This window comes from Tursiops truncatus, chromosome 5 (assembly GCF_011762595.2).
Source record: "Tursiops truncatus isolate mTurTru1 chromosome 5, mTurTru1.mat.Y, whole genome shotgun sequence".
Taxonomy (NCBI): Eukaryota; Metazoa; Chordata; class Mammalia; order Artiodactyla; family Delphinidae; genus Tursiops; species Tursiops truncatus.
The window spans coordinates 91642974-91693770 of NC_047038.1; the positions used below are offsets into that span (position 1 = coordinate 91642974).

The 50797-nt window shown below is 43.8% G+C and overlaps 2 protein-coding genes across 2 annotated transcripts; both read left to right on the plus strand.

Annotated features, from left to right (window-relative positions):
• Window positions 1–1098: 1098 nt before the first annotated feature.
• On the plus strand, window positions 1099–33092 carry FAM47E (family with sequence similarity 47 member E). The gene is made up of 9 exons (XM_073804669.1): window positions 1099–1143; window positions 2461–2591; window positions 6631–7003; window positions 9232–9359; window positions 15323–15473; window positions 23667–23867; window positions 28633–28788; window positions 30349–30426; window positions 32692–33092. Exons 1-9 carry the CDS (start codon window positions 1099–1101, stop codon window positions 32755–32757), a joined length of 1329 nt encoding a protein of 442 aa, XP_073660770.1. The 3' UTR covers window positions 32758–33092.
• A 10553-nt stretch (window positions 33093–43645) lies between these two features.
• Window positions 43646–48693, plus strand: STBD1 (starch binding domain 1). Its single transcript, XM_033857147.2, has 2 exons — window positions 43646–44409; window positions 46813–48693. The coding sequence occupies exons 1-2, from the start codon at window positions 44202–44204 to the stop codon at window positions 47667–47669; spliced, it is 1065 nt and encodes a 354-aa protein (XP_033713038.1). The 5' UTR covers window positions 43646–44201; the 3' UTR covers window positions 47670–48693.
• Window positions 48694–50797: the final 2104 nt, after the last annotated feature.

The following is a 50797-nucleotide window of genomic DNA, read 5'->3' on the forward strand; positions in this document are numbered from 1 at the left end:
AAGACATACAGATGGCCAACAGGCACATGAAAAGTTTTTCAACATCGCTAATCGTTGGAGAAATGCAAATCAAAACCACAATAAGAAATCACCTCACACTTGTCAGAATGGCTATCATCAAAAAGTCTACAAATAACAACTATTGGTGAGAATGTGGAAAAAAGGGAACCCTCGTACACTGTTGGTGGGAATGTAAATTGGTGCAGCCACTGTGTAAAACAATATGGAGGTGCCTTGAAAAATTAAAAAAAGAACTACCATATGATCCAGCATTTCCACAGCTGGGTATAGCCAAAGAAAACAAAAACACTAATTTGAAAAGACACATGTACCCCAATGTTCACAGCAGCATAATTTACAATTGCCAACATATGGAAGCAACCTAACACCTTGTCCAGATGCCAAGGGTTTCTACTATTCCAAGACCATTTTATAACATCTCAGCTTAAAGTTCTGTGTTTTTTGTTGTTCAAATGCTTTTTTTCTGGAAAGTACCATGCACTAAGTATTGCTGAGTATGTAGTAAAATGTTACAGAGATAGTAATTAGTCCTTGAGTGGGAAAGATCCAGTAACAGTGTTTGGCAACCCTGTTACGGGTATTTGAGTAACCCTCTTTGGAAATAAAATGGTCACACTATCTGCCAATAGGGCTAAAGACAAAACAAAACAAAACCCCATCATCCTCACTCTTAAATAACATCTACTTGTTGGATTACTATACGTAACACATTTCACCTTTGTGCTGCAAAAGAGAAAGAAGGGGAGAGAGAAGAGAATGAATGAGAGATTCTCTGAGTAATGACTATAATTAAGGCATGGAATGTGATGAAAAAAAAGAATCTTAGTTATTTCCTACCAGATATGAAATCAGATTTACTACATGGAGCAAATATCAACTTGTGAGGATACAGGAGTCATGAAAATAGGTGGTTTTTTGTTCATTCATACAACACTACAAACTAAGTAACAAGATGACAAAGACCAAGTCTGTTTTATCCCCCATTGCCTCCCCAGTGCCTAGCACGGCCATAACAAACAATATTTGTTGAATGAGGACCTACTGTGTGCTATGTACAGTACTAGGAGCAAGGTGGACATGACCCTAACCCTCGGTCCTAAGGAGAAATCCTACTTCCTCAAAGTAATAAAAGCTGGAGTTTGGAATCAAATAAGTATTAACGATATTATCGAGGATAATGAAAACAACTAACAGGGCTCCTTTTCGAGATTACATTCATAGCTTTCTCTATCAACTACTATAACAACTCTGTGGATAGCCGGGCAAATATTAATATCCCCAGTTCACAGTTGAGATAATAATACTCAGTAGTTACTGAGGGATTCTTACTTGCCAGCACAGCGTTCAACGCTTTACATTCATTATCTCATTGAATTCCCCAATAACCCCATAGGCAGATACTACTATTTCCCTCATTTTCAGACTAGGAAATCAATGAAGCTAAAACAAATTTAAGCAACTGTGCGGGGGTGGGGGTGGGGGTGGGGAGTGCGTAATTATTAAGTGGCAGAATCATGATTTATCTCAAGCGGTGGGACTCCAGGGTTTTCCACTGTGCCTAGAAAAGGCAGCTGAACACGCAGAGCAGGTGAAGATGCTGGAGCTAGTGCCAGTCGGGGCACCTTTATTACCATCCAGATATTTAACAGGTGCCCAAAGGTGAAGCTAATTTATTCCCAGAGAGTTTAAAGAGAAGACTCATCTTTAAATGACTACAAAAAGTATCCCACCATAACAGACACAATTTAACTACTGCAATAATTTTGAGAGAAGAGAATGTTTTGCTGCTATTTCCTCTAGAAGCAATGCTCACTATTTAAATCAGGAACATTCAGAAGCAGTGAGAGAACTTAGCAAACCCCAAATACATCCTCATGCAATCCATATTTACGTGGGCAACTGCCTATCACGGCCAACTGGATGGCAATTTTACTGCTGAAGTGAGTCCAGGCAAAAGGCTCAAGCAACACAAGAGCTGGGAGGGACTCTGGAAACCAGCTGGTGACTAGCTAGATACCAGTGCGCAGCCCCCGATTTACTGAGGCGGTGAGATTCACGGAGTTCCAAGACCTCCAGAAAAGCATTCCGTGCTAAAAGGCCTTCCCACCACTAGAAATCAGTCTATCCCTTTCGCCCCCTTTCCACTCCTTCTCTTGCTCTCTCTCCAGCTGCTTTCTTCCTTTTCAACACATTTTTTGAAACGGTGGTGAACAAAATAAACACGAACACGCCTTCCGAACAGATTAAAACATAATTAAACCAAGAACCTGATCCTTCGCGCTTCCCCTGCCACGGTCCACGCCTCGGGGCGTTGGAGAAGGTTCTGGTGAGGCGAGGGTTGGGGAACGCAGGGACGCCCCGCGGACGCGTGTTCCCCGCCAGCAGCAGGGGGGCGCCCTGAGCGAGTCTGCGCAGTGCACAGCTCCGCGGGTCTCCTAGCGACCCGAGAGGCGGGGGAAACACACCACCGGAAGCCGGGTGGGCAGCCGGGGAAACACGGCTGACCGCAAGCGGCTATTCGCACCCGCGGCGCGGGCCCGGGTGTCGGTGGGCACGGACTGCAGGCCCTGGTAAGCGCGCGCACGCGCGCGGGTGGAGCGTGGGGGGAGCCTGCGCCCCCTGCTTGCTGCGGCTGGGGGCGGGGGATGGCCGGGGGCGGCGGAGGACCCAACTCCCTTACCTCCTCATGGTCCCCCGCAAAAATAGACCATAACCAGCGCGCGACGTTCCTCAACGCCAAGGACACCTTTTTTTTTTTTTTTTTTTTTTGGTTATTCTCAGAGTCCCCCAGAGGATGTAGATGAATATACCCATTCCAGATGGGAAACTGATGGCCATAGAGTCCTCTGCGGAGACTGGTTTAGCCTGCGACCTGCCCTTCTCCGGGTTAGACAGCACCTGGAGCCTTGGCCACCCAGCTGGTAACTGTGGCCAAGCTGAGCCCGTGTTTGGAGAGTACCTCGGGTACTGGGGTGGTCTGCTGCTGTTTTGAATGTGTTGATCTCGGAGAGACAGCAGTCAGCTGTCCTGGAGAGAGATCTTAGTTCCCTGCCCAGGAATTGAACCTGGGTAGCCTGGATGAAAACCAGGAATCCTAGACACCAGGGGCTAGAGGCTAGAAGCAAAGTTCCCCTGGCTCTTACCCCCACTGAAAACAAGAATGTTTCAAGGAGGCAAAAACTGTAAAAACAGGTACAGCGTTTATTATTAGAGACACAGCACAATGTATGGGAGAGCACACACTGAAACAGTTTATTTAAGTCAGGAGCTAGGCAGAAATACACACCCAGGGAGAACGGGTATGGGCGTCCTCTCTTAATGAGGAGGAGATAGTAAGTCAGAAACTAGGCGGAAGTACACAACCGGAGAGGAGTGCTGGCCTCCTGATTGAGAAAAGCAGTGAAGAGGTGATTTAAATCCCTTCTATAGGACAGTCCTTCCAGGTCTTTGTTTACATCTGGCCAATTATCTTGCTTCTTCCTTCACACCTGACTGGTCCTAGGATGCTCCCCAACATGCGTGTGCAATATTTTGCTAAGATGGATCCCACCGCAGAGGCCTGTGGGTGCATGTCCACACTTACTATGGGGTGGCGCCCCCTCCCTTTTTGACCCCCAAGGAGCCTTCCTGCGCATGTGCAGAAAGGGAAGTTTTCCTGACCTCAGGAGTGGTCATCTTATCTCTTTACTTCAGCAGAGCTCAGCTTCTGCCACTAGCTTTGTCCTTGGAGCGTCTGGGGGAGAACAAAGCTTCAATTTTACTCCACGTGACAGACACCAGCTGTCCAGCCCAGGGGCCCATCTGTCTCCTACCTCTGTCACTGCCGCAGGACAGGAAGCTGAGGCTTTCTGCCTTTGCTGATTCCTCGAGCTGCTTATGAGAATGGAATTCGGCTCTCTTGTAGGCAGCACGATGTGATGGTTAAGATTACAAAGTCTAGAATCAGAAAGGCTGGAGTTGAAGGCCAGTTTTCCTCTTGTTTGACTGGTGACCTTAGGCAACTTAGTTGCTGTTTCTGGACTCAGTTTTCCTACCTGTAAAATGGGGACAATAAAAGGAATCAGCTTTATAGGATTGTTGTGAGGATTTACTGACATAGCACCTGTGAAGCAGTTACTGCCACATACATGCACTGTATACATGTTAGCAATTATGAACTCTTTGAGAATCTCTCCCCACCCCCATTTTCAAACTATTTGCTTTGAAATAATTATAGACTCACAAGAAGTTGCAGATATAGTGCAGAGGCCCCATATACCCTTCCTCCAGATGCTTCCAGTAGTAACATCTTGCATAATGATAGTACATTACCAAAGCAGGAAATCAGCACTGGTGCAGTATATGAATTAGACGGTAGACTTTACTTGAATTTCACCAGTTGTCACTTGTGTGTGTGTGTGTGTGGTTCAGTAAAATGTTGTCATATGTATACATCAAGATACAAAACTTTCCTCACCACAAGGGAACCACTTCATGCTATCCTTTTATTATCATTCATTTTCCCACCCACAACCCTTGGCAACCACTAATTTGGCCTCCATTTCTATAATTTTGTTCTTTTGAGGATGTTAGATAAATAGAATAATACCTTTATTAAAAGTATAAAACTTTTGAGATTGGCTCTTTTTCATTCAGCGAAAGCCCTTGAGATCCATCCAAGAGATTGTGTGCATCAAGTTAGTTCATTTTTACTGCTGAGTTGTATTTCGTGGCATGGACGTACCATGGCTTATCCATTCATGTGCTGAAAGACATTCAGGTCGTTTCTAGCTTTTAGCTATTACATATAAAGCTGCTATGAACATTTGCGTACAGGTTTTTGTGTGAACATAAGTTTTCATTTCTTTAGGATAAATGCCTGACACTCTTTTGCAATTCTTAAACGTGGAAATATCCAAGTATCATATAGTGACTGTGAAATAGTAAATGTTTAGAAAAAATGTTTTATTTTCTGGGTCAAGCAAAATTTTTCATGAACTTAACAGAATGCAGAGTGGTAAGCTTATCAGCTATGAGAGGTAAAGTGGTGTCATGGGAAGCCCTCCAGCCAGATTGGTTGCCTTATTCACCTCTTTGGAACTCAGTTTCCTCATTGAAAAGTGAGGAAGGTGAACTAGATTTCTTTCAAAGTTTCTGCCAGCTCTAACATTCTATGAGGTTTGAGCTAGCTGCCACACTTTCCCCATTTTAAGTGGTATGACTGTCCTTAAGTAAAAATATTGGTTATCAGATTTGATTTTATGAAGTGCTTGTGTGATGTATTAGGATAATGAGAGACCTGCCATTAAGCTGCTCAGGTTGCAAGTCCTGACTTTGGCCATGGCTGGATATATTAGATTATCCACGTCCCATTTTCCTTCCTATTTGTCCATCTGTCTCTTCCATCTTAGCTTCATGCCCTAACTACTCAGTGCAAACAGGGGTCTGATGGGTCAAGAAACAGAGTGAAGCAGGCTGCATATGAGGCAGTAGAGAGTGGTAGAGACTGTGAATAAGAGAGCATAGGACTTGTCTAAAAGATGGCAGCCCTTATACCAATAATGGCTCCATGGATAGGTGGACCCAGTGTCCCCAGAGCTCCTAATTTCTGTTCCAGATTATTTGTGTGAACTTTTTTATATGTCAGAAGCTCTGGCATAGTGGTTAAACACCTTTCTCCAGAGGCACACTACCTGTATTAAAATTTCAGCTCTCCCCCTTATCAGCTGTGGGAACTTTGACAAGTGTTTGGTTTTCAACTTCTTTGTGCCTCAATTTCCTTATCTGTAAATGGGAATAATATTAGTACCTACTTCATAGGAGTGTTATGAGATTAAAATAAGTTAATTCATGTAAAGCACTTAGAACAACACGTGTTATATAGAAAGTTCTCAATACATGTGAACTCTTATGATTCTTATTAAAACACAAATGGGATCAAATGACAGGTCTGTGGGCCTGATACAGTCCATGAACAACCAGTTTGCAACCCTTGACCCCCTGAGTTTAGAGGAGAAATCGAGGTCCACAAAGGTTAAATGAAGGGCGAAGGTCATGCAGCTAGCTAGGGGCGAGGTGTCACTGTGTCCAAGTTCTTCCCACTGCACTGTGTCCCTTTAAAGGATAAGAAAGAGTCCCAAGAGGGGTCACAACTTGTGAGTATTCTTCACAAAGAGACTGGATAGCTGGATGGTGGTGACAGCACCACCAAATGTAATAATGGATTACATTTACACATAGTGACACGGATGAGCCTTCGTGGTATCCTGCTTGGTAAGCAAGTCACAGAATAGTACCATTTACGTACATGAAGGATACACAGGTCTTATAAGGATGTCTGCAAACAACGGGTACATTCCAAATCTGTTAAGAGTGGTTTTGCTTGTGCAGGGGAGGGCAATGACGGTGGGCTACGGGAATAACGTAGAATAAAGAAAACAGGAGAGGGGCCTTGCACAGACCAGCGATAACGTGCCATGAACCAGGACTATGATTAACTCAGACTTCGCCACGTGACCCTCCCTTCCCCCACCTCTCCTCCTGAAACAGGTGGAGACCAGCCTGCTCACAACCTCCTTCTCCCACCCTTGTGGTCCTTGTGGTCCATAACACCGGCACGTTGTCTCGCAGGTACAGAGAAGATCTGCCGTCCAAGTGCTTCACAAAGCACGGGCGCAGGTCGCCACGCCCCACGTCACTGAACAGCCGGCGGTGGAGGTTTGTGAGAACGGGACTGGACGACTTCCGGAGAGGCTGCCCGCCTTGCGGAGGTGTGATCACTCGGGGCCCTGAGGAGGGCTTTCTCCCCCAGATTTATCACAGAGCTCCCCGACCTGCCCCGAAGAGGAGCCAGAAGGACATGCTGCCTAGGGAAGCAGCCCTGTGTTCCACGCTCTCGCCGGCCCGCCAGGCGCGGAAGGACTTCCTGGCGGACGTTGAGGCCCATCCGACCCCGCACCCCTCGGCTCCCTACCCGAACCTGGAGGAAGACATGCCCGCAGAGGTGACCACCCGGGGAATATTGCTCCTTAGATGCCTGGGGAGTTCCCTCCAGGGGGAGAGGGTGATGAATGTGTCCCCAGGGGGGCAGTTCTCCTGGGGTTTGGAGCAGCCTTCTAAGATGTGCAAGTGGCAGCAACATACCCGCCGCTCCCTGTGCTTCCTATGAGGCCATCCAACTTACAAAGGCCCAGCAAACCGGAAGTGTCCGACTTGCTTACCCCTGAAGCTCTACCAGTCTACTTTGCTTGTGACTTTTTAGGGGGAGAATAGAGTGGAGGAATTGTCCAGTCTTGCTTCTGTCACGTTAGCCTGGTCTTGGGAGGTGTCCGTGAGAATTATTAACGGATGGCTAGAAAGGCACCTGCGCACCTGAAATGTCATGGGCAATTTCACCAGATTGCCAAGACTAGGGCTGGGCAGCAGCTGCGATATGTCACCTCTGTCCCAGGCTTCTTTTAAGTTGCAGGTCTAATGTCCTTCGCATACGTCTCTTGTCCTTATAGCTCAAAATGGCTTCCACACCTCCAGGCATCGAGTCTGTCTTTCAGACAAGAAGGGGAAGGGGCAGAGTTTAAAAGTTGCACGCCAGCTGACTCTTTTAATTAGGCAAATAGTAGCCTTCCCAGTAAACATCTCATTCATCTGACCACTCTTAGCTGCTAGGGAGTCTAGAAAATTGAATTTCTTGGGTGGGTATTGCAGCCCTGAACAAAATCCAGGACAAAATTCTATTAGATTTAAGGAAAGGGGGCAGGATGGATATTGGACAGGGAACTAACAGTGCCTGCGACCCCGCTACCCCCTTACCCCCTGCAGTCTGTTCCCTATGTCAGCAAGCATGACAGTTGTTGAGAAGGTAAACTTTTGAGGCTCTGCTCAAAGCTTCTCATTCAGAGTGAAGTCCTTGCCATGGTCTGGAAGGTCCTGCGTGTTCTGTGCTCCATCCCATTCCTGCCCTGCTCCCTCTCCAGCCTCACCGCCTACTCCTCTGCCCTCCTCAGTCTGCTGCAGCCACTCTGGCCTCCTGGCTGCTCAGCAAACGTGAGCAAGCATGTCCAGTTTAGGTCTCTGTTCCTTTGCCTGGAGCACTTGCCCCCGGATGTCTGCCGGCCTCACTCCTTCACTTGCTTCAGCTCTTTCCTCAATTATCTCCTCACTGGAGAGGCCTACATAAAAAGACACTCCCCTCCCTCTCATCCTCTGTGCCTTACCATGATCTGTTTCCGTCCTAGCAGTTGTCAGCACTGGGCTTCTCACTGGAATAAAAGCTCTACAAGGGCAGGGCTTTTCAAGGGCAGGGATTTTATCTGTGTCTTTCACTGTGTACCACCAATACCTGGCATATTGTAGACACTCAATAAATATTTATGGATAATGGATGAATGAATGAGTAAGTGATTAGTGTCAGGGAAGTCTGTAGAAAGGACAACTGGAATTTCTAATCAATGATTTGGCCCCTGGGCTTTCCTTCACTGCCTCCTGTGGGCCAGAGCTCTGAGTCCGTGACAAAGAGATTGTTTGAATACCTCCTTAGAGGGCACATGGGACAGTGGCTCTTATTCCCATGTCTGACCTCCTCAAACAGATGTGTTGGCTTCCTTCTGAAGCAGGATCTCTTCTTGTGGTGCTATGATGGCCACCAGCAGCTCTAGATGTAAATTTTACCCAGAAAAACACCACCTCTTTTTGCACGGTTCCAGCAAAATTCCATGACCAAATTTCCCTAGGTCTCACTTGGGTCTTGTACCCATTCGTAAGCCAGTCACTGTGGGCCTGATTAACACGGTCAGCCTGCAGAGTGATGAGTGGTCAGGACAATTCAGATCACAAGGACTGAGAGTGGAGAGAGACATGATTCTCCAAAGAGAAGTCTAGAGACTGTTACTCATAGGAGGAAGAATGGATGGTGGGCAGTCAAATAAACAGAAATCCTCTAGAGACACCTTTTTTCTGTGGGGCAGTGGGGTCCGGGTGGGTCCAGAGGAACTGTTCCACCTAGAGGAGACGGAACTTCAGTAAAAAGGCCACATAGCTAATGTCTAGGTGATGGACGTTTACCTGCAGCACCCAGCGCTGTATTTACACTGGAATTGATGAACAGAATTGACCAACTGGAAAGGAAAAGGAAAGGGATGACTAGGTCCATTCTGTTTTAGAATCAAGGGGCACCCTTTTCAGCTCATCTTTCTTTCCTCTAAAGTTGTTTTCTGTTTGTAACTCTTATTAAAGGTGCTGGAAGTGCTGGGTCCTGACAGGAAGCTGGAGGACACACGGGGTTATTGTCAGGGCATCCGGAAAAGAATGAAGGAACCCACAAAACTTTTAAAAAAATGTTCTACTCAAGTCTTCCTGGGGCAGTAAGTATCGTTCTTAACCTCTCGCTCATTCCTGTCCCATGATGAAACGTTCTAGTACAGATCTTCCTTGACTTACGGTGGGCTTATGTCTCCATAAACCATGGTAAATGGAAAATACCATAAGTCAAAGATGCATTTAATACATTTAACCTACCAGACATCATAGCGTAGCCTAGCCTACCTTAAACGTGCTCAGAACACTTACATTAGTCTACAGTTGGGCAAAATCATCTAACACAAAGCTTATTGTATAATAAAGTGTCGAATATCTTATGTCATTAACTGAATACAGCACTGAAGGTGAGAAACAGGATGGTTGTGTGGGTACAGGATGGTTGTAAGTGTATCGGCTGTTTGCCCTTGTGATCACGTGGCTGACGGGGAGCTGTGGTTCGCAGCCCAGCATCACGAGACAGTATCATCACTGCATATCACCGGCCCAGGAAAAGATCCAAATTCAAAATTCAAAGTGCATTTTCTAGTGAATGAATGTTGCTTGCTTTTACTCCATCATGAAGTAGAAAAATTGTAAGTCGAACCATCATAAGTCAGTGACTATCTGTAGTTACCTTCTCAAAGCTTCTCATCTTTAGAATATTTTAGGAATAATTAAGAATCTTGAGAATAATTAAGAGAAGCAAAAGTAACTAAGTTCCTGAGGAGGAGGGAAGGGAGCCTCGGGTCCCGCTCTGAAGAGTGTTTACTTCATAAACGGATGTGAATTAGCCAGCTATGGAGCGAGTACGGGTGTATCTGCGTGACTCTAGGACAGCTGTCGGAGAAGAAGAAAACTGCAGAAAACCTGATTGACTTTGATTAGCCCACAATGGCTTTCTGCATTATCTGTGGCAGAAGCCCTTTTATTCAACAGGACTGAGACCAGTAGTTGGTTGAATAACCAACCAACCAAACCAGCCAACCAAGAGGCTAACATAGGGAATTGTAGAAGATGATGCTTTAGTACTTGACACATTTTGCTTTACCCTAAAACATAACTGTACATTCACTTGCTAGTCTTTTAATATAAAGCCTTTTTTTGGAGTACGGGTCTGCTGCTTGGAGTTTCCCAGTCATCTTTTTTGCATAAACTACACCAGTAATGCCACCTTCATTGAACCTTTCCAAAGCACTAAGCTTAATTTTCATAGAAACCGCTCTCTTTCATATCACACTTTTGTTTTCCCCATTCACATATTATTTAATTTAAAATGTAAATGCCATGATAAGTATACTTGACACGAACAGATTTGGGATATGCATTTGACCGTTGAAATTGATGAGATCACTGGCAGGCACTGAAGCGTATGGGTGAACTAGAGGGCAGCCCAGCCACAGCACCCAGGCCACTTACATAGGACCCAGGACCACGGCCAGGGTGTGTGGAAGGGGCCACGGAGAGCTTTGCTAGTCATACGAGTTAGCTACATGGAAGTGGAGTGAGAGAGAATCCACTGATTAATTATACATGTTGGTTAGTGGGGGACACGAGGTGACAGGAGCCCCACTGTTCTGGCCTCTTAGTGTACCCCTGGTCAGTCTGGGGAGAACAACTGGGCACACTCGTCTCAGCTCTGCCCTTCTACTGGAAAGCAAGATGGCCCATGGAAGCACGAGTTCTCCTCTCTTCCTTCCTCCTTGAGGGGAGCCCCACCCTGGTCCATGCCGCTGCTGCCCGGATGGGACAGTCTGCCCATTTCTGGATTTCAGTTAGCAAGTCCTCTTGGACCTGAACCCAAGTGCTCGAACATGGCTACCGCCAGTGATAAAGGGGACATTTTGGCTTTCGTCTTTGCTCTCTGTATTATTTTTCAGTGCTTAGAATGTGGGTGGGGAAGAGGGAGGAGTGTTGTAAGTAGGGGGTCCCCTTGGAGACTCCAACAGTGTGGGTCAGTGTGGCCCTGTGAGCATCTTTGAATTCTTGACCCTCAGGGACCACTAGCTCATTCTATTTATGCAAAAAAATCAACAGTACTTATCAAGCACCTACTATGGGTCATGGTCAGTGCTAGGTTCTGAGGACACAGTGGTAAACAAGTTAGGACCCCATCTTCGTGGTGATTGCAGACTGGTGTGGAAGAAAGCAGTAAATATCAAGGGCATCGAGTCTTTGTTCACAAAGCTATATGTTTATGAAATATGACTTTTCTTTTATTTCTATTTATATCTGACACCAAGCCCTCATCCCACTGAAGAGCAAACATTCAGTCGTGGTCATTTTTTGTAGTGTAAGAAAGTGGGATAGGCCTCTAGCAATTGCAGAGGCAATTAAATTGATATTTAATTTCTTTCTGGTTTTGGGGACTCTTTCTTTTCTCAACCCTTTGCTGTTTCTGTCACACTCTATGCATCCACCCCACTCTCCCCATCCCATCTCAACGCCTACATAATTACTTCAGTGAGCTTGGGTTTCTACACAATATAAGATGTGTCTTTCACTTAGGCAGTTTTCTTGGTCAACCCTGTAAAAATCTCCAGGGCAAGAAATTTCAAGCTAATGGGTTATCTACGTAAGAGGGGAGAAGGTAAAGTATAGAGAAAATGAACAAAATTAATGTGTTAATAAATTGTCATATCACAGAATGAATGTATAATTATATAATGGCGAGGGCTTTTTTTGTCAGTGTATTCTCAGTTTCCTATGGCTGCTACACAAAGTAACACAAACTTTGTGGCTTAAAACAATAGAAATTTATTATCTTGCAGTTCTGAAGGCCTGAAGTCAGAAATCAGAATTACTGTGCTGAAATCAAAGTATCCGCAGGTACGTGTCCTTCCAGAGGCTCTAGGGAAGAATCTATTCCTTGCCTCTTTCAGTTTCTGTAGGCTGCCAGCCTTCCTTGGCGTGTGGCCATATCACTCCATTCTTCGAAGGGCAGCATCTTCAAATCTCTCCCTGCCCCGTCTTCACATCACCTTCTCCTCTGTGTGTGTGTCAAATCTTCCTCTACCTCTCTCCTATAAGGCACTGTGATGGCGTTTAGGGCCCACCCAGATAATCCAGGATAATCTCCCCATCGCAAACTCCTTAGTTTAATCATATCTGTAAAGACTCTTTTTCCACATAAAGTAACCTTTAGAGGTTGCAAAGATCAGCACCTGATCTCTTTGGGAGCCGTTAGCAGCCTCCCACGTGAGGTAATATCTCCCATCTTTAAAACAACTATCTTTAACTATATAGTCTCTTCTTTCCTTTAGAGCAGAACTCCTTGAAAGAGGTGTCCATACTCACTTCCTCTTTCATTCTTTCTTGAACTCAGCAATCAGCACTCCACTGGATCTCCCTTGGGTCAAGGTCACCAATGGCCTCTATGTTACCTAATCAGTTCTCAGTGATCACCACTTGATGTAACTGTAGCAGCTGACACAATTGATATCATCTTTCTCGAAACACTTTTTCATTTTGTCTCTGGTACATCCTCTTTCTTGGCTCTCCTCCTGCGTCATGGTCCTCTCCCCAGTCTTTTGCTCGTCCTTCCTCACCTTCTTTTTAACCTTGAAGTGCATCAGTCTCTGACATCTTCTTTTCTACATGTTATGCAATCTAAGTCACCTCATTCAGGCCGTCTATGTATGTATGTTTAACATTTGCCTTTGAGTGTATAATTGGCATCTCAGACTCGACAAGTCCTAACTGAACTCTTGATTTCTTCCCCAAACCTGCACCCGCTTCTGTCTTCTCCAGATCAGTAAATAGTAACTCCATTCTTCCAGTGGCTTTTGAAACAGTGGTTGCAATCTGCCAAAAAATCCTAACGCCTTTACCTTTGAAATATACCTAGAATCTCACCTGTTCTACTACTGTCAGTCTATTCCAAGATACCATCATCTCTTGCCTGGATTATTGGAATAGTTTACTAACTGGTCTCATGGCCTCCACCCAGCCCCCATCCTCTGCCCCAGTCTATTTGCTGCACAATAGCTAAAGTGATTCTGTAAAAAACTTAAGTCATACAATATCAGTCCTGTGCTCAAAATTCTCCAGTTGCCTACTTATTCAGAGTAAAGTCCATAGTCCTTACAGTTGCCTCTCAAGTTCCTTATGATCAGGTTCCCATTATCTCTTCAGGCCTCATCCTCTACTATTATATCCTTTACGTACTCCTCTCCAGTCGCATTGACCTCTTTGTGTACCTCATACATGCTTAGCACCAACCTCAGGGCCTTTGCACATGCTTTTCTTTTCTGCCTGGTGTCTGCATTGTTTGATATCTACATGGTTTAATCCCTTTCTTCTTTTGGGTCTCTGCTCAAAGATCACTTTGAGAGAACTTTTCTGTATAAATAAGAGCCCCCTGTCATCACCCTCCATCCCTCCTGCCTTGTTTTATTTTTCTTTATACCACTTATAATCACCTGGTATATATTTGTTTAGCTCTTTCCTATCTGTCTCTCCCTACTCAATTGTAAGCTCTGGGAGGACAGGGTCTTAACTTTATTTACAGCTGAATCCAAATGCCTAGAATGGTGCCTGGCACATAGTTGGTGCCTAATAAATATTTGTGGAATGGATGGATGGATGAATTAATATATAGGTGCTATGAATAAAAGGTACAGGGTGCTGTGAATAAAATGTGGGCTCTGGGGACAGACTGTGTGAATACCTCCCTGAGGAAGTGGCATGTATGTTGAGACATAATGGGGATGAGGGAATAGAGTTGGCATTGCAGTCAGTTAGAATAACATGTACAAAGGCCCTGTGGCTGGATGGGAGCATGATAAATTCATGGGACTGAGAGGGGGCCACTATGGTTGGAGCTCAGAGAGTGAGGGAGTGTGTAGTTACAGAAGAATCTGGAGAGATAGGCAAGGAACAGGCCATGAAGAGCCCTGAAAACTGAGTTTAGACTTAGATCTTTACTGGAGGAGTAACAAGAAGCTATTGAACTCAAAAATCTTGTACCTGAATGTCCATAGCAGCATTATTCATTATAGCCAGAGTGGCAACAACTCAAATGTCCATCAACCAACTGATGATGGATAAACAAAGTGTGGTCTCTCCATACAATGGAATATTATTCAGCCATAAAAAAGGAAGAAACTACTGATACATGCAACAGCATGTATGAAACTTGAAAACATTATGCTAAGTGAAAGAAGTCAGACATAAAAGATCATATACTATATGGTTCCATTCAGATAAAATGCCCAGAATTGGCAAATCCACAGAGACACAAAGAAGATTAGTGGTTTTTAAGAGCAGAGAGAATGGTGGGGGTGGGGAGATGAACAGTGACTGTTAATGTTTATGGGCCTTCTTTTTGGGGGTGACGAAGATGTTTCAGAATTAATGGTGATGGTTGCACAACTTTGTAAATATATGAAAGCAACTGTATACTTTGAAATGGTAACTATTAGGGTGTGTGAGTTATATCTCAAGTTTTAAAAAGAAGCTATTGAAGACGCTTAATCCAGGATGAAGGGTAGCTGCATTTGATAAGACAAGATTTACACTTTGGGAATGGATTAGGGATTAGCAGTTAGGGCCTTAAGAGAAAATGCAGAGACCCCAGCAAGGAGCCTTTTGCAACAGTCCAGAGAAGGAGACAGAGTTAAAATCTACCAGATTTACTAATAGGCTGGAGTTTAGGGCTGAGGGAGAGAGAAGGCAAGGATATCTCCTACTTGTCAAGATAGTCTTGACAGATTCCAAGCACTGTAATTTGTGTTTTTACCTGAAATAGGTCTTAATAAATGGTACTCATAATTTTAAAAAATTAACTTACAGTGATAAAATTCTATATCAGCTTTAATTGTTCTAAGTAAATATGATATACTTGTCTTTATGATATTGATAATGAGAATATGATCTTTGAAAAATACTAACATAGAATTTGTACCAGCTTGCAAGAGCCTGCCTGTTAAACATACTTGCATTATGAGCTCCTCCCCAAGATACTATTTGAAATCCACCTGGATTCATGGCGCTGTATATTGTGATTCTTTGATGATCTCATTAACTTTAGTCCCAAGAAGACTCCTGTGTCACATCCAGGCCAGTGGCTTTATGAAGAAAAGAAGCCAAGTGAATCAGATCTGCTCTGCAATGATGGTCCACTTCGTCATGAAAACGTACGCAAAGGAGTTAGCGACTTCTGCAGCTGGGCTACTAAGTTTGTAAGTTACTGGTAATACTTAAAAGTCGAGCTCAAAGTTGCTTTTGTTAAAAAACAGTGTTTGGATATAATCTAAGTCAAATAGGCAAAGTCGTAAAGGAATCTTTTGACTCTCCCACTGTTTAAAATAGAAATGTTTCTTGTAGGTGAAATTTCTGGAAAGTTTGCAAGCTTACAGCCAATGTTTGAATGTTTATTGTTTATAAGTACATTGCTGTTGTTTCATATATTTTTTTTAATTTAAAAATTTTTTTATTATTATAATTTTTTTAATTAGCTTTTTATTTTGGAATTGTTTTAGATTTACAGAAAAGTTTCAGAAATAGTAAGAAATTTCCCATATTTCTCATGCCCAGTTCCTCCTATTAATAACATCTCTTGTGTTAATAATTAGTATGGTACACTTGAAAAAATTAATGCGCCATTATCAATACATTTTTTTTGAATTTTATTTATTTTTTTATACAGCAGGTTCTTATTAGTCATCCATTTTATACACATCAGTGTATACATGTCAATCCCAATCTCCCAATTCATTACACCACCCCCCACCTCCCGCGGCTTTCCCCCCCTTGCTGTCCATATGTTTGTTCTCTACATCGGTGTCTCAGTTTCTGCCCTGCAAACTGGTTCATTTTTCTAGGTTCCACATATATGCGTTAATATATGATATTTGTTTTTCTGACTTACTTCACTCTGTATGACAGTCTCTAGATCCATCCACGACTCTACAAATGACCCATTTCGTTCCTTTTTACAGTTGAGTAATATTCTATTGTATATATGTACCACATCTTCTTTATCCATTTATCTGTTGATGGGCATTTAGGTTGCTTCCATGACCTGGCCATTGTAAATAGTGCTGCAATGAACATTGGGGTGCATGTGTCTTTTTGAATTATGGTTTTCTCTGGGTATATGCCCAGTAGTGGGATTGCTGGGTCATATGGTAATTCTATTTTTAGCTTTTGAAGGAACCTCCCTACTGTTCTCCATAGTGGCTGTATCAATTTACATTCCCACCAACAGTGCAATAGGGTTCCCTTTTTCTACACCCTCTCCAGCATTTGTTGTTTGTAGATTTTCTGATGATGCCCATTCTAACTGGTGTGAGGTGATACCTCATTGTAGTTTTGATTTGCATTTCTCTAATAATTAGTGATGTTGAGCAGCTTTTCATGTGCCTCTTGGCCATCTGTATGTCTTCTTTGGAGAAAGGTCTATTTAGGTCTTCTGCCCATTTTTGGATTGGGTTGTTTGTTTTTTTGTTATTGAGCTGTATGAGCTGTTTATATATTTTGGAGATTAATCCTTTGTCTGTTGATTTGTTTGCAAATATTTTCTCCCATTCTGAGGGTTGTCTTTTCGTCTTGTTTATGGTTTCCTTTGCTGTGCAAAAACTTCTAAGTTTCATTAGGACCCATTTGTTTACTTTTGTTTTTATTTCCATTACTCTAAGAGGTGGATCAAAAAAGATCTTGCTGTGATTTATGTCAAAGAGTGTTCTTCCTATGTTTTCCTCTAAGAGTTTTATAGTGTCTGGTCTTACATTTAGGTCTTTAATCTATTTTGAGTTTATTTTTGTGTATGGTGTAGGGAGTGTGCTAATTTCATTCTTTTACATGTAGCTGTCCAGTTTTCCCAGCACCACTTATTGAAGAGACTGTCTTTTCTCCATTGTATATCCTTGCCTCCTTTGTCATAGATTAGTTGACCATAGGTGCATGGGTTTACTCCGGGGTTTCTATCTTGTTCCATTGATCTGTATTTCTGTTTTTGTGCCACTACCATATTGTCTTGATTACTGTAGCTTTGTAGTATAGTCTGAACTCAGGGAGTCTGATTCCTCCAGCTCTGTTTTTTCCCTCAAGACCTCTTTGGTTATTCGGGTTTTTTTGTGTCTCCATACAAATTTTAAGATTTTTTTGTTCTAGTTCTGTAAAAAATGCCATTGGTAATCTGATTCTGTAGATTGCTTTGGACAGTATAATCATTTTAACAATATTTATTCTTCCAATCCAAGAACATGGTGTATCTCTCCATCTGTTTGAATCATCTTTAATTTCTTTCATCAGTGGCTTATAGTTTTCTGCATACATGTTTTTGTCTCCCTTGGTAGGTTTATTCCTAGGTATTTTATTCTTTTCGTTGCAAGGGTAAATGGGAGTGTTTCCTTAATTTCTCTTTCAGATTTTTCATCAGTAGTGTATAGGAATGCAAGAGATTTCTGTGCATTAATTTTGTATCCTGCAACTTTACCAGATTCATTGATTAGCTCTAGTAGTTTTCTGGTGGCATCTTTAGGATTCTTTATGTATAGTATCATGTCATCTGCAAACAGTGACAGTTTTACTTCTTCTTTTCCAATTTGGATTCCTTTTATTTCTCTTTCTTCTCTGATTGCTGTGGCTATGACTTCCAAAACTATGTTGAATAATAGTGGTGAGAGTGGACGTCCTTGTCTTGTTCCTGATCTTGGAGGAAAGGCTTTCAGTTTTTCACCATTGAGAATGATGTTTGCTGTGGGTTTGTCATATATGGCCTTTATTATGTTGAGGTGGGTTCCCTCTATGCCCACTTTCTGGAGAGCTTTTATCATAAATGGGTGTTGAATTTATTAGTCAAAAGCTTTTTCTGCATCTATTGAGATGATCATATGGTTTTTCTTCTTCAATTTGTTAATATGGTGTATCACATTGATTGATTTGCACATATTGAAGAATCCTTGCAACCTTGGGGTAAATTCCACTTCATCATGGTGTATGATCCTTTTAATGTGTTGTTGTATTCTGTTTGCTAGTATTTTGTTGAGGATTTTTGCATCTATGTTCATGAGTGATATTGGTCTGTAATTTTCTTTTTTTGTAGTACCTTTGTCTGGTTTTGGTATTAGGGAGGTGATGGCCTCATAGAGTGAGTTTGGGAGTGTTCCTTCCTCTGAAATTTTTTGGAAGAGTTTGAGAAGGATGGGTGTTAGCTCTTCTCTAAATGTTTGATAGAATTCACCTGTGAAGCCATCTGGTCCTGGACTTTTGTTTGTTGGAAGATTTTTAATCACAGTTTCAATTTCATTCATTGTGATTGGTCTGTTCATATTTCTGTTTCTTCCTGGTTCATTCTTGGAAAGTTATACTTTTGTAAGAATTTGTCCATTTCTTCCAGGTTGTCCATTTTATTGGCATAGAGTTGCTTGTCATAGCCTCTTAGGATGCTTTGTATTTCTGCGGTGTCCGTTGTAACTTGTCCTTTTTCATTTCTAATTTTATTGATTTGAGTCCTTTCCCTCTTTTCCTTGATAAGTCTGGCTAATGGTTTTGTTTATCTTCTCAAAGAACCAGCCTTTAGTTTTATTGATCCTTGCTGTTGTTTTCTTTGTTTCTATTTCATTTATTTCTGTTGTGATCTTTATGATTTCTTTCCTTCTACTAACTTTGGGTTTTGTTTGTTCTTCTTTCTCTAGTTCCTTTAGGTGTAAGGTTAGATTGTTTATTTGAGATTTTTCTTGTTTCTTGAGGTAGGCTTGTATAGCTAGAAACTTCCCTCTTAGAACTGCTTTTGCTGCATCCCATAGGTTTTGGATCGTCATGTTTTCATTGTCATTTGTCTCTAGGTATTTTTTATTTCCTCTTTGATTTCTTCAGGGATCTCTTGGTTATTTAGTAATGTATTGTTTAGCCTCCATGTGTTTGTGTTTTTTAAGTTTTTTTCCCTGTAATTCATTTCTAATCTCATAGTGTTGTGGTCAGAAATGATGCTTGATATGATTTCAATTTTCTTAAATTTTCTGAGGCTTGATTTGTGACCCAAGATTTGATCTATCCTGGAGAACGTTCTGTGCGCACTGGTGAAGAAAGTGTAATATGCTGTTTTTGGATGGAATGTCCTATAAATATCAATTAAATCTGTCTGGTCTGTTGTGTCATTTAAACTTTGTGTTTCCTTATTAATTTTCTGTTTGGATGATCTGTCCATTGATGTAAGTGAGGTGTTAAAGTCCCCCACTATTATTGTGTTACTGTTGATTTCCTCTTTTATAGCTGTTAGCAGTTTCCTTATGTATTGAGGTGCTCCTATGTTGGGTGCATATATATTTATAATTGTTATATCTTCTTCTTGGATTGATCTCTTGATCATTATATAGTGTCTCTCCTTGTGTCTTGTAACATTCTTTATTTTAAAGTCATTTTATCTTTTATGAGTATTGCTACTCCAGCTTTCTTTTCCATTTGCATGGAATATCTTTTGCCATCCCCTCACTTTCAGTCTGTATGTGTCCCTAGGTTGAAGTGGGTCTCTTGTAGCCAGCATATAGATGGGTCTTGTTTTTCTGTCCGTTCAGCGAGCCTGTGTCTTTTGGTTGGAGAATTTAATGCATTTACGTTTAAGATAATTATTGATATGTGTGTTCCTGTTACCATTTTCTTAATTGTTTTGGGTTTGTTTTTGTAGGTCCTTTACTTCTCTTGTGTTTCCCACTTAGAGAAGTTCGTTTAGCATTTGCTGTAGAGCTGGTTTGGTGATGCTGAATTCTCTTAGCTTTTGCTTGACTGTAAAACTTTTGATTTCTCCATTGAATCTGAATGAGATCCTTGCCGGGTAGAGTAATCTTGGTTGTAGGTTCTTCCCTTTCATCACTTTAAGTATATCATGCCACTTCCTTCTGGTTGGTAGAGTTTCTGCTGAGAAATCAGCTGTTAATCTTATGGAGTTCCCTTGTATGTTATTTGTCATTTTCCCTTGCCGCTTTCAATAATTTTTCTGTCTTCAATTTTTGCCAATTTGATTACTGTGTGTCTCGGCATGTTTCTCCTTGTGTTTCTCCTGTATGGGACTCTCTGCGCTTCCTGGACTTGGGTAGCTATTTCCTTTCCCATGTTAGGGAAGTTTTCGACTATAATCTCTTCAAATATTTTCTCTGGTCCTTTCTGTCTCTCTTCTTCTGGGACCCCTATAATGTGAATGTTGTTGCATTTAATGTTGTCGCAGAGTTCTCTTAGGCTGTCTTCATTTCTTTTCATTCTTTTTTCTTTATTCTGTTCCGCGGCAGTGAATTCCACCATTCTGTTTTCCAGGTCACTTATCCGTTCTTCTTCCTCAGTTATTCTGCTATTGATTCCTTCTAGTGTAGTTTTCATTTCAGTTATTGTATTATTCACCTCTGTTTGTTTGTTCTTTAATTCTTCTAGGTCTTTGTTAAACATTTCTTGCATCTTCTCGATCTTTGACTCCATTCTTTTTCCGAGGTGCTGGATCATCTTCACTATCATTATTTTGAATTCTTTTCTGGATGGTTCCCTATCTCCACTTCATTTAGTTGTTTTTCTGGGGTTTTATCTTGTTCCTTCATCTGGTATATAGCCCTCTGCCTTTTCATCTTGTCTGTCTTTCTCTGAATGTGATTTTTGTTCCACAGGCTCCAGGATTGTAGTTCTTCTTGCTTCTGCTCTCTGCCCTCTCATATATTTTTTAAAGTGGCTGTCTGCACCCAACTTTATTGAGATACAATTGACATATAACATTGTGTAATTTTAAGGTATACAATGTGATCATTTGATACATGTATATATCGCAAAATGATTACCATGATCTGGTTAGTTAACAAATCCATCACCTCACGTAATTACCTCTGTGTGTGAGGTGAGAACGTGTAAGATCTACTCTTAGCAACTTTCAAGTATATGATACAGCGTTGTTAACTAGAGTCACTATGCTGTACATTAGATTCCCCAGAACTTACTCGTCTTATAATTGGAAGTTTGTACCCTTTGGGCGTCTCCCCATTTCCCCCGCCCCATTGTTTCATATTTTAATCTTTCATTTCAATGTTAGGACCTTCTTTTCTCTCTGTCCTTCCCTCTTTTTTCAATTCATTTTTCTCAGTTATATTTATCTGTAAGTACTTGGAAAGCTATGCTTGACTACAGTCGTTAATGAAAAATATTTGACATGAAGAGACTTTTGACTCAGTTATCAAGTTCTTTTCTTGCCCTCCTTCTAAGAACCTTTTTAGTTATCTATTTCTGTCCCTGAGTCCCAGTAGATGTCTAGATTCCCGATGCTTTTTCCTGAATTTCAGACTCTCTAGAATTTTCAATCCCCCTCCCCCCATTTTTTGAGTCAGTTTTAGTCAATATATTATTTTGGACTATTTCTTTGGCAAGTAATATAATTCAGACTAGATTAAGTGAGAAAAGGGAATCATCCAGAAGTATTCAGAGCTTCAGGCACAGCTGGATCTGGGTGCTAAAATGTTTTTAGGTGCTCTCCCTATCACTTAGCTACTCTCTTCTGACTTCACATTCCTGTAGTCTTTCCCTAAGAGATATCAAAAGTATTCACTAAATTTTCCAAGCTTATATCCCACCAGGCAACAACCTAACATGGGAAAAGAGCAACCTTTTTCCTGTAGGGAAAAATCCAGGGCTTACTCTCACCAGACTAACGTGGGTCACACCTGTGCCTGAATTATCCACTATGAGTAAGGAGATGGAATATGCTCATTGACTGGTCTAGGTCACATGTCCAACCCTGAGGCCAAGAGGTGGGCATGTCCAGCCCACTTGCGACAGATGGACTGAAAGTGGTGGAGGGAGGCTCTCCGGAGTGTGACTGAAGTAGGGATGCTGGACAGGGTAGGTGATGCCCACTCTACCACTGCTTGTCTACAAGCTGACTAGATAGGATTGCCCGAGTCCCAGCCCTTCCACCTCTCCCACTCCTCCTGTTGGGGACTATTCCTCTTTCGAGGCAGGAAGTGTAAGGAACCCTAGGATAATTGTTTAACTGCTGTGGTAACCAGCCTTGTTTTCAGTCCCTTATGACCAAGGTCCCATAACTGTCATACTACTTTGGTCCCAATCACATCACCCTGTGGTATTTTCTCCATAGCACTAGTTTATACTTTCCTTCCATGTTGTTTATTTATTTATTTTTTACCTCATTGATTCTGCTTGCTCTAGTTTATACCCCGACTCGATTTAATGACCCCGTCTATAAATTTCACTCCGACATCAGCTTCAGTTGCTAATGACCCCATTCTCTATATTCCCCAACTTATATATTCCAAAGTAAGATTGTGTTGAGCCTGTAGAGCAGGAAAAAATAATTTTCCTTTTATTCTTCTAAGTTCTCTCTGGGATCTCTATAACTAAAGGCAGATTAACAAGAGAAAAACAAACAGAAGTTTATTAACAAGTACACCTCATATATACATGGGAGATACCCAGGGAAAAATGACTAACTCTCCTAGGTGGCTTAGAATTCAGGCTCAAATACCAACTTGCGCCAAAGACAAAGAGAGAAAGGTGTGGGGAGTCAGTAATGGGGAGGTGACCAGGAAGAAATAGGAGAACAAGAGTACGGTTTATTATGCAAATTTAAGTGGGTGCCTTTTCCTTTGCTAAGAGTGTCTGTCTTATGATTTAAAGTCTTCCTTCTCTTCCTGGAATGGAGAGGGAGACAGCCTTACAAGTGGAGTTTTTTTAATAAATGTAAATTTCACTTAAAGGGTGACTTCTACTCTGTTTCTAGATCGTTTCCTGTGTTGTCTGCTGTTTCTCAAAATCATCAGCTCAAAATAAGCCTTAAGCCAGAGGCATATTTTGGGGTGCTATATTCTCCTATCCTTCAAATCTAAGTTATCTTTCAGCCATATCATAGATCCACGGTCAGTCTACAGATTAGGGGCTCTTAATGTGCCCATCTGTACTCCTGCCAGCTATGGCTGGGGGGCGGAAGGCGGGTTTGTTCTGTGCTCAAAACATGGCTGACTAAAAGGAGCCCATGGCTTCAGTAGGAGCCCCGAACAGGGCAGCTTCCTGTATAAGGGGCTGTGGGCAGAGCACAAACTAACATTTCTAGACATGTCTGGAAAATACCTCTAAAGATGTTACTACTATAAAGTGTTGGAGATGTTTGCTTTTGATCAAACAGACTGAATTTTCCTCAGCACCACTATCTCCCTCAGGACTCACTGCTTCTTGTGGGTCCTAAGTTGTCTCTTAATGCACTGACAAAGCTCTCCAGACCCCAAATACTTCTTGTCTCCTACAAATGGTGACTGAGCACTTTCTACCTCTCCTTTAAACTACCTCTCTCTTCTCCGGCCATGGTCGAATACCTCCTGTAGATTAAAGATGGAAGAAGGAGCATTTCACCATTTGTCCTTGACTCATGCCCTGTGCTATTCTTCCAGCGGGGCCTGAACATTGATGAGGAGTTCATCCTGAAACAGTTTGACATTGACTGTCAGAGCAAACCAAGCTATAATGTGCTCCATACAATGAGACCCAGCCAGGTTCCTCTGGAGCTAAAGAAAAGGATTGGGCTGAATAACCTGCAGGAGCCACAGTTTTCCCAGAAACTGCACTATGAGCAGAGACTTCAGAAACCACAGGTAACTGCAAAAAGGGAGAAGAACTGAGAATCAAAGGAAATTAAATCGTATTCAAGTATTAAATGTTCTTGACTTCTGGTACTTCAGAAGGCACTGACCTTTTTCAGGAAAATTCTTGAAATTTTTTTGATGTTTAACATTTGTAAAAAATACAATAAATAAACATTTGTTAAATGAATGAATATTTAATACATCTTAAAAAGTCAGTTATACAAACAAGGCAGGCCATTCAGCATTATTGTTAATATCTGAACAGTCATTATTTCCCTCTTTATGTGTCTTATATGTTGAGACAACCTCTTTGTGTGTTTTATATGTTGAAATCTATCTCTTTATGTGTTTTACATGTTGAAATTCTAATAGTCAGTAGAAATATACGTGAATGTTTATTATTGCAAGAGTAAGATGCTGCAGTTAACAGTTGTGAACACTGTGTATGTCCAAAGAATTCTTGAATTTTTATGGCGGTCTTTTCGACCACAGACCATCATTCTTGACCATATGCTTGCCTGATAATTAACAAATCGCTCAGTTTCCCAGCACCAATTTCCTGTGAAGACAGAACAAGGAAGCAGAGATGAGAAAAAACAAGCTATGTTCTAAAGGGAAGTACTATGGGCCCCTGAGTACTTTTCTACACAATGTTTTAGTGCAAATATATATACACAAGTCAAATTGTGCCAGTCCAACGACAGATTTACGTGCCTAAGTGTGGGTGGGAAGCGGGGAGATTACAGAGTTAGTTTCTCTGGAAGTGAAGATAATAATTTCCCTCTTTTACACATAATCTTTGATACTATATTTCCAATATTTTTGACATACCAGCTTTGTCCTTTCATAATTGAACATGATCAGCTGACCTATTTTTACATTCATGATGTTTTCCGTCTTTGTCTCTGTTGCATAAAGTTTATGAAAACTATGCATTCCATCACTAATTCAGCACTTAAAATTTTCCATTCTCCTCTCATCTTTCTAAAGGGTAAAATGCAGAATGATGCTGGACAGGCAAATTATATCCATGTGGTTCAGGCACATGGGACCTGAACCACTGCTTGTTCTGAATCTGGGCTGAATGAAATTGCTCAATTCTCTGTATTTACAAATAATTGCACAAATGCTGCTTTATAAAGCATGGTGGTTATTGCCAAAATCGAACTTTTGACTGGCCAATGGAGGATCACTATGCAAAAGTTCAAATAGATTTCCACAGAGTATCATTTTCCTTCTGCCTGAAGGACTTCCTTTAATAGTTCTAGTGTAGATCTGCGGGTGATGAATTCTTCCAGCTTTTCTATGTTTGAAGATATCCTTGTTCTTCCTTCATTTTTAAAGATATTTTTGTGGGTATAGAATTCTAGGTTCAAAGTTTTTTGTTTGTTTGTTTTTAGTCCTTTAAAACTGTTGCTCCACCGTCCTCCTGGTTGTGTTGTTTCTGAAGAGAAATCTTATGTCATCCTTATCTTTGTTTTTCTGGACCTGTTTTTTCTTGGCTGCTTTTAATACTTTCTCTTTGTCACTGGTTTTCAGCAGTGTGATTATTATACACATTGGTGTATATGTCTTCATGTTTCTTGTATCTGGAAAAGTTTGATCCTTTTGGGTCTTGCTTTTAAGAACTGTTGAGAAGGGTCAAAATAATGTTTAGTCTAGGGCTAACTCCCTACTACCGATGCAAGACCCTTCATGTATTCTACCCAGTATCCTGTGAATCTTCGAGTTTCTCAGGAGGGAACAGGCCCTGGCCCTGGCCCTGTGTGCATGCAGGACACTGTTCTCTCTAATCCTTTTGGTTAGTTCTTTCCCAGACCTCAGGTGGTTTCCTCCCAGACATACACAGATGGAGACCCTCTGCAAACCTCTGTAGTTCCCTCTCTGTGCAGCTCTTTCCTTTCTGTTACTCTGGGCTGCAAACTTTAGCTGCCTTGGTCTTCCTGGACTCTCAGTTCTGTCTTCTCAACTCAGAAAGTCCACTAGGTTCCTCCTGGGCTCCTTCTCCTGCTCTGTGGCCTGGGAACTCTCTGCAGACAGTGAACTGGGGCAGTTGGGGGCTTATTCACTTTTTGCCTCTCAGGGATCACTGTCCTTTGCTATTTGATGTCCAGTGTCTTATAAATAAATATATATATATATATTCAATATATATCTATATTTCGTTTTTTGGTTGTTGCAGGTGTAAGGATAAATCTGGTCCCTATTCCGGGGATGGAATCTCCATCTTTATTTTCTTATTCCACATACTCTCAGGCCTGTTATCCTCTGCTCTTTGATGTTCTTTAAAACTCTGAGCTTTTCGACTACCTTACCTTTGCTCACAGTATTCTCTCTGCCTGACGTGCCCCTCTTCTCATGTCTACACTCTTACATCTTCCTTTAGACACAGGTCAGATGCCAATATTTCCATGGAGTTTTCTCCAGGTCCTTTGGTTGACATTAACTTATTCTTACTTCTAATCTCTCACAGCAGTTTCTGCCTCTATTGTAGCATGTTTCTCTTGGCCCTGTATATTCATTCATCCATTTATTTATACATTAATTCAACAAACACTTCTGAGCATCTGTTACTATGTGCCGAAAAGTGCTGGGAGCAAATGAAGGACTGTTTCCTGCATTTAAGGAGCTTACGGTCTAGTGAGGTCAATGGATAAATGACTAACTATAATGAAATGATGTCATGGTTCATCCGAGTTGTAGGAAGAAGTAACCAGTTCCACCAGGCATGGGCTGAGGGTGGGTACAGTTAAGACTTCACAGAAGAAATTATGTTTGTACTGAATCTTGAAAGATCACCAGGTACCCAGCCACCTAACGTATTCCAGAGCTCAAGTTCTTTAGTGGAGCAGTATGTAGATTCCGTTCCTCTCTCTTCCTTTCTGTTTTCCTCTCTTTCCTCTCCTACCCTCCTTCCTTTAATTCAGTGGTTCTCAGCCAGGACAATTTTGTCCCCTTCCCCACCCCCACACCCCACCAGGGATATTTGGCAACGTTGGAGATGACGTTTTTGGTTGTCACAATTTGGAGATGCTACTGGCATCTCGTGGGTGGAGACCAGGAATGCTGCCCAACATCTTACAATGCATAGGACAGCACCACCGACCCCCACCTCCAGCAAAGAATTATCCAGCTCAAAATGTCAATAACGCTGAAGTTAAGAAACCTGACTTTAACCCAACAAATATTTATTGAGCACCTGTTGTGTCCTAAGTATTGTTCTAGATGCCAGGGGGATGTAGCGGCGAACAAGCTCAGAAGCTTACATTTTAGAAGGTCAGAGGTGAGACAACAAACAATCAGAAAAATATACAGCATATCAAGCGGCGATAAGTGCTGTTCAGAAAAATGAGGCAGGGAAAGAAGACAAGCAGTGTTGTGCGGGGTTACAGTTTTTGAATTGGGTGGTCAGGGAAGATACAACTGAAAAGATGACCTGAAATAGGTAAGAGAGTGAGCCCTGTGGGTGTCTTGGGGAAGAGCATCATGGAGAAGGAACAGTGAGTGCAAAGGCACTGAGGCAGCAGTGTGATAGGTGCTCTAGAAACAGCAAGGAGGTCAGTCTGCTTGGATTGGAGGGATCATAATGCTGAATCCAGCTCTGAGAAGGGATTTCCCTCCCCTCTGCTCTGTCCCATCATCTCTGTTTCAGGCAGGTGTTTCTGGCTTGACTCTAGAATGGCCACACGTTCCACCTCATAGTTTAGATATGAGTGAGAAGACGGAGGAGCAGGGTCTTCGTGTTTCATGTTTCTTTGTCCTACACAAGCATTAGACCTCCTTTCATGAGACAATGAGCGGGTATTGCATCACAGCATCAGGCTGTGAACCAGCAGATGCACTCCTGAGGAATGGGAGAAAGAAAGGAAAGACATCTCTTCCTCCCCCTCTTTCTCTCTTCCTCCCCCTCTTTCTCTCTTCCTCCCCCTCTTTCTCTCTTCCTCCCCCTCTTTCTCTCTTCCAATTAAAGAGGCGAGGGACTTCCCTGGTGGTCCAGTGGTTGAGACTTCACGCTCCCAATGCAGGGGGCCGGGTTCGATCCCTGGTCAGGGAACTAGATCCCGTACGCTGCAACTAAGAGTTCGCATGCTGCAACTAAAAAGATCCCGCATGCCACAACTGCAGATCCCACACACGGCGGCCATGAAGATCCCACGTGCCGCAACTCAGACATGGTGCAGCCAAATAAATAAATAAATACATAAATATTTTTTTAATTAAAAACTAAAGAGGCAAGAGACTGGTGTTGAATAGCATTTGGATCAAAAGTAGTGTACCATTTACAAAGCTGAGTATAGAGCTGGACTCACAGAGAGGCTGATAACTTCTTATTTTGGTTGACTGAGTATTGTTGAAGGTCATTACCCTTCACTGAAATATGTGATTCTTACATGAGTTCTAGCTGCTTCACATAGTTCTCTCCTTTAGTCTTCCCAACAACCCTATGGGGTAGATACTATTATCTCTATTTTACAAATGAAGCATTTAACTAACTTGTCCATGGACTCATAGCTACTAAGTGGGGAAGGCTGGATTTGAGCCCAGGTTTGTCTAAATCCAAAAGCCATTCTTAACTACCACATTATTTTCTCAGTCATGAACTTTTCATGTTACCTTTGTAAATCAAAGCACACTGAAACTTCATAAAATACTTTGGCAAGGAGTAACCATAGATTAAAAATAAATGATACTGCTTTCATAAGCTAAATCTTAGCTTTATTGAAATGACAAACCAAACAAACTAATGAAATTGGGAATTATGTTATTTCTACAGAATCCTTATAAACCAAAGTGGGTGAAGATGAGGTACGGAGCATGGTATCTGAACACCAAGTTGTGGAAAAAGCAAAGAGCCGATGAGCCTTTGGTTGACCCCAAGGTCTTACATAAAGCTCAAGATGAGAATATGAAAAAGGAGCTATGGGAACAGGTATGTGTATATGCTGAGACTTGATCATCTGAGCTGAAGGTTGTCACAGTGCAAATGCCACCTCATATTGAAGTCAGTTCACAAGACATGGGTGCAATCGTGTGCTGGTAAGGGACACCATGATGACATGACTCTCTTGCTGGAAACACATGACTTTTGACTATTCTTGATTGAGTTCATTTGGAAGGTGAAATGGTCTTAAAGAACTGAATTACAATGATATAAACTTCAACATCCCAAATTTTAAATTCCAATAAATAAAAGGAAAAGCCAAATGAATGCATGAATACCCCTAAGATGTTGGGACTGGATCAAATCTTTTTTGATTATCATGCCCTTTGGAGTTAAGATCTAAAATTTGTGGATATATACTGAGTAGGAAAACACTCCCGTTTCTTCCTCTACCACTCTCAATTCTGGTCAGCAAATGTGTCGGGGTTTTTTTCCCCACACCAAACAAGTCTCTAATTCCCTGACACCAGCTGGATGTCCTACAATTTTACTCAATTCTGATACCACCTACCTGGAGAGAGCATCAGATCCCACAGGTTAAGGGCTCAGTCCCACAAAACTGCCCCCACTGCAAATGCCAGTCTCAAGTCCAGGTTGTCACCTGTGCTTCTGACTGACTGGCTATAAATCAGAGGTTCACACGACACCCTCCTTGAGTTTGATCATCTGCTAGAACAGCTCACAGAACTCAGGAAAACAGTTTACTTCCAATCTAGTAAGATTACCAGTTTATTATAAAGAGGTACACTCCGGAGCAACCAGATGGAGGAGATGCCTAGGGTAAGGCACGTGGGGAGGGGCTTGGAGCTTCCTTGCCTTCTCCAGGTACCTTTACATGTTCACCGACTTGGAAGCTCTCCAAACCCCCTCCTTTGGGTTTGTATAGAGGCTTCATTACATTGGTGTCATTGATTACATCATTGGCCATTAGTGATTAATTCAACCTCCAGCTCCTCTCGCCTCCCTGGAGCCGGGGAGGTTCAGCTGAAAGTGCCAATCCTCTAATCACGTGGTTGGTTTCCCTGGCAACCAGCCCCCATCTAGTAGGTATCTAGGGGCTTTCCAAAAAACACGTCATTAAGATAAATTGCAATGTGGTTGAAAGGGGCTTGTTATGAATAAGGAAAGACTCTCACCGTTGTGGCTCTCATCACTTAGGAAATTCCAAGGGTTTTAAGGCCTCTGTGCCAGGAATGGGAAGAAGACCCAATATCTCTTATTATAAATCACAGTATCACAATGATTAATCTCAAATAGATTAGATTCCGGACATCCTAGGTCAATAATGATCTAATTGATAAAATGTGTTGCTTATCCTTGATACAAGGGTAAGAAAAAGAACAGAGAAAGGAGAGAAGGTTGGCTATCTTTTGAAAGCCTTTGTATTCATCAACTTCTGAACGTTATTTACACACATATTCCTAAATGAGAAGGAAGTCGTTTAAAATAACATACTTGATAAATGGCTACGTGCTTTTAATTAGGACAAATAATGAAATCAAGCTTCTGACAGCTGACCGGTTTTTTAAAGTGTGGACCCTCTTTTAGGAGGAGTTACTTGCAGACCTTCATGGAACAGCTGCCTTTAAGGATTTCATTCTGCGCAGGGGCTACAGGATGCCGAGTGTGAGTAAAGGGCCGGAAAAACCTCGGAAAGACCTGCTGAGGGGCTCACAGTTGTTGATGGGAAGGGGTCAGCACCCTGACAAAATCAAAATACTTCTTCTACAGGGACACACCAGGACTCAGCCCTGGGAGAAGGGGTGTGCTTTCCCCAGACGGGGGCCCACAGATGGGCTTTGGCGTCCTGCTCTTTTCAGGAGCAGACAGGAGCCTGTTTGGCTCCTGCTGTCTCCCTGCTGACTCACCTTCCTTGGGTTTGGCCTTAACGGGGCCAAAGTGAAAGGGATCCATGTGCAGGGCGTGAGCCTGCTACTAAAACAATGAATTCTCCAGGAAGTGTCCAGTCTCCTTCACTTCTACTTCCAAGGAGCCATGCTGGGGTCAGGACGAAGTGGAGCTGGGAGTGGAGCTGGGACTATTATTGTGCTATTTGTGGGGTACATGAGGACGCAGACTAGGGCCAAAGGTCACTTCCCAGACAGCCCTGCAGCCTCTTCTGTTTTTTTTCCACTTTGTCTTTCCCTCTCCCTGAGCTTGTAGTGCTGGTCGTCCCCCCACCTCCCACGTGGAGGGCTCCCCCGGGAGGCCACAGATAACAAGAGTGGGGTGGGAGGCTGGCAGAGCAGACCGTTTAGCAGGAGGGCCTGCAGCCTGGAGATCTGTCCCCAGACCAGCCCTGTCACCATGGCAGGAAGCCAGCTGGGCCTGGGGCCCAAGTCGTGGCTGATAAGTTCTGTGTTTGTCCAGAGTCCCCTGTGCTCACGGCCCGTGGAGTCCTTAGGAGGACATGCAGCCAGATGGTAGAAGTTCCTGGAACTAGGATACTGGATTTCTTTTTTTCTAAGAGCGATAAAACTAACAACAGCTTACACTTACTGGCAAATAGATATATTGACCAATCTCAGATCCAGACTTGTTCAAAGTTAAATCAGGTGATGTGAAGGGAAAGTCTAGAGTACGATAATAGACTAATGGGCTAGAAGATTCCATTCTAGAACTAGGATGAAATCTCTCCAATAGCTTTGAGCATCAACAGTGGGCCTACGTAAGTATATTTTATAGACTTAGATATAAGTATATATCTTATATATAAGATACTTATATATAAGATATAGTTAATATACTTACACATATTTTTGTACTTATGTATTTAGTCACTGCCTCATCTGCATATATGGCCTACATAAGTATATTTTATATATTTATATGTATAATATATTAAATATGCTTATATATTTTATATAACATAATTGTATGTATGATTATATATTTATATAATACACACAAAATTATACTTAAGCATAAATATAATTATGTGATATATATGTGTATATACACACACACATACACACACACACACACACACACACATATATATTCTTCTTGCCAAGGAGATATACGTATATACATATATATCCCTGTTTGCTCTTGACGTTATAGTGACTCATAGTTTTTTCTTTAGTGGCAAAAGAGGATGCTTTATTTATTTTGATTTGTCCCCTGTTGGTTTAATCCATTCTGCTGCTGAACATTTAGTTCAATTTTGGGCAAAAGGAAGCATGCCTGACTCACTAGTTACTCTTCTGGCTGCATCAACTAAAGAGAGGTGATGCCCCTGGCTATGGCTGAGTCCCCTGAGAACACCTGTCACTCAAAACCCTGGAATATTTTCTCCCTTTATTCTTACATCCTATATCCTCTATTTTATCAGTAGGATTTCAACTAAAAGAGAGGGGGGAATCTATTATGGTAAATTATCTATCTATCTATATATAAAATCATTACTTATTTAAATTTATATGTGAGCATTCATTCTCTTTTTACTCCCTTAAATGTCTATGTACACCTTGTATACATACATGTTTATGTATGTTACATGAGCATACATACTTAACATACACATTCCAGTATCTGCTGCTGGATTAACTGCTCTGTGCATTACCTACAGCTTCATTCCCTCGGCTACACAGAAGCCCCAGGCCTTTAATAGCAGAGATGAGCAGCACAAGGCTGTGCCGAGCTGGCCCGGGCTGGACTTGGCCACAGAAAAAGTGTGGATTATATCTAGATATTTCTGATGGTGTGCAACTACTTTCCAAAGTCCACCATCTCGCATGGTCTATCATCGACATCAGATTTTGGGTCCTATCAGGATATACATCAGAGTGTGAGACTGTGAATTCGGGTATGGTAGTGGTTGTGACTAGACTGTACAATTTTCGTTTGCCAATTTAAAGGAGTTTCTCTCATCTTTTTTTTTTTTTTTAGTTCCTTGAGAAGATGTGTATGAGGAAGGAATGTAAATGTGAATGTAACAAGACTTCTGTGAAATAACTCAAGCATGGAAGAATCTTGGGAAGATGATTAGACAGATTTCATTTACTATATACTTGGCTATTTCTCTCTCTCTTTAAACATTCAACAAAATTTATAATGAATGTCCCACCATAGTTGTACAATTTTGACTTGGCAACATCCATAAAATTTATAACTAATATAAACATTTCAGAACAGTCTTCTGCTTCAGTTAATCAATATTTTATATATTTTATCAACCGTGAGATCAATTTCATATTTGGTATTCTAACATTTTGGTAGCATTGTCAATATTACATAGTTATATCAACTATTTGTAAAAATAAATAAAACCATAAAAAAGCAGAATTGCTCTATTTCATTTTCCCAGAGTATTATTTTCCCTGGTTTTGAGTGAATAGCTCCTTTACTCTTTCTTTACAATATAATTTTCTTTCATTTTGAATTAAGCTTACTGAGGGTTTTTTGGCATGTTAATCTTGATAATAAGTGTGTACCTATAATATAATGTCATGGGTCATAAAGTTTAATGGAAACTCAAGATGACATATTTTTACATTAAATTTTTAAAAATTATTTTATTTAACATGTTAATGCTCATGTTGAAAATTAGAAAATATAGACTAACAAAAAGAACGTAGAAAATACAAATACTTCCTATAGAGTCAGCAGTAACTACTCTTTACTCATTGGAATGCATCCTTCCAGATCTTTCCCTCTGAAATACCCTCTGGATAATTTAATCAAAGGAATTTATTTAAAGGATATTGGATCCCAAAGTTTTACCAGTTATAGTATTTGTCTTCAAATACAGAATCTCTGGGTGATGGATGACCTTTCATCCTCTGGGTCTGTCATGATCCCATTTCAATAATCTGTAGGCTGTAAGTGAGTCTTTACTATACACTCTATGCATCTGGACACATTAGGGTGATGGAGTACATGACAGAAGCAATGAACGCATAGTGTCAGCCCATTGCTGTGAAATGAGTTCCAGTGTTGAGTGGGATACCGTGGTGGTGAATGAGCATGCAGGAAGTGTAGAAATGTTGGTGTGGGCAGAAGTTTGTTAAGCAGGAAAGCAAATCCAATTGCAGAATAGGTTGCTAGTCTAGTCAGGCCACTTTCCTCTGACTCCCTTGCTGTTTCAACTTGTCATACATGCCCGCTTGGTAGCCCATGGGAGCCCCAAAGCCTGAGAGCCCAGAGGAGGCATCCAGTTCTACCAGGCAAGCTGGGGCAGGATTCTGACATTCAAGTGCTGAGCCAAGATGGTGTTGGCGGTGGTCTGGAGAGAATGCATTTCTTTCCCTGGACACATTGTTCCTGGCTTTGTTACATTCAAGCCTAATTCACATTAGGGACTCAAGTTTGGTTTTAATTACTGGACAATTATTCCACAGAAGCAGGAGCCAGGGCAGCCTTCGTGAGGGGAAATCCAAGTTGCTGAACCCACGTGGAGCCTGCATTTCTGCCTCCATGCCCAATTTGCCCATGAGATCACTGGGCAACATTGGAATTTCTGGAGAAGGAAGCGGGCTGGCATGCAGAGGATAGGTCAAACTTTTCACCTGATTATTGAGCGCTTCCTCTACAGTGGAGGGCTTTTGGTGGGTATTCACAAAGAACCAAATACTCCCATACTCTGGATCCATTCTGAGCGATCCCCTGTATACCTCTTCTCCCAAATCTCTTTGTCACTATCCCTGCATTCTTGATCCTTCCAAGTCTCTGGCTACTAAGCTAAGCCATCAGCTGCTGACCATTAGCTGGTGACATGCACCTCAGCCCATCTCTCCTTTCAGACAAAGTGGTCAACAGGATGAAATGCTTACATTTCTGTCTACTGGAAAATTCCCCTTCTCAGCTGCTCTTCAGGGCCACCCTTGAGTTGGGCTACAGTGTTGTGGCAGTCCAATTGTGGCTGCTGCCGTCATATAGTGGAGGCTGTCTGTTTCATCACCTGGACTTAGAGAACGTCCCCAGGTCAAATGTGTAAGCTGAGGAAGATGACAGGGTGGTAGGAGCGGGCACACCATGCAATTTGTTCTGTCTTCAATTCCTGGTCAAGCCCAGCCCTAAATAGAAAACTTTCACTTGATTACGAGAAGCAAAATAATTTGGTAATTACGTGTGTGGACTTTGGAGCAGGAGGGCCTGGATTCAAACCAAGCTCTGCTACTTATTTGCTATATGACTATGGGGCAAGTTGCTTATCCTCTCTCTGCTTCAGTTTTCTCATCTAAAGTAAGGATAGTAGCAATCATAAAAGTACTATCTCCCAGAATGGTGGTGGGGATTAAAGGGAATGTTACCAGTAAAGTGCTTAGAACACAGCCTGGCACTGTGCACACACACTAAATGTTAGCTGACTTTATGGCTTAGTGGATCAGATGACCTTGGTGGACGATGGGCACCAGTCGCTTGGTTACCTAAGGTCTCAGGATCAGGCTGCCGTATTAACTGGTGCCAAGCAACAAACGGAGATTGGTTTCTCCAAAGGAGAACAGTTACGTGCCACAGAGCTCCTGGCTCAGCTGCAAAGCCCTGGGGGCCTGTGCTCTGATTCGCCTTTCTGTACGTGCCGAAGCTCCATTCAGCAGCTCTCTGTGCCACAGGTGCTCTGAGCACGCTGGATACATTGGATCAGAGGGCAGAGATTACGGGACCAGCTGAAAGCCTTCTCTTGCTTCAGGCTGCCCTCAGAGCCGGCAACCTCTCAGATTACTAAAGCAATGAGCTGAAACAGCACATCTAAATCTGGCCTCCAAAATCCAAAGAGAAGTGCAAGTGGCACATCGTTACATGTTATTTCCAACACCCAGACATAATAGACGTAAATAACCTCAAGAGCATAGATGCTAACAAAAAGGTGTTAAAAACCAGGAAGAGATGAGGTTTTGAGTTCTGTTACCTTTGGTTTTAATATAATTTATTTTAATTGTAAGTCTATTTAAGTTTTAGTAATGACTGTGTTTACCAACCAACTTGCTAAATTCCTGCAAATTTAACAGTTGGCTTTTGTGAGCTAGGATAAACTGCCTCTAGCACATGGGTAGCATTCAAGACAGTGAGGGATGTTAGGGGTGAAGAATAAAGAGAGTTGGCTACCCCGGCCTCCTGCCAGCCTATTTCCACAAAGGTCATTAGAGAGTCCTCGCGCAAAGTGGGAAAATCCTCACCACAGAGGGAGTAGGGAGAACTTCTCTGACAAGGAAGGCTGCAGTGGTTTGGGTCTGCCAGGGAGCAAATGGCAAAAGGGTATTAGATGCTTGAGAGGTTTATTGGGGTGGGAGCGGCAGAACCTAGGGAGAGCCTTTAGATTCTGATGCGTGTGTGATCCCTGCGGAAGGACAGAGGGAGGAAAAGAAGATACGGTCTTGAACTGCAGCACAGTTCAAAGGAAGGTTTGGCCAGGCCAATGGGGAGACCTTAAGTCAAGGTCGCCAAGAGGAGGAGTCGCACATTTTGCTAAAATGGGCCTGCCTTGGCACTTCTGCATGCTCTGTCGTTGGCTGGGAGCAGCCCAGGGGAGTATGGCCTCGGCGAGAGGGCGAAAGATCCAGAGGGGTAGCAGCTGGGTCCATCAGTCATTTGTGTTCCTTGCAACAGGAGATCTGAGCAGCATATTTTCATAGGGTTGGGAGTTTAGGGAACTTGAAGCCATCTGAACATTCCCATATGTTCACAGTTCAGCATTCAGGGTCTCGCTCTTTCCCAATCTATACTCTGTCTTCACCTACGAGATCTTACAAAGCTGTGAATTCAAATGATATTTTAATTCAGCAAATTAAAGGATCATTTTTTTTTCTTTTTCTTTCTCAGTTCAATAGCTGCAAGACATGAGATTACTTTAGACAATCCCAAGGGCTTTTCTAATTTGGGAGATTTGTGTTTGTTTAAAAAAAGGTCCACAAATTATTTGATGCACCTGTCTTCAAAATGCAGGGCCTAACCCCTTTTCCCCTTGAATGTGGGCTGTACCTAGACTTGATTTTAAGGAACAGAATGTGGAAGAAGTGATGAGGTGTCATTCTGAAACTAAAGCATGAAAGACATTGTGGCTTCCTCGTTCTCACTTGAATCACTTGGGAGAGACTAGCTGCTGTGTTGTGAGGACACCCAAGCTGTCTATGGAAAGGCTCACATGGCAAGGAACTGAAGCCTTCTGCAAATAGCCATGTGAAAAGCCGTCTTGGAAGTGGATCCTTCAGCCCCCATTAAGCCTTCAGATGAGATTGCAACCACTGCTGACATCCTGACTGCAACCATATGAGAGATCCTGAGCCAGAACCACTCAGAGAAGATGCTTCTGAATTCCTAACCCATAAAAATGACTCTAATGTTGGTTGTTTTAAACCATTAAATTTACTGATTATTTGTTATACAGCAATAGATAACTAATAGATTTTTGTGCCTGGAAGTGGGATGCTATAACAAGAATGTAAAATGTGAAAGGGAACAGGATTGAGAAGTGGGTTGAAACTGGAAGAACTTTGAAGAAACTGTTGGCAGAAGTCTCATAGACTGTGAAGAGGCTGTGGGTGAAGGCTGGCAGGAAAATGAGGTAAATGTAGTTGGAAATTGGGAGAAGTGGTCTCCTTGTTATGTAATAGCAGGAAGTTTATCCATACTGTCACCTGAAGTAACATGGAAAGTAGAAAAACTACCTAATGAACTGGTGATGTGACTAAGGAGATTTTTATACAGAGTGTTGAAGGTACCGCCTGGTTTCTTGCTGCTTATAGTAAAATGCAAGAGGAGATCGATAAGCCAAAGGGACAGTTTAACCAAAAGCAACCAGGACTTGATGGTTTTGTAAACTCCTAGCCTCTCAGATGACAAATGATGTTTAAATTAAGAAATGATTTGTAGCAAAGATCAGATCCAAAAGAACACATCAAAGGACATGCCAGGAAAACATGGTCTAAAGATGAATCCAAGGATGTAATTGTTAAATCCCTTGTTAAGACCTCAGAAAGTTCAAAGGTGACGCTTCAGAGTACATTCAGGCGGACAAAAATGCTACTGAAATTTTTAAAAGTGTGCCTCACAGTTTTAGTCAAACAATAGAGCGTCTAAGGAAGTGGAGGACGTTGTTCTTCAGCATACTCTCAAGGTAGAGAAGGGCTTATCTTCAAGATAGTTGTGGGGAATTCCCTGGCGGTCCAGTGGTTAGGACTCTGTGCTTCCACTGCCCGGGGCCCAGGTTCAGTCCCTGGCTGGGGAGCTAAGATCCCGTAAGCTGCGGCCCCAAATAAAAGAGATTTGTGGTTTTGGCTCATGAATAATGATGTGGACCGTCTAAGATTCACAGGAGACCTGCAAAGTTTTTTGAAGAACTATAGCGCAATAAACACTGCCAGCTTGGACTGAAATGGGGGTCGTCTAGAAAGGGGCTAAGTGTATTTTGCATATGAGAGCAAACTGTTACTGAAGTGAACGTAGGTCAGAATTCTTTCTCAACCTCCCCCTCCAAAGTCATGCCTGCACCACTCCTGCACCAACAGGCCAGCAGAGCTGCTGCAGATTATTCCCAGTTCCGGCACCTCACTGATAGCCATTATATCGCCCATCATTCATCATGTTATCTTCTTTGATTACTCATTAATGGTGTGTCTCCCTTACTGGAGTATAAGCTCATGAGGGCAGGGAAGGTATAGGTTTTTCCTAGTGTCCTGCAGAGTGCCTAGAGTCCTACATAGCTGGGGCTCAAACTATGCATTTATTGAATGAATGGATGAATATCAGGAATGGTGAAGCACCAAAAAAGAGGCAAATTTCCCGAAAAAACTTTTTTTAAGAATTGACGGTTATCTTCTTGGGAGAGAGTGAGGTAGACTAGAAAAGGACATACCTAAGCAAAACTATGATGAGGGCAAAGTTTGAGGTGGCCATTATCCCCCGTTTCTTGTCTTCTTCCTCTTTTCAGGATTATTCTTTAACTGCTTCCCGATCCCACCCACCTACCCAACCATGGCACTGTAAGTATTGGTAACTGTTAAAATGTGTCAAAAAGAAAGTTGATGTGTCGCCAATACCTTAGAGTGGATTTGCTTGATATTTTAAAATCTAGAGGGAGAACGAACCAAAGGAATGAATTTCTAAAGGAAGAATTTCCTACAGTGGGCTTCTGCCTCGGAGGGGTGGTGAGGGAAGCAGGGCTTCTCCAGTCCTCCACACCAGAATGTACAGTGCCACCTGCTCTGCTCACATAGAAAGTAGGTTCTATGTTTTTGCTCATGCTGCAGAAAAAAAATGGGCTAAGTCATAAAAAAATACAACAGACCAAAATCATTTCTTAAATGGTCAAGGTCACAAATAAGAAAAAATTAAAACAAGGTATCAATTTTTGTCTATCAAATTGGCAAAGATTTTTTTTAAGACAAAACTAATATTGGCAAAAATGCTAAGAAAAAGGTGCATATATTCAACTTGTGAAAGTGGGAAAAGATACAGACTTTTTGTAGGGCAATTTGGCTATCCAAAGCCTTAAAAAAAAACAAACAGAATAAATAAGCAACTTTGTGTGTGTGTGTGTGTGTGTGTACATATGTACAGATGTATATAGCCTTTGACACAACAATTCAATTTCTGGGAATTTTGAGTGAGGCCAGGGATGCTGCTAAACATCCCATAATGCACAGGCACCTCCTCACAACAAAGAATAATCCTGTCTAAAATATCAATAGTGCTGAGGTTGAAAAAGTTGGCCCTATAGCATGTGATCCAAGAGAAGGCAAGGAGGAAGCACAATGCCTTTTATAACCTAGTCTTGGAAATCACACATCACCACTTCTGCCATATTCTATTAGAAGTAAGTGGCTAAGTACAGCCCACCTTCAAGAAGAGGAGAACTGAACTCCTCCAAATTTCCTTCGAAGGGAAGAATATCAAATAATTTGTGGCCATAGTATAAGACCAGCGCAGCCTGTCTTTTAGCCACAAATTATTTATGTTGCTCTCATATGCAAAATACACTTATCCCCTTTCTAGACGACCCCCATTTTAGTCCAAGCTGGCAGTGTTTATTGCACTATAGTTCTTCAAAAAACCTTGCAGGTTTCCTGGAATCTTAGACGGTCCACATCATTATTCAAGAGCCAAACCCACAAATCTCTCTCTTTTTTTCTTTTGGCCGCGCTGTGCAACTTGAGAGATATTAGTTTCTTACCTTTTAGTCGCCAATATGTATTTAAGATTTAATTACATTGCTGTGTGTAGATCAAGGTCATTGTCGTAACCACTTCATAGCATTTCATCGGCATCCACCATAGTTTACTTATTATTTGCCCACAATGGGCAGCCAGGTGGCCTTGAACTTACGGTTATCCCAAATAACACTATGTGCCCCCTTACAGTCTTGTGCAATCTCTTGGCCATACACGTTCAGGAGGGGGATTGCTGGGTCATGGGGTATACGCATACTTAATTTCACAAAATTCTTCCAGATTGTTCTCCAGATCGTTTGTACCGGTTTACTCTCCCATCAGCAGCATTGCATCTCTCTAATATTTGCCTTTCTGGTGGATGTAAAATGGTGTAATATCTTTGTTTTAATTTGCATTTATCTAACTACCAGTGAATTTGAGCATTTTTGCATCTTTTGCTAGTCATTCATTTATTCAACCAAAAATTACCCGGAGTGCCTATTATGTTCCAGGCACTGGGGAGAAGCATCCCTTGTTCATTTTATACTGGATCTCGTGTCAGGTTTTGTGGGTTTTTTTGGATCAGTTTGTATGAGTTCATCCTATATCTACATATTAGTGCCTTGTCAGTTTTAACAACACGAAAATCTGTTCCCCATCTGGATCTACCTGCTAACTTTGTCTATGGCAGCCTCACTGACGAGATAGCCTTATTTGATGAAGCCAAGAAATTTTTTGGCCTCTTACATTATGCAATATCACAATGACAGTCTCTTGGATTTTGTTCTATTAGTAGTAGTTTGACCATTTACATTCAGGACTTCATTCTATCCGCAGTCCACCATTTTACGTGGTACAAAGTAGTAATCTAACTTTATTCTTCTCTACATAGTGAACTTGTTCTCCTGACACAGATTTTCCTTTGCTCTAAAGGTTTCATCATTCAGCGTAAGAGAGCTCAGCCTGGAGTCTATTCTGGAACTAAGATGAGTCAGAGGTTTGCAAACAGTTGCACTTAGAAAATGTCCCTATGAAATATGAAACTGGGCAGCTCCAATGTGACTGCTTTGCAGAAGGTTTGACTTGTGGTTAACATTATGTGGAGTAGCAGAAGCCAGAGGCTTGACAGAAACAGACAGGTGCTGGTGGTGAGTACATCTCCCTAATGAGGTGAGGGCTTGCAGAGAGAGGAATTACAAACCGAGAGCAAGGCTGAAATTCACCATAAATGTTGGAATACTACCAGAGGGATACGCTGGTATCACACATCCAGATTTGCACACTCACTTCTAAAATGTATGCTTTGAAATTTGGACATGGTTTAAAAGCATTAGGATTCAATGTAGCTAGAGTTTCAAGCAGGAGTCCTGGGAGGTCAGAACACTGGGTTCAAATCCCAGCTTGGTCACTCACCAGCTGTATGACCTTGGGCAGATTACTCCTCTCAGGGATTTAACATGAGATAATCCTCATAAAGCACTTAGTTTAGGGCCAGTATATATTCGGTATTCAATGAACAAAGACAATAAAAAGGCCTATTACATAACAAACTTTGTATTCTGGGGAATACAAAGAATAAACAAACTCTGGCCCTCAAGGGATTTATGATCTAATATGGGGATGAGATAAACGACAAAAGTAATTATACCATAAGAGAAAACCTTGTATTTTTCTCTAACAGAGTTACAGTACATAATCAGAGTTCAAAGAAAAGAATGGCATATCAGTTTGAGGGCTGGGGGCTAAGAGTGGGATTGGGGGCTAGGGAAAAGTTCATGGAAGGAAGTGGGTTTTGGGAAACGTCTAAACCAATGAGAGAAGGCTCCCGCGGGAGTCCCCGTTTGGCTGGAGTTCAGGTGAACGATAAGAGAAAGGCCTGGAGAGGTTGTTGGGGTGTGTCAGGGAGACCTTGAAGGCTAAAATGGGGTTGGATTTAGTCTGGTAGACAGAGGAGATGCCCAACCCCAGGCTGTGCTTTTAGGAGGATTAAATCAGGAGTGGTTGCAGACTGGATCACAGCCAGAGGGGAGGGAGTTGCGGGAGGATGGTAAGGTCTGGACAGGTGAGGTGGGGTGTGAACGGAGGCGCGGTCACTGGGAAAGGCAGGAAGGGAGCGATGCAACCGGCCTGTGATGGAAGGACCCACAGGACTTCCCAAGGCAACTTCTTCCCCGAGCGGCCATTTCTTTCCTACCTGCTCTGCTTTCGTTAAAAGCTCACCTGGGCTTCCCTGGTGACGCAGTGGTTGAGAGTCCGCCTGCCAAAGAAGGGGACACGGGTTCGTGCCCTGGTCCGGGAAGATCCCACATGCCGCGGAGAGGCTGGGCCCGTGAGCCATGGTCGCTGAGCCTGTGCGTCCGGAGCCTGTGCTCCGCGACGGGAGAGGCCACAACAGCGAGAGGCCCGCGTACCGCAAAAAAAACCAAAACAACAACAACAAAAACAAAAAAACTCACCTGGATTTCCTTTCTCTCACTCAGCTGATAGCTCACCTCACTCATGGGCCCCTGTGTATCTCAAAATGTTTCTTTTGTGTCTTCTTTGCTTTTCCACGCCTGTTTCCTCCCTTCCGTTCCTCCGACTCCGCCCCTTCTAATGGTGTTCTTGACTTCCTCCTTCCCGCGGAATTCCCGCCCAGGATTTCGCGTCCTCCTCACATCTTCCACCAGGTCTCGGCTGGCTCTCTCCTGCTGACGAACTGAACAAACGTGCCCACGTGTCTCTCCGTCTGAAAGAGCTTCCCTTAGGCTTTGTTCTCTTGTCAAGCGACACTTCGATTCCTCTCCTCCCCTTGGCCTCCAGGTTTCTCTGGAGAGGGCTCCCTCCACGTCGGCCTTCTTCACAGCTTTCACCACGTTCACCGCTCAGCCTTCCGAAGCGAGCTCCCATCCCACAAACACTGCAGAGTCACCAAGGACTCCCACTGCTTTCTGTACCTGACTTTGCAAACAAGACTCGAGCCCGGGGCACGTTGGAACGATTTGTTTTACCAGAGGAGCCATTTTAGTAATCATTCCAGCTGTAGTCTTAGCAGTTGATGTGGGAGCGTGTAGGTCAAGGGAAAGGCTCACCCTGCAGATACAAACATGGGAACCGTTAGCTTGAAGTTGGTGTGTAAAGCCATCAGATCAGCAGAGGAGTGAATTTAGAAAGAAATGTGTGTAATTCTTAGTTCCCAGATTGTTGTTGTTGTTTTGTGAGGATCAAATTAAATGCATACATTAAACACCTGGCACGCCGACAGCACTTAACAAAGACGGTTGCAATTTTTTTTTTTTTTTTTTTTTTTTTGCGGTACGCGGACCTCTCACTGTTGTGGCCTCTCCAGTTGCGGAGCACAGGCTCCGGACGCGCATGCCCAGCGGCCATGGCTCACGGGCCCAGCCGCTCCGCGGCATGTGGGATCTTCCCGGACTGGGGCACGAACCCGCGCCCCCTGCATCGGCAGGCGGACTCTCAACCACTGCGCCACTAGGGAAGCCCGCAATTTTTTATTAATAACCCATCCGGAGGAGCCTGCGTCTGCACAACATGTAGTCCAGTAAGGAGGGCGCGCACCTTGCGACAACCACGCACCCTCAGCAATGACTGGAGGCGGTTAAGGTGATTGGCATTTACAGATGGATGGATCTCAGTCCAATCCTTTCCTTTTACAGGCGGGGAGGCGGAGGCTTGGGGACGTTAAGCGCAGCTAACTGGTGGAGGAATGGAGCTTCCAACGCGCCGGCTGTATGGGTCTACCCAGCCGGCCCGGTTGCCTCTCCCGCCCCACCTCCGCTCTCGCCGCAACCTCGCGTGTCGCAGATGCACGTCGGCCTCTTCAGCGTCTAAGTGCCAGAAGCTCGGGCCGCACTGCTACTGATTGTCTGTGGGGAGGAGGCGCCGAGGTGGCCGGCGCTGTCCCAGGCAGGGCTGCACCTGAGCTGCAGCCGGAACAGGAAAAGAAGGCGGCGGGTTTGCGCACGGCAGCCGTGCGCCCTTGGACCCTTCACGCGCGTGGGACGCACTTGGAACCCTGCGCCGGGTGCTCCCCGCCGCCGGCGACTGGCGGGGTCGAGAAGGGAAAATGTTGGAGAAGGAGGGCGCTCGCGTGTCCGCCTTGCCAGAACCAGGGGCTGCAGCCCCGGGGCGGGGAATGGGGCGGGGCTGGGAAAGTTGAGTTTTGGTCGCGGAGGGCTGGGCCCCGCGCGGGAGCGCCCGCCACCGGGGACCGTAAAAGGCTGCAGCGGGCTGGGTAGGTGTGGCTCTGCTTGCGTGACCCGAGCCCCCGTCTCGGTCGCCGTCGTCTCCCCCAGCTGCGGCCTCTCAGTCATGGGCGCCGTCTGGTCCGCCCTGCTGGTCGGAGGGGGTCTGGCCGGAGCGCTTTTCGTTTGGCTGCTGCGGGACACGGGAAAGGAGGGGGATGCAGAGCAGGGGAAGGACGCCTCTCCAGGGGAGGCTGCGGCTCCGGGAGGCGATCAGGGTGGTGGCGGCGGACTGAGCCCTGGACCTTCTAGGCGGGAGCTGGTCACCAAACCAGGTATTCTTCCTCCCTGTGTCTCGAGGGCGTATTTGCCGGGGGGCTCTGAAGTTACCCGCGGGAGGGGGCAGGGGGCGGAAATCCACCTGGAGGTTTCCCGAGGACTAGCTTCTCCTAGCCCGGGCAGGACCCTCCCCGCGGCTCGCGTTTTCCCCGGCTGGTGCGCACGCGCCGGGTGGGGTTCTCGCCCTACACCGAGGCCCTGGGGATGCCCAGGCGGTTTGTCCCAGGTCCGCGCCCCGCTGAGTCGCTGCCTTCGGCGCCCGCCCCTGAGGACCTACCCCTACTCCTCCAGCGGGGATGGGCTCCTCTGCTTGGCGGAGCTTGGTGCAGTGCGGGCGGCTGCAGCGGCGGCGCCCTTTCCGGGCCTTCGGAAAGGGGTGCTTAGAGTTCGGAGATCCCACGACCCTCTCCAATTTCTGTCCGAGCAGGGACACTGTCTCGGTCCCAATCCCATAGCCTCATGGCCTCCCATCCCTCACCCCACGGAAGAGCTGTGTTTGGGAACACTGGCTCAGCGAGCAGCCTCCCATGTCTGGACGCTTCTGTCGGGGAGGCAAAGTTCAGGTTGGACTCTGGCCCTGAAGGCTTGGGCTGAAGCCCTGAGGCTGCTCGATGGCCGCCCATTTCGGAGCTGTCGGCCCTCCCCCACGCTCACCCGAACAGTGCACGGTTGTCTGAAACCCCAGGGAAGAGACACTTAATTCTGCTCCGACGAGTACAATTGACATCTAGGTTTCCATCTCTATATTTTAGACCCTGTATACTAGGCAAAGTTATGAGCACTGGCAGAGAACCTTACCTTCCAGCGCCCTCCCTTGGCAAGCTGCCCATGCCTGGACTCCAGCCTAGTGGTGAAAATGACATCTGTAAACTTTAGTGGAGTGGCGTTCATGTGTAGCCACTTGAAAATCTGCCCCTGTGCCTCTCCTGCAGAGAGCTCATTTATCTTCTTTTCCTGAAAGCCTAACTCATGTTTCAGGTCGAAAGATTGTGGATTCAGAGTAATATTTGTTTACGTCTCACTTCCAACACCACCATTAAAAAGAGACAAAATTAAACAAGACCACCCTCTTCCCACCGTCATCTCCCCCAATCCGCATATGCTGATTGTATGGTTTTGGAGAATAAGATCTTGTAGGGCAGCGGTCCCCGACCTTTTTCGCACCAGGGACAGGTTTCGTGGAAGACAATTTTTGCACGGAAGGGGGCGGAGTGGGAGGGTGGTGCAGGCGGTGATGCGAGCGATGGGGAGCGGCAGAGGCAGCTTCGCTTGCTCCCCGCCTCTCACCTCCTGCTGTGCCGCGGGGGCCTAACAGGCAGAGGACTGACCTCTACCTACCGGTCTGGGCCGGGGGTTGGGGACCTCAGTTGTAGGGAGCTATTTGGACTATCAATGAGGTGGCCAAGAATGAAACTGAGTCTTGAGGGAGCTTGGATTGTGTAGTCTTAAGAAAAAATATTTTTATTTATTTATTTATTTTGGGCTGTGTTGGGTCTTCATTGCTTCGCGCGGGCTTCCTCTAGTTGCGGCGAGTGGGGGCTACTCTTCACTGCTGTGCGCGGGCTTCTCATTGCGGTGGCTTCTCTTGTTGCAGAGCGCCGGCTCAGTAGTTGTGGCGCACGGGTTTAGTTGCTCCGCGGCATGTGGGATCTTCCCGGACCAGGGATCAAATCCGTGTCCCCTGCGTTGGCAGGCAGAGTCTTAACCACTGTGCCACCAGGGAAGTCCCAAGAAAATATATTTTTAAAGTATGCAGTGGGAGGGGATCTAAGATGCCTGTGTTTTGTCGAAGAGGTTCCTGATGCACATGGGGTGTGCAAGGCGAATCCAGCCGCCCTCCCCACCCTCATCCCCAACTCTTGCCCAGCCATGCACTGCTGTCCTTTGTATTCTCCCACAGTGACAGCTGCTGCTGACCTGCCCGCACCTGTGAGAGCCAATCCCTGGCCTGCACGCAGTTCCTGGGAGTACAAGTGTACTCATCTGGTTTGCAGGGTAACCGTGCAGCTCTTCGTCACACAGGCTGGACATTTTTCGATGATGGCAGCCAAACAACTCGACTTGGTGGCGTGCCAGTACGGCCTGGACTGCAGAGATCCAGGGCCATGTCAGGGTTACACTTCTGCCTCTACAGCTTGCCACCTCGTTTACACTCTTGTGCTGGTATACTGACACTCCTGGATGTGTCTTTTATTACTGGATATGCCTGTATATTCTTAGAGCACAGTTGGGAACATACCAGGTAATTAAGTACTTGATTTTAATAGAGACAAATTTTGTGAACTGTAGATAGATTAGTAGCCAAGTCTTTAAAAACTAAAACTATTTTCTCGGCCTGACTGAACTTTTTTCTCACATGAACTGCACGACACTATTACACTTTTCCTTTTGTTTTTTAGAGCATCTTCAAGAAAGCAATGGATGTTTGGTTTCTACGACTAAAGGCCCTGGTGACCTGCAGGAAGCAGCATGGAGACTGCAGAGTTCTTCTGGAGAAGGCAGTAACCGTGACAGTTCAAGAGCACATGTTCCCTCTGGACAATTTCCAGACACACAATCTCCAGCTACCTCTGAGACTGGTAACTCTAGAAGTTACTCTGACGTTTCAGGAAACGAAAGCCTTGGATCTCCTATAGGAGAATGGGGATTCCAAAAAGGCCAAGGGAAAACTGCTAAAACAGCTCCAGGTCTGGCAGAGAAGTTGCCTTCTAGCAACCTGCTCCTGGACAGAGCGCAAGAAGGAGTGAGCCTCGCACAGTTGGACAGTCGGGCCCGGGCTGACCACGTGGACTGGGAGATGGTGTCCCGGCACGCATCCTGGGGCGATGTTGGTTTGGGTGGCAGTCTTGAGTCTCCAGTGTTAAGCTCTAAGCAGGACTATGACAGAAGCACTCTCGTGGAGGCAAGAGGTCAGGAAGTGGATGTGAAACCAAAAAGGGTAGGAGCAGTGTCTTCAGAGGCTCATCAGGTTAGTGTCAGCTTCCAGGTCCATTATATCACACGCGCTGGTGTGCAATGCCTTGCAGTAACTGGAGACCATGAGAGTCTTGGGAGATGGAACACTTACATCCCGCTCCAGTGTAGCAAGGACGGGCTCTGGTCTCGTTCTGTGCCCCTGCCAGCAGACACAGTGGTGGAATGGAAGTTCGTAGTAGTAGAGAATGGGGAAGTTACCCGTTGGGAAGAATGCAGCAATAGATCCTTAGAGACTGGCCATGAGGATAAAGTGGTTCACAAGTGGTGGGGGATTCACTGATTCAATTTGCAAAGTAGCGAAGAGGCTATAGAACATGGAAGAGGCTAAGGTTGTGGAGCACCCTGGATAATTTAAAATAAAGGAAGTGAAACTTCCAGTCTAGCCATCAGAGTTGTTTCAGATTTGCTAGTGGCTTTTGTCTAATGTGCAGATGATGCTTCCAGTGAGCATGGACTTTTTTTCTGTGGCACTGATGGATGGATTTATGCTGACCCATCATTACTTTAGGGCTTGGTGGTCTTGAGGAGGGCTTGGCTAAACTTCAGATGTGCACTGGTCACGGAGCACAGAAACTAACTAGCTGCAGAGGGTTCAGGCTTGAGCCTTGGGTGATTCTTGAAGCAGGGGAGTAAAACACGCCTTATTCAAAATGAGATTTTGTACTGGTACAGCTGGAGAAATGCTCTCTTTAATCATACACACATTATATTTAAAAATCGTTAACATCGTATGGAACTGTGATTAGAAGATATCTGGTCACTAGATGTGATTAGCCAGGATATAAGGTAATGCATTGAGACTTCCCAATGTTTTTTGCTTGATTTTACTTGCCATGTATGGTTTGAGGGTAGCAAGTATGTTTTTGTCTTAATGATCAACGGCTGGTGTACAAACAAGGGGCCTAATCAGAGCCTGTTAGCAGGAGCAGCCCAAGAGGAAAGAACAGGAAGGGGGTAGGGTATAGGCTGAGCAAGGTGGCCTGAATGACACCTCTTAGAGAGCTGGGAGCTACAGGCCCCGCCGGACTGCAGGGTGGGACACGCCCGTCATTTCCTCACGGGCCTCCTGCAGGACCATCTCTCCCCACGGCCCCTCCTCTCACAGCAGCTCTGGGCTGACAGATGGACTGCCCCATAGCAATCATTTCACCCTCTTCCCTCTCCCTTCATGCTAGTAGGTAACAAAATTATAACAGGAGAGTGATACGGAAGTACATCTTTGCTCTGGGAAGAAATAAACATTTAAACTTTGCCATTATAACTGAAACAAATAATAAAACCTGAGTTTTAACATCTTTATCAAATGTCTGAATTATTTGTATAAATCTTAGTACCATAATAGCTTAGATGTAAAATAAAATACTAATATTGTCTCCACTAATGACACAGAAAAAAAGCAAACGTCAAGAGGCACAGAGTCTGTTCTTCTCCCTTTAGAGAAAGAAGTTTTAGAATATTTCTTTTAAAACTTTACCTTTGTTTGGAGGGATATTATACATGCCTGTATTTGAAAATTAATTCTATATTAAAACAACTTTTAATAAGTGTAACATCTATTGGCAAAACAGTGTTTAATCCTGGTTATAGATGGTCTTTGCTGAAAAGAGCCTAAACCCAACTGAAAATAGTGTTAGAAAGTGCTTTAAGAACTGTTTTGGGCTCACAGCACTTTTGTGTTAAATTCACATATATTTTCTACAGACTTCACAGTGTATTTTATATTCTACCAGTGAGGTCTTCAGAGGCATTCACCATTACCGTACAGAATGCCCAAGCATTTCTATTAGGTCAAACTAAAGGGAAAACAATTTACAGTCAAAATCTGTTTAGAGTTCTATCATTAGCCATTTTATCATTACCTGATGAAATAAAAATTTTTCAGTAAAGCCAACTGATTTAAGAGATAACATATAATACTAACCTTTATATTTTTAAAACTTGTTATTTAAAATCGGATGTGCTTAGAGGGAGAAGCATGAGGGCTGTGGTGGTAACTTACGCCCTACTTAGCGTGTCATCTGCACTGGTTACCCTGAGCGCCACCCGCTGTCACAGACCCCAGCATGTAAGAAGGCTGCAACGACAGCAGCTTACTTCTCCCTCACTAAACAGCAGTGGGTGCTCCTGGCGGGAGGGCAGCTTTCCTTGCAGGTCATCACCCGGGCTCCTGTCCTGTGGCTCCTCCATCCCCTAGGACCTCACTGTCCTCTGTAAGCAGCCTGTGGAAGGGGAAATAAAGTAAGGAAAGACCCACTAAAACTTTGGGCCAGAAAGCACCACAAACTGCTGTGTCCACGTGTCATTAGTGAGAACTGGGCAGGTAGGTGTTCCCAGGTAGGGAGAGGGGAAGTGGGGTTGGGACACAGTCTCTAGTTGGGCAGTAGTTTCTCAGTGACAGCTGTACTGTGGAACGGGAGTACAGGCTTCTGTGACACTGTTCCTGTTTTTTTTTTTTTTTTTTTTTTTGCGGTACGCGGGCGTCTCACAGCTGTGGCCTCTCCCGTTGCGGAGCACAGGCTCCGGATGCGCAGGCCCAGCGGCCATAGCTCACGGGCCCAGCCGCTCCGCGGCATGTGGGATCCTCCCGGACCGGGGCACGAACCCGTGTCCCCTGCATCGGCAGGCGGGCTCTCAACCACTGCGCCACCAGGGAAGTCCTTCCTGTGGTCCTTGGCACAATGTAAACATTTCTGTATCTGTTCTTCTGCCCTTTTATTTGGTTCACATCCTGTAGTGTCATAAATATATTTGGTCTTTGCTCCTGGCACAGAGCTCCTCAAGCCCTGGGAATTTCCTGAGAGATAGGAGTATCTTGTTATTCATAATGAGGCCCTTTAGATCACGCCTGAGCTTCTGCTAGTGAGGTGACTTAGATGGGGCCCCTAGATAGCCTCAGGCCGGGGCTGGTCAGTGGAAAGACCAAGTGATCGGAGGCTTGCAACTTCCAGCGCCACACTCTGATCTCCAGGACGGGGAGCGGGGCTGGAGAAGCAGCTCTATAACGACTCAGATGGTGAGATTTAATGCGCTTCTGGGTTGGCGAACACAAGGTGCCGGGAGCCCTGAGCGGGCATGGAAGCTCCACACCTCCACCCCATACCTTGCTCTGTGCGTCTCTTCCATCTGGCGGTTCCTGAGTTATAGCCTTTATAATAAACTGTAATAGTAAGTAAAGCAATTTCCTGAATTCCATGATCAGTTCTAGAAAATTATTGAAACTTTAGAGGAGGATGTGGGAACCCCCAATTTACAGCCTGTCAGTCAAAAAGTATAGGTGGCCCAGGACTTGTGACTGGTGTCTGAAGTAGGGGCAGTCTTGTGGGACTGAGCCCTTAAATCTGTACAATCTGACACCAACCCCAGGTAGCGTCAGAATGGAATTGACTCATAGACAACCAGTTGGTACCC

Bases quoted from the DNA above. Each gene is read 5' to 3' on its own strand.
- FAM47E (XM_073804669.1), top strand. From the start codon at position 1,099: ATGACCCTAACCCTCGGTCCTAAGGAGAAATCCTACTTCCTCAAA. The intron at 9,360-15,322 runs GTAAGTATCGTT...CATTAACTTTAG, and splicing joins ACTCAAGTCTTCCTGGGGCA to TCCCAAGAAGACTCCTGTGT. The intron at 30,427-32,691 runs GTGAGTAAAGGG...TTTTTTTTTTAG, and splicing joins GGGGCTACAGGATGCCGAGT to TTCCTTGAGAAGATGTGTAT.
- STBD1 (XM_033857147.2), top strand. From the start codon at position 44,202: ATGGGCGCCGTCTGGTCCGCCCTGCTGGTCGGAGGGGGTCTGGCCGGA. The intron at 44,410-46,812 runs GTATTCTTCCTC...TTTGTTTTTTAG, and splicing joins GGAGCTGGTCACCAAACCAG to AGCATCTTCAAGAAAGCAAT.